Raw genomic sequence first — 72,089 nt, 5'->3', positions numbered from 1 at the left:
ACTGCTTATTAGAGACAGTTTAATCGAAAGAACAGAAGATGGCGTCATAATACTGAATGGAAACAGACAAATGATAACTGGCTCAGGAACAGCTGGGGCAATTTTCAATAACCTAGGTAAACAGGCGTTACAGGAGATAGAAAAAATGAGAGCTCAGCTTGGACCTCAGCACGCAGCGACAGTAAGAATAACCTCTGGCCTTCCACAGTGGAATTATGTGGCGCATACAGTAATGACTGATTGCAGAGAAGAATTTTGCGATGCAGATCGCTCATGTGTTGAGGCCAGGACTTTAACAACTGCAGTAATAAAAGAAACACTAAGTAGACAGGAAAATCAAATACACATGACTTTAATGGGAACAGGTCAATACAAACACCCAGTAAATGCAATAATAGAAGGCATATTATCGGGAATTACAGATATGTCCCAGGAAGGTCATTTGACCATAAATCTATTAATGTCTAACATAAATCACGAGGAACTTGAAAAAATTCTTGACAGAAGGGAGGAAAGTGTCCAGCCGGGACCCTCTCAGCCATCTGCTCCTCTGTGGAATGTTCCTGCAGGGGACAGAGATATGAAACAGAGTGAGACAGAGTTTGAGGACGAATCTGAGCTGTCAGAGTTTGGTTATGACACGGACAGTCCAGATTCTTCAATATTTTCTATAGACAGTGATAGCAGTGAAAAACAGCATATTTACAAAGACTCTAGACTGCGGAATAAAAGAGGAGGTCGGATGGAATTAAAAAGAGTGACGGATCAAATAGAAAATGATTGGCCGGAAGTTCGGGTAAAAGGAATTTCATTCAAAAATCCTACCAGTGACAAAAGAGGTAGAACATTAACAAGACATTGGGACAAGAAGATTGTTAATGATAGAAATTTGACGTACGGCCAAATGAGATCGGCAAGTCGATCACCCTCTGCCCAGAGAGTCGCTCGGACAGAGGGATGGTCAAAAACGGGAAAAACTGCGTTGTATCAAGAAGGATACGAGTATAATAGACAAATAGTTAAAGAGCTGGAAAAAGTAGTTCATTAAAATCTGAAATTAAAAGTCTGAAAACAGAAATAGAAACATTAAAATGTACGGAAACAATAGGACTGAAGGACAGAATTAAGAAGGACCGGGATAGTCAGGCCAAAAGTCAAAGAAAAACAGTCAGGATTAGACCTGAGACTCCTGGATTTACAACTTCTTATAGACAATTAGAGGTTGCGACCCCACAAGAAACTGAAGAAAACCTAGATAGCGTACATGCAAAACTGCTGGAATTACAATTAACAGAAGCGGTTAGGAAGCAGGTAGGAAATAAAAAACAGCATGAAGACCAGAGTGCGTATGCAGAACGGATAATGAAAGCCACTGAACATGCACAGCTGGGTTGTATTGCTGCTACCAGGTTGGTTCAAACCTGTACAGGCCACCCAATCTCATCTGAGGCATTGGGAAAAATTAGGAATTTGACAGGCATAGAAGATAAAATCAAAGACTGGACCAAAACACTCGTTAATGCCCAAAAAGAGCAGATTCCCTTATTAGGAATTTGGCTGTCTATTGAACGGGATATCCCTGAGGCCGACAAAGTCCCGTTGCTGAGACATGTGGGTAGGAGAATTCCCGGTGGACGTAATTTAATTACATTACTTAATAATGCGACCAGACAAAAAATTGAAGAGAAATTAGCTGAGTATGATCTTGCTACAAGACATGAAAACGAAAAGTAACATTACACCGCAAAATAAACAACATCACGGGCCACAGTTTAAAGAGAGATTTAATAATAATAAATTCCAGAAGCCAGGAGGATTAAAAAAATATGGAGCAAGTCATCAGAGCGGCAATAGAAAAACTAACAAGTTTGCTGGGAACAGACAGACAACAGTGAAAACAGGCATGAAGTATGCACAGGGAGGAAAGAAACTCCCACAGAAGTCAGGCTTCATTCCAGCAGAAAAATGGGAAGATATGACTCCTGCTGAACGAACTAAAATAATTGAAGACCGTAAGACCAGAAATCAAAACATAAAAAAGCTTGGAAGGACTAAGGTAATTAAAAAGGCAGAAAACTAAAATCAGAAAAACAAAGAGGACACATGCAAAGCCAAGAAGAAGGAGCGAGTCAACTCCGATACAGAATGAAGGTTAATTGGCCAGTTGAAACACAGACTTTGTGACCCAAGGGTTAAAGAAGAAAATGAAAACCTATATGTTGATATTCAGGGTACGACGTATGTCGTGGACACAGGGGCTGACATTTCAGTTTCAACTGAGCCTTTACATACAAATGGTACGATAAATGTACAGACGTATGATGGACAAATTAAAACAGAAAAAACAGGTGAACTATATGGAATTACTATGATTGAAGGGTCTGAAAATTTATTGGCAGCAAAAGATTTGAAAAAGGTCTTCAGATTAAAGCCAGTTAATTACGAGCAGGAATTACAAAGAATTGAGAATGACATAAAAGGCTCACAGTGGGCTAAGGAACAGCTAATGACGGAACTGCGTAAAACTCCGTATGGACGGAGCAAAAATGACTGTGGCAAAGTAAGTGATAAATATGCACATGTTATTGAGGGTGGAATTCATAAACCTCAACGGCAATACCCAATTAATAAAAAAGGACTGGCGGAATTAAACATAACCTTACAAGAACTTGAAGAGCAGGGAGTTATACAGCGAGTCAAAGGTGCTATAACTAACTCACCGATCCAGTTAACTGCTAAGCCGGACGGAACGTTTAGATTTCTTACCAATTTCCGGGCATTGAATCGTTTAACATGACCGGATAAACGTTATTTGATTAACGCGCGAGATACAGTGGAGAAAATACGCGACGGACGATTTTATTCGAAAATTGATTTAGCCAACGGATTCTATGCGATTCCACTGGCTGAAGAAAGCCAGGAAAAAACTGCGTTTACCGCAAACCAAAACCACTACGTATACAAACGTTTGCCACAAGGGTATTGCAACAGCCCGGTAATTTTCCAATTTACTTTGGCCGAAATTTTGTCAGGCTTAGACGTTGAACTTTATATTGATGATATCTTAATCGTTTCTAATGAAGAACGAGAACACGTACAACTGTGTATACATCTATGTAACAGTCTGCGCACACGTCACACACCAGGATGCGCTCGCGCCCTCAGATCATTTGCACGTGGCTGTGTTAAAAGAGGTAAAAACTATAAATACTGTTCGTTTTCTCACACAAATCACTCGTTTCGTGTCTTAGGCCATCAATGTGTACATACGATGGGGAATTGTTTCATTTGGACGATGGGGAATTGTTTTAATTTGGACTCTGTGCATGCTCTTGACAGTTACAGTCTGCAGACTGTTGACAGTCTGTCCTTGTCTGTTTTATTTGTCTTGTTTGTTTGTTTTATCACGCGCTCTGTCTGCTCCCCGCTGGTATACGATCGCCTGACTTTCTTAAATATTCGATCGGCGGTGTCCGATTGTTTGTTTCGCGATGTTAGAAATGATTGGCATCTTCACTCTCATTATGTGCCAGTCGCACTGAGTGAAATGTGCTATCTGCCGGGATGCCTGTGTATGTGGAGGAAACGGCGAAGGAAGCATGGGAAGCGTGCTGGGGTTCTTGTGAGATCAAAGAAGATCGGAAAGTTTCTAGTCATCGGACCAGCATCTTCGATGGCGGAGGCCGTGAAAGTGAACTTGAGATGTTCATACCTTGTGCCCGTCTTTCCGTCTTCAGTGCTGGTGCCTCAGTCCTCACGGATGTCCTACATAAGGTGACGGTCTGCAGATCGAGGAGTTAATCATCTAAATCTTCGCTCTTTACGTGACGGGAGTCCGGTAATGTTTTATGATTCCTCTTCCAAGTCCTCTTCTGATACATCTCCAGTGACAATGGCGTTGATTAACGCGAGATCTCTGGCAAATAAGACTTTTATTTTGAATGATCTCTTTCTTTTTTATGAAATTGATTTTTTATTTGTTACTGAGACGTGGCTAAATGCTGGCGAAATGACTCCTCTCTCAGAACTATCTCCTCCTGGTTGTAGTTTTTTTAGTACCCCTTGGTCTGTTGGCCGGGGCGGGGGTCTTGCAGTTGTTTTTAAAGACAAGTTTAAGTGTAGACTTTTACCTTCTGAGTCCTATTGTATTGTGTTATGTGTTGCTATGTGTTTTGATTTATAGACCCCCAAATGTTCATGGGGATTTTATACATGAGTTTTCAGAATTTTTATCTGGAATTGTCTCTTCTTTTGACAATATTTTAATTTTGGGGGATTTCAATATACATGTGTGCTGCCCTTCAAAGCCCTTGGTCAAAGATTTTTTTCATTTATTAATGATCATTTGATTTTTTTACAATGTGTGTCTGGTCCAACTCATGAACGTGGTCATACGCTTGACCTTGTATTATCCCTGGGATTCTCTGTTGGTAGTGTGAAGATTGTTGATACTGTTTTTTCTGATCATAAGACTGTCCTTTTTAGTTCTTATTTTCCTTTTGGCCCGCTGGGTAATATTGTTTCTTCCTCTGTTTCATCTCGCATACTAAATCCATGCACAGCTGGTAGATTTTCAGCTGTTTTTGAGCTCTCTCCTTTAATTTCATTGATCGAGTCCCCCTCTCCCTGTATGGGTTTAGAAGAATTGGTCGACCAGTTTAATTCTTCTTGTTTAGATATATTAGATGCTGTGGCTCCTGTTAAAGTCAGGGAAAAAAAGGTCAAATCACAGCCCTGGTTGAACAGTACTACCCGTGCTCTGAGGCAGGAGTGTAGGAGGGCTGAACGCAAATGGGTTAAAGATAAACTACAGATCTCTTATGAGATTTTGAAGAACAGCCTAAACGAGTATCAAAAAACTGTTAAATTGGCTAGATCAAATTACTTTTCTGGCATCATCTCCAGAAACTGTCATAACTCTAGAGTACTTTTCTCTACTGTAAATGCTGTGCTTCACCCCACTGCTACTCCATCACTTATTCCTTCTGTTGACATGTGTGAGAAGTTCTTAAACTTTTTTATTGGTAAGATTGATGGAATTAGATCTCAGATTTCATCTGTTCGCAATTATTTTACTGCTTCTGTTGACCCTCCTAGTCAATTGACCTGTTTTATGCCCGTTTCCCTGCAGCAGCTTAAAGATATAATTGCTCATATGAAGCCCACCAGGTCTCCTGGCGATGTGTTTCCTTCTTCTCTGTTTAAGCAGGTACTTGATTCCATTGGCCCAAGTATTTTGTCAATTATGAACATCAGTTTGTCATCTGGTGTTGTTCCGGTTAGTTTTAAGCATGCGGTCATTCAGCCCCTTCTCAAAAAAAGCGGGTTAGACCCCTTTGAGATGAGCAGTTTTCGTCCCATTTCGAAATTGCCTTTTACATCTAAGATACTCGAAAAAATTGTGAATGCACAGCTTAATGACTTTTTAATGAGAAATTACATTTTTGATAGATTTCAGTCAGGTTTTAGAGCTGGCCACAGCACAGAATCTGCTCTTTTGAGGGTCTCTAATGACATCCTACGGGGAGTTGATTCTGGAAACCGTGTTGTTCTACTATTGTTAGATCTTACCGCAGCATTTGATACAGTTGATCACAATATTCTCATTGATCGTCTTAGGGATCAGGTTGGTATTCAGGGTTCAGCCCTGAAATGGTTCTCTTCCTATTTGAAAGATAGGACTTTTTCGGTTAGTTTAGGGGATCATTCTTCTACTGTTGCCCCTCTTGTGTGTGGGGTTCCGCAGGGCTCTATACTGGGACCAATTTTATTTTCACTCTATATGCTCCCTCTGGGTTCTATATTTGAGAAATTTGGGATTCAGTATCATTTGTATGCGGATGATTCTCAAATTTATTTACCACTGAAACATGGGCATAAATGTGTCATTCAATCCCTGCATGCATGCTTGACTGAGGTTAGGTGCTGGCTGGCGACTAACTTTCTCCAATTAAATGAGGATAAGACTGAGATGATCTTATTTGGAAATAAGGGGTGTGTGGATGATGACTGTCTGGGTTTGTTTCCTGGGAAAAAACTGTCCAGTGTGAGAAATCTTGGCGTCATCTTTGACTCTGAGCTTAAATTTGACCGGCAAATCAATGCTGTTGTTAAGAATAGTTTTTTCCATTTAAGATCAATCTCTAAATTGAAGTCTGTCCTCTCTTTTGAAGACATGGAGAAGGTTGTTCCTGCCTTCGTGTCATCCCGCTTGGACTACTGTAACGTGTTGTATCTGGGTGTGAGTCAGGCCTCTCTCTCCCGTCTGCAGCTTGTTCAGAACTCAGCTGCCAGACTTTTAACAGGTACTAAAAAGAGAGAGCATATTACTCCGGTATTAATGAAACTACATTGGTTACCGATACGATATAGAATCCATTACAAAGCGTTATTGTATGTTTTTAAGTCTCTGCATGGCCTAGCACCAGAGTATGTTACTGATTTAATCAGTCGCTGTCAATCCAGTAGATCGCTGCGTTCAAATGATCAATTGCTCCTCGTGGTTCCACGATCTCGTTTGAAATGTAAAGGTGATCAAGCTTTCTCTGTTGCAGCTCCTAGGCTCTGGAATGACCTTCCTCTTTCTGTAAAATCTTCTCTTTCTTTGGGTGTTTTTCAGAGTGCGCTTAAAACATATTTGTTTTCTCAAGCATATGAAAATGCTTTGTAAACTGTGTATGATTGCATTGTTTTTATGTCTTGTTTTTATTTATCTCTTTTATATTTTCTGTACAGCACTTTGGTTCCACTTGTGGTGTTGAAAGTGCTCTATAAATAAAGTTGAGTTGAGTTGAGTTACCATAGACCTCCATGATATGACTGTCAGACAAGAACGGTTTGACCTAAAAATATCAAAATTGAAACTACTGCGGAAAAAAGACACCTACATCTTGGATGCCCTTGAGGTAAGCTAAAACATACCAAAATTTAATTTCAAAGTTAACTATCCCTTTAAGGTTAATTAACCTCATTAAGGTTTCCGAGTCAGTAATATGAGATTGTGTGTATGTATTTGTATTGTACTTACCCTGTAACTACATGGAACAAGAGGGTAACAAGCACCACTAAATGATACGAGTATCTTTCCCCAATATTTAAGCAAAAGTTGCAATAGTTTTAGTTTTCATTGCACTTTTGTTAAAAAGATTACTGTATAAATGCAAAGATATGTACCCTGTAATTTTTAAAAAGCCAATATAGTACGTATTGGTACACCATTATTACAAAAAGGTACGCTGTATGTTCTTGCTAAATTGCTAAATAAAAATAAATAAAAAAGATTGTTGTATCATAATAATAGGATAAGTACAGCCTGGTTCCACCCTCCTACGTACTTCCGCTCAATTTTAATTTTCCTTCAGTACTACGTCTGGGTTTGTGGTATATTCTTGAGTTTTCTCCGAACAAATTTTTACCAGTACAATCACCAAACAGAGTTCGACTGAGAACGATGACGTTTAGGTCGTGCACTAGTTTGAGTTGTAGGGTTACGTCACGGCCAAACGTTAGCGATTGGTTATGGCAGATCCAGAGTGACTCTGGGCAGATCCAATAGTTTTAAACTTCAACAGAGGACCCGCCTACAAGGAAGTTAATGCTTGTCAATGGAGAGTGGCCAGACTCTTTGTACAAATGAAATGTACGAGAGTCTGGTAGGACCAGGCTAGGATAAGTACTCCTTAGTTCTATAATACTTGCAGTATAAAAAATGTTTTAAATTCTCCTGGTTGTTAATTGTTTTTTCCCCAAACCAGTGGCGTAGCAAGTCAGTCCCGGGCCCATATGCAAAAAATGATATGGGCCCCCCTAAGCGCCGCCCTCCAAGTACATTGAAGAGACATTTATAGGCGTTCACTGTAGCATAAAAATAAATAAAAACACCATACCAGACAATACCATAAAAAAAACACTACCCAACAACTTTTCCAAAGCCAGAACGGAACAGCAAAAAGTCTAACATAACCAAGGCTCAGCCAGTGTCAATAATAAACAAATGCATGCATAAAAACGATCTTGACACAGCAGCTCAAAATGTAAAAAGCACAAACCTCACTAATTTTAGTTGGATTCTCCAGGCCTTTCTTTCGGCAAATTCATCCACGATGTCCTTGGTGTTTAATTCACGGCTTTGTGCATTCTCAGTGATAAAGATAGTCTAAAATATATATTTTCAAAACATGTTGTACTCTAAAACTGCAAGAAAACAAAAGGCAAAAATCTGAACATGGCGAATGGCGGCGACTCCTCCCCTTCCTTTACGGACGGCAGCCACCCCTCCAGCACCCAGGCGGCGGGCAGCGAGCTCGACCGTCCCCCTGGCAACTCACTCCAGCGCACTGGTGACGGACTCTGCTCAGCCATGCTTGATGGCACTGCGGATTCCCCACAGGAGTGAGGGGTCTTTGACAGCGCGTTCCTCCTTCTTCCCGGGTTTCGGCACCTGTGTAACAAGGTTTGTTGTTATGGGAAGAAGGTGGCGGGAACCGGCGAACATTCAACACTTTTACTAACAAAATAAAAAACAAAACAAAAAACAAATACATAAACAAAAGTATAAGCCAGCAGCCCCTCACGGACGACTGCTGGCCACACAAAACATCAAATAGAGACTTCCGGTTTAAGGGCTAATGGAGTAGACGTGTTGTCTTCTGCTCCCGTACCTTTCAGTTTAGCCCAACATTTTAAGCCCATTTGATCGTTTATTTTGTTTCAAAACAAACAAATCTACCACGCACGCTATAATTCTGTCTAAACATGACTTCTAAATCGGCTAAGCAGAGCAAAAAAGAAACGAAAACGGACTCTGTAGATGACGCTGCTAGCGAGCTTAACATGGCGGCGATGACCAGGCTCCTGGAACAACATCGCCAGGCCTTATCGGCCGAATTCAAAACAGCCACATGGCTTAAAGTATTCCGGCCGGGGGCCGGATTTCCGGCTTGAGGGCAGATCCGGCCTCCGGCGCAGGCAACATTTATTTATCAGGCTGCAAATTACAGTCGGAGGCACTTTCGGTGCGGACGCGCTTAGAAAAAAACGACCGCGTCGCTTCCATTATGAGCGCGCATACCGCGCGGCCACATTTGAAATAACGAACTTGAGCGCGCAAAAGACGCGATATGTGAACATGCCCTAATCTGACTTGAATAACACACCGGTCCCCTTCAACCTACCACCTTAATTCAAGAGTCAGCGTCACAGCCAATGGGACCATGGTATTACGTTGTCTTAGCCAATTGCTAGAGAGGAGGGCGGGTATTGTGCAGGAAGTGAGTGAACTAGTTCGCAGTTAGCTTGTACACACGCTATGGAGAATGGAGTTTATCAAACCAGGAGAAAATACATCTGCTTTGGAGAAGAAAGTAAAAAACAAGTGGCGCTGGGCATGGCTTGAAGAAAGAGGACAAGAAGGGAAGGCTTTAGGCACTTGGTGCAGTAAACTTCCGGAGCCTGGAGCTTGTTTTTGCATAGTTTGCCACAAAAAGCTTCACTATGCCACTAGCGGTAAAAAAACACTTGTCCGTCATGATGGAGATAAGACTCACAGAGCTAACGTGCGCAGTCTACAGCATACGACCACGTTACCTGGAGCAGAAGCTACGGCAACTCCTCTGACCTCTTTCACTGACCGTGTATGTGAGCAAAAGTTAAGACTGTGTGCATTTATATCTCAACACGACTTATCGTTCACAATTTCACAACCGCTTGTGGATCTATGTAAAAAGTTGGCCGAGGACAAAACTGCTTTGTCTAAACTGTCACTGTCGAACCAGCAAGTAAGCTATTTAAATACACACGGCCTCGCTTTACAATTCAAAAAAGATCTTTCGGACAAACTCGAAAGAACTATGTTTTCTCTGAACATTGATGAGTCGACAAACAACAATGTAGACCGAATATTAAATGTGTTGGTCAGATTTTTAGACGAGGAAAGTGGAACGATAACAACACAGCATTTGGCTAGCAAAATGGTAAATGTGGCAACAGCTCCTATTCTTATGGAAGAGCTAGGGGATATTTTAGCTTCGTACAAACTTGAATGGAAGCAAGTAATAAGTATTCTTATGGACAACTGTGCTGTCATGCGTGGAAAGAAGGGGGGCGTGGAGGCCTATGCACGCAAAGAAAATCCCTGTCTACTGGACATATCAGGAGACACCGTTCATATGGTCTCAAACAGCGCTAAAGCACTACTTAATCCATTTGGCACAGAAGTACAGGACTTTTGTTCAGATATTTATTATGACATTGAGAAGTCTCCCAAGCAAAAAGAGATATTTTCAGAATACCAAAGTCTCTTGCACAAACCCCAAAAGAGCTTGGTGCGACCCATCAGCAGCAGGTTTCTTCAGATGCTTGATGTATGCAACAGGGTGGATGAAGTCATGGATGCCTTGGTTGTCTACTACTACCATTTTATACCACCAGATGAAGAACACAACTACAGGTAATATTATTTTGTACTTTATGTATAATTTTGGAAAATAATTCATTTATTACTTTTAGGGCTGTCAAAAGATTAATCGCATCCAAAATAAAAGTTTGTGTTTCCATATGTGTGTGTACTGTGTATAATTATTTATATATAATATAAATTATATAAATGTATATACAGTATATAAATGCAATTATTCCTTAAATATATACATTAATGTGTGTGTATTTATACATAATAATTCTATCCAGTATACACGCATATTATGTAAACAAACTTTTATTTTGGATGTGATTAATCACGATGAATCTTTTGACAGCCCTAATTACTTTGTTTATTGACTTTCTTACTAGGATTTGGCATATTAATCAGGGATATGTGTTTTTGCTGCAGATGGTTGCTAGCTGAAGTACTGCAGAGAAATGCAGTGTCAGTTGAGGAAAGGGCAAGAATAAAATTTCTGCAACAGCAACAAGCCAAAGCCTACCGAACACAGGCAAACAAAGACAGGAAGTCACGATTATTAGTGCTTTTTACAGACTATGAAAGATTGAGAGTAGTGATCGACATCTTCAGAGGTATTTTGATTAAGAAAGTGTATATGACTAAATGTAAATAAATGTAAGAATACTTGGAAGGCACTGAAGGAGGATGATTGTTCACTTGGAGAATTTTGTTTGTGCTTGTTACATTTTTTTTATATTTGATCCTGCATATAACCAAATAATGAATTGAGATTCACTACATATGTCCATGAACGTCAGTTTTGAGTCATTATATTTTTCTAGTGTAGAATATGTATGTTTATTAACTAATTCTTATTTTATAATGATGTTTAATTAAAATGTCCTCTTTTGTGTACAGGAGTTCTCCCAACATTCCAAAGTTTCCTCAAAAAACTTCAATACGAGAAACCAATGGTGCACTTACTTCACGCAGAGATGGTGGCTTTGGTCAGAGAGCTGCTCAGTAAGTTCATGAAGCCTGAATCCATTGGCCTAAGTGTAAAAGACATCCTAAAGGTCGATGTTCATTGCAGAGACTTGCACTTGTCAGACAAAAAGCTCTCTGTTGGACAATTCTGCTTCTCTAAACTGAACAAAGCACATTTGGAGAAAAAGCTATGGGTTTCAAGTATCTATTCTAGTCTGAGAGAAGGATACATCAGAGCAGCAGCATTTCTGCTAAAAAACCTTCCACTGAATAATAAAATAATCACATCGCTGTCAGCACTCAGTCCAGCTTTATTGCAGGAAGACTCAGTTTGCACTGCATTTCTTACATTAGGCAGGGCTTTGCCAAATGTTGTGGCACCAGAAGACCTAGGGAAACTCAATGAGGAAGTACGGGCCTATCAAATTGATGGTGAGCTGGTTGCCCGTGCTCATCTATATAAAGATGAGGAAACGAGTGTAGATGTTGGTTGGTGGAGCCCCATTGTGGCTATGAAAAATGATGAGGGAGATGAGAGATATCCGGTCCTTAACATGCTGGTAAAAGCTTTACTTAGCTTATTTACAGGACCTCTGGTTGAGGGATCTTTCAATCAAATGGATGACATTTTTGAGGTGGATAGATGTTGCATGAATATTGAAACGTATGAGGGCCTGGCAATAGTCAAATCCAGTTTAAAAGCAAGACGGATGACTGCTGCAAACATGACAATAGATCAACCGATGAGGAGAACATGTCTGTTGGCATATCAAACTTATCAGACACACCTAGATAGGAAGAAGGAAAGGAAACGTGCAGAGGCAATGAAAAAACTGAGTGAAGCAGTCAGAGCCAGCTCCTCTGCACCCACAGCCCGCTCCTCTGCAGCCACGGCCAGCTCCTCTGCAGCCACGGCCCACTCCTCTGCAGCCACGGCCAGCTCCTCTGCAGCCACGGCCCACTCCTCTGCAGCCACGGCCAGCTCCTCTGCACCCAAAGCCAGCTCCTCTGCACCCAAAGCCAGCTCCTCTGCACCCAAAGCCAGCTCCTCTGCACCCAAAGCCAGCTCCTCTGCAGCCACGGCCAGCTCCTCTGCACCCAAAGCCCGCTCCTCTGCAGCCAAAGCCAGCTCCTCTGCACCCAAAGCCAGCTCCTCTGCACCCAAAGCCCGCTCCTCTGCAGCCAAAGCCAGCTCCTCTGCACCCAAAGCCCGCTCCTCTGCACCCAAAGCCAGCTCCTCTGCAGCCACAGCCAGCTCCTCTGCACCCAAAGCCAGCTCCTCTGCACCCAAAGCCAGCTCCTCTGCACCCAGAGCCAGCTCCTCTGCACCCAGAGCCAGCTCCTCTGCAGCCACAGCCAGCTCCTCTGCAGCCACAGCCAGCTCCTCTGCAGCCACAGCCAGCTCCTCTGCAGCCAAAGCCAGCTCCTCTGCAGCCACAGCCAGCTCCTCTGCACCCAGAGCCAGCTCCTCTGCACCCAGAGCCAGCTCCTCTGCAGCCACAGCCAGCTCCTCTGCAGCCACAGCCAGCTCCTCTGCAGCCACAGCCAGCTCCTCTGCAGCCACAGCCAGCTCCTCTGCAGCCACAGCCAGCTCCTCTGCAGCCAAAGCCAGCTCCTCTGCACCCAGAGCCAGCTCCTCTGCAGCCACAGCCAGCTCCTCTGCACCCAAAGCCAGCTCCTCTGCAGCCACAGCCAGCTCCTCTGCACCCAGAGCCAGCTCCTCTGCACCCAGAGCCAGCTCCTCTGCACCCAGAGCCAGCTCCTCTGCACCCAGAGCCAGCTCCTCTGCACCCAGAGCCAGCTCCTCTGCACCCAGAGCCAGCTCCTCTGCACCCAGAGCCAGCTCCTCTGCACCCAGAGCCAGCTCCTCTGCACCCACAGCCAGCTCCTCTGCAGCCACAGCCAGCTCCTCTGCAGCCACAGCCAGCTCTTCACTGCAAATGATGCAATATAAGGTAATAAATGCTTGAATGAAGTGTTTTATTTTATCTTAAATTGAATACATTTTAATTGTCTTGAAACAAGATTTGCCAATGGGACAAACCTTCTAGTCTTATTTCAAGTGCAGTTGCAATGTATTTCTAAATCCAAAGGACAATTTTGCTTGTCCCATTAGCAAATCTTGTTTTAAGACAGTCAAAATACTCAAATCAAGATAAATATTGCCCAGTTCAAGAAATTTTTGACTTATGTTTTGTCACTTTTTGCAGTGTTTTCCACCCAAAGCCAGCTCCTCTCCACCCAAAGCAACCATGACCTACTCAACAGAAGTACTTTCTATCAAAACTTTGAAAAGAAGATGCTTAGATCGCTTAAGAGACTTCATTTATGGCCCAGAAACGCCAAAAAAACTGAAGAAAGATTAGAATTAGAATGATAAATAGCCTTTTGAGTGGCACTAAGATTGTAATACAGTACAGTATTACGCTACAGTAGTTTTCTAACATCTATGCATTCATTGGTTTGATGCACTTTTGTGTTTTTTATGTTCTCTAACTAATACAAATGTCTATTTAAGTTGGCAAAGTTTTCTGTTTTGGTAAAAGCGCCTAAGAATGTTTGCACATTTCAGAGTCAGCAATGTTGAGTGCACTTTATGCTGTTTGCACATTACAAAGAAACCAATGGTGAATGCACTGTCATTAACATGTTTCAAAGCTAACAATTCAATAAATATTGGCACAAACATTCATGTTATGTTATTTTCTTGACACAGTAAGCCGAGTACTGCAAAAGTTTCAATTATTTTGGCACAATAGTTGTTAATGCGTTGAAAATATGACTGTGCTGTTGCTCATAGAATTGGTTAATAGAAAAAACGGGCTTGGTAAAAGTCCTGGTTGAGCCACAGAATGTTCAGGCACAGGATTTTTTTTCACTTTAAGCCCTGCATCTCGACACTCGAGGAGAAGATTGATCACATTCAGACCACGCTGTCGGATCACACACATAAAATTGCCTCGCTCGAATTGAGTGCCAATGATCTAGGCGAACGGGTGCGGGCATTGGAGACGACCTGCGCCACAATGGCTGAGTGTAATGCAAAGTTACAAGATAAAGTCGTGGACCTTGAATCACGCAGCCGCCGAAACAATATTCGGATCGTGGGCTTACCGGAATCGCTCGAAGGGCCGCGTCCTTCAGCGTTCTTCGCGCAAGTACTCGCAGACATTCTGGGAGAAGACATTTTACCTTCTCCGCCGGAGATTGACCGGGTGCACAGAGCTCTCGTCAGTAAACCAGCGACCGGGAAGAGACCGAGACCAGTCATCATCAGGCTCCACCGCTACCGTCAAAAAGAGTTGATCATCCGTGAGGCTCGAGCCAAAAGAGGCAAATTGGTTTACCAAGGCAACCCAGTCGCAATCTACGAGGATTACGCGCCTGAAGTGGCTACTGAACGCGCTAAATACAGATCGGTAATGGCAGAACTATATAACCTTGGATATAAGCCAACTTTGTTTTTTCCTGCACGTCTCTCCATCTGGACCAAAGACGGAGGTAAGAAGATGTTATCTTCGGTGACGGAGGCCGAGAACTTTGTTGCATCTGCCAGCTCCTCGGATCATGTGCCATAGCCTGTCGGACAGTCAGCCGGCGGCTGTTTTCTGTTTGCTAGCGGGTAAATTGATGCAAGTTGCAGGAACTATTTCAAATGTGTCCCTTTGTATTGAAGGCGGGATTTTTTCTTTTCTTTTTTTTCTCTCCTTTTTTTTCCTCCTCTTTCGGTCACACAGAAAGCCGGAAATCATATTAGTTATTCTAACCGCGGTCTATTTGGCGCTTTGGCTTAAGACATGCATATTGCATTGATGACTCCGTTGAGTTACCGTATTTATGTTTGCATGCCTGAATTTACAGAGGCATTGTTATTATTTTTGACATTTTGTTCGATTGTTTCATATTAAACTATAGTTAAACTATATAATTTCACATTCATCTCTTTTATTCTCTGGAATGGGTCGAGGGCAAACTTTTGAATGTCCATGCGTATGCAGAGACCTATTTATTTATCTTAAGGTTTCTTTTTCTTCATTCTATTGTATTGCAAAATCATTTGGTTGCCTCAAAGCTGACAATTGCACCTTAAAAACTATTATTTATATATTTGTTTTATATATAATTATTTTTACTCAACTAATTTTTATTTATTTTGGTGTGTTGAGGCTCTTCCCATTTGTATTTTTGTACTATAAAAAGTTATGTTTTGAACTTATTCAAGTTTTATAGGGCTTACTATTGTAACGGGGGAATGAGATTCAGAAGGATAGAAGCGTTAGCGGAAGTCGAGACTAAGTACTCAGGCAAGTTAGTTGTTAAAGGTGGGTGGGGGGTGGTTAGTTGTGGGTCGGGGGGTGTTGGGGAATTTGGTCTCCCTTATTTTTCATCTTTTTTCTCTCACTTTTTTTTTCTCCTTTTTTATTTTAATTTTTTTCTCTCTTCTTCTTCTCTTCTTTGTATTATTTTCTCTCCTATAATTGGATCCAGAATGCTTTCTGCCAGTTCATTTCCTTTCTGTTTCGTTAACCTCGCAGAGTGGTTAATACCAGCATGTTAGGGGAAGGGAACCTGCGCCTTGTGTCCTGGAACACCAAGGGGATGAACAGTGCCGTCAAAGCTAGTAAGATTTTAGCACATTTACGGGAGCTTAAGGCAGATATTATGTTTCTACAAGAAACTCACCTGCGAACGGTAGATATACTCCGTATCAAGAGATCATGGATGGGTCACCTGTTTCATTCTAAATTCTCTCAGAAAGCTCGCGGGGCTGCTATCATTATTCATAAAAGAGTTATGTTTGAACACACTGAGACTATTATAGACCCAAATGGTCGTTTTGTTATGGTCTCGGGCAAGCTCCATAACATACCAGTAATTTTGGCTTCCATATACGCCCCCAACTGGGACAATGATGAGTTTTTCGTTAAGTTTTTTTCAATCTTACCCAAAGTAGATGAACATCATATAATTATCGGAGGGGATTTTAACTTGGTTCAAGATGTATCCATGGACAGGTCTTCCTCTAAACAGTCTACTCCAACAAAATCAGCCAACGTGGTGTTAAACAACGCCTCTCAACTGGGGCTCTCTGATCCCTGGAGATTTAAAAACCCTCAAGGCAAAGCCTTTTCATTCTTTTCTCATGTTCATCATACATTTTCTAGAATTGATTTCTTTTTGGTGGATAATAAATTGTTAAACTCTATTACCACGTGCACTTATCACACATTAGTGGTCTCTGATCATGCCCCAGTATCTATTGACGTAACTTTGCCACCTAACAGACCGTCACCCCCACCCTGGAGATTCAACTCCTTCAGACTATCAGATAGCGCATTCAAAGATTTCCTTTCCTCACAGATTAATTTTTACTTCGAACTCAATCAGACTCCAGACATTAGCAGTCACACCTTATGGGAGGCTTTCAAAGCATTCATTCGTGGCCAGGTAATTTCATATTCCTCACAAGTGAGGAAAGCCAAAAAACTTAGACTATCTACAATAGTTGACGAACTGTCTAAGTTAGATGTCTCTTATGCCTCCTCCCCCTCGCCTGCCCTCTATGCTAAAAGAGTTCAATTGCATTCAGAGTTCAACCTTCAGTTGACAGATCTAATAGAGCGACAGCTTAGGCAATGTAGACAGCTTTTTTATGAACATGGAGACAAGGCTGGTAAGCTCTTGGCCTACCAGGCTAGATCGGCTAGCGCTTCTAGATGGATTTCTGGTATCAGATCCCCAACAGGGGAATTAGTGACGGAACCGGCTGAAATTAACCTGGTTTTCTCAGACTATTATGCTAGACTGTACACTTCAGAAAGCTCTACCAATAATACAAATTTAGATCTTCTCAACTCGCTTGAATATCCCACAATAGATGAAAACACTGCTAAGAATCTGGGCGACCCAATCACAGAATCAGAGATACAGGTAGCAATTAATTCTATGAAACCGGGAAAATCTCCTGGCCCGGATGGCTTTTCTGTTGAGTTTTATAAAGCTTTTGCTCCCCTTCTAGTTCCTACTTTAGCAAAGCTTTTCAATGACTCCTTTAAGGTGGGCTGCCTTCCTCCCACTTTATCTGAGGCCTCTATTTCTTTGCTCCTAAAAAAGGATAAAGATCCTATCTCTTGTGGGAGTTATAGACCAATATCACTGCTGAACGTAGATTTTAAAATTCTGGCTAAAGTTTTATGTTTCCGCCTTGAACGTGTATTACCATGTTTAATTTTCCATGACCAGACAGGCTTCACCCCAGGAAGACACTCTTTTTTTAACACTAGAAGGCTTCTCAACATTCTCTCCTCCCGCCCTTCTGACTTACCTGAAATTATTGTGTCTCTGGATGCTGAGAAGGCCTTAGATAGGGTGGAATGGGGTTACTTGTTTTTTATTTTGGCAAAGTTTGGGTTTGATTCAAATTTTATCTCCTGGATCCGACTTCTTTACTCCTCCCCTATGGCATCTGTACATACTAATGGTGTACGATCACCCTATTTCTCACTTCAGCGTGGGACACGACAGGGATGCCCCCTTTCTCCCTTAATTTTTAATCTAGCCATAGAACCTTTAGCTATCTGGCTCCGTAGCCACAATGGCTTTGAGGGAATTTCTCGCCATGGTTTAGTTCACAAGCTCTCTCTTTATGCTGACGACCTTTTATTATATGTCTCAAACCCTGCTGCCTCTCTACCCCCAGTTTTGGATATCCTAGACAAATTTAGTCATCTATCTGGCTACAAGATAAATTTACAAAAAAGTGAAGTTTTTTTGGTTAATTCTGAAGCAAAAGAACTTCCACAATCACTCTTTCCCTTCAAGATTGCGCCTGATGGTTTCAGATACCTGGGGGTCTGCTTTACGAATTCATATAATAATCTTTTTGCAAAAAATTTTCAACCGCTTGTAGACAAGTCCAAATTAGATATGTGTAGATGGGCCTCTCTCCCTTTATCCCTTGTAGGTCGCACTAACTTAGTCAAAATGGTTATTCTACCCAAATTGATGTACCTCTTTCAACACTTACCTATTTGTATTAGTAAATCTTTCTTTACTGGCTTTGACAGTCTTTTGCGTTCATTTCTATGGGGGAATAAACCCGCTCGCCTTAAGAAATCGATTCTGCAACTTCCTAAAGCTAAAGGAGGCCTTGCACTTCCCAACTTTCAGCAGTATTACTGGGCCTGTAACATCAACAAGCTTCTTTTTTGGAACAAAGATATCTACTCTGACAGTCCTCCCTGGGTGCATACAGAAACGTCATCAATGAAAAGCTCTCTCTATTCGGTTGTCTGTTCTCAGCTTCCCTTAGTTGTAAACAGAGTTTCAGATAACCCAGTAGTCACTAGCTCCCTTAAAATTTGGGTCCAATTTAGGAAACATTACGGGTTACATAGAGGCTCCACTAATATGCCCATCCTCAATAATTACTTTATCCCCTCGTCTAGTTCAGACCATGCATTTCGCCTCTGGTCTTCTAATGGTCTTCTTAAGATTAGTGACCTCTATGAGGAGGGAGTATTTGTCTCTTTTCCTTCCTTATCTAAAAAGTATAACCTACCCAGTCATCACTTATTTCGGTTCTTTCAAATCAGACACTTCATACAGAAGCAGTTCCCCCACTTTCCCAATCGTCCCCCCGAAACAAAAATTGATCACTTTCTTGCTTTAAATCCCAACCACAGGCATTTAATCTCAGTCATTTATAATTTAATCAATTCTATTAATTCAGACCTTGATGACACGCTCAAAGTTACCTGGGAGCAAGACCTCGGTGTTACTATTTCAGAGGATCTATGGCATAACATCTTGAAGCAGGTACATTCCTCATCCATATGTGCCAGACATGGCTTAATACAATGTAAAATACTATTCCGAGCACATTTAACCAATGCCAAATTGGCCAAAATTTTTCCAGACAAGAGTGCTGCCTGCAACCGTTGTAGGCATTCACCTGCCAACCATCTGCACATGTTTTGGACTTGCCCGCAGCTGGTAACCTTTTGGTCTAATGTATTTCAGACGCTTAAAAAAGCTCTCAACACTAATATTGATCCAGATCCAATTATAGCCCTATTTGGGGTCTCCCCTATGCCCGATTTGGCTCCCCGAGATCGTAAAGTCATTGCTTTTACTACAATCTTGGCCAGACGGGCCATCCTTCTTAAGTGGAGGCATGTTTCTCCTCCAACACATGACAGGTGGATACAGGACATTTTCTACTGTATTGGACTTGAAAAGTTAAGATACTCACTCTCTGGCTCACTTAAATCCTATTATAAGACTTGGGATCCCTTTTTAAATTACATTAAGGGGTTACCGTGTGCACCTGTAACTGGCAATGGTACATAATTTTTGTTTATTAGAAGGATCTTTGTAGGGGGAATTTAATTATAATTATTATTATTAGTTGTTTTTTTTTCTTTTCTTTTTTTTTCTCTCCGTCAATTCATATTATGCTTTTTCCTTGTGTGTGTTTTTTTTTATTTTTTATTATTATTCTTTTCTTTTTTTTCTTTTTTTTGTTATTATTTTTTGGGTGGGGGAGATCATGTAAGGGGTTAATAATGGACAATATCTTACTGTTTACCGTTTATGATGTCTTATTCTGTATTGTCATTGAAAACCAATAAAAATATTTGGAGTAAAACATCAAATAAAACTGAGGAACTCTGTTCCTCTCTCGATCTTCACTGTCGTCGCTCCTCCTTTATGCTTCCGCGAGACCGGTGCATCGCGCAGGTGTCGCTCATTATCAATCTTGGCACTCGTCCTGCTCGCCACAATATAGTTTGTCAAGATTAGTTTAGGTTTAGTATAGGATATTACTGTTTTACATACTGTATGTAATGGTTGTGGGCCCACTGGTGGGCCGGTGACACTTATAGCAACAAAATCTGGCACGAACTGTCCCCATTCATATTAAATAAGTATTAAATATACATTGTTTCTTATGCTCAAATACCATTAAAAAGAGTATTTTTCAGGCTAGATCAGCCCATATGCATGTGCAGTCCTAAGTGTGCATCTCAGAACACTGACTGTTTCTATGGGAACCAGAGCTTCTAACAGCAGCTGCAGTGACATAATGGCTTTATTGGTGATTGGCTTTTAAGGTGACATCCTGATTTCCAGTGAAGACCACTTGGCACCTCCTGCTCTTTTAAAGGAACAACCCATACAAGTTGAGAGGGTAAGTGGCTCAGAAAGAGAGAGACATGTGGATCACTCTGTATATTTCTATATACTTATTCTTTAACTGTACCACTGCAGCTTCAGTCCTCAGATCAGATACCTGCCAGATCCAGGGACACTTCAAGTTGAACGGCATGTACCAGGATGGAGATGTTATACTTGGAGGCCTGTTTGAGGTTCACTTTTTCACAGTGTTCCCAGAGCTGAGCTTCAGAACAGAGCCAGAACCACCATACTGTGAAATGTGAGTGAAATATGAACGTTAATATACTCAAAAAAACTTTGTTGACAGCAGTAATGCTATCTTGACAACATTTTATATAAAAACAACTGTATATTTAACCAAGTGTGAACCATAGAAGAGATCCATGAGTGTGAACTCTGATGTATTTGCTGTGTATTAATACTTCTATTAATTTGTCATTTGTTTATCTCTTTTTAATCTAATTAAATGTTAACATTTATCTTGCTTTTTTCTTAGATTTAATATGGAAAGCTTTCAGCATGCACAGACTATGGCTTTTGCAATAAATGAGATCAATAAGAATCCCAATCTGTTGCCTAACATCACTCTTGGTTACCATCTTTATGACAACTGTGTGATGCTAGGAATGGCGTTCCGGGCTGCCATATCTCTGGCTAGTGGGACAGAGGAGTCCTTCTCCAGCCTCAACTGCACTGGCCCTCCTCCGGTGATTGGAGTGGTGGGGGATCCTAGTTCAACTCCATCCATTGCAATTTCCAGTGTTCTGGGGCTGTTTCGAGTACCTATAGTAAGATGGGATGAAAAAATAAATAAAATAATAATAATAAAAAAGAATAATAATATATATATATATATATATATATTTAAAAATATATATACTGCCGTTGAGAAGTTTGGGATTGGTACGATGTTTAATGTTTTTAAAATAAGTCCTTTATGCTCACCTATAGGCTGCATTTATTAAAAAAAAAAAAAAACGTAATATTGTTTATGACAATTTACAATAACTGTTTTCTATTTTAATATATTTTAAAAGATTTATTCCTGTGATGCAAAGCTGAATATTCAGCATAATTTCTCCAGTCGTCAGTGTCAAATGATTCTTCAAAAATCATTCTAATATGCTAATTTGATGCTCAAAAACATTAATTATTATTATCAATGTTGAAAACAGTTGTGGAAATATTTTTTCAGGATTCTTTGATGAATAGAAAGCTCTATTTAATTTATTTGAAATGTAATCTTTTGTAACATTATAAATATCTTTACTGTAACTTTTGATCAATTTAATGCATCCTTGCTGACTAAAAGCAGCAGCTTGGATACTAATTTATTTTATCTCCCTCCCCCCAAAAAAAATCTTACTGGCCCCAAACTTTCTAACTTTAATTTATAATGTAACAAAAGCTTTTTATTTCAGATACATACTATTCTTTTGAACTTTCAAATCATCATTTTTTTTTTTTTTTTTTTACATAACTGTTTTCAACATTGATAATAATAATAATTTTATTGAGCAGAAAATCAGCATATTATAACGATTTCTGAGGGATCATGTGACACTGAAGACTGGAGTATTGCATCACAGGAATAAATTACATTTTGAAATATATTAAAATAGAAAACAGTTATTTTAAATTGTAATAATATTTCACACTATTACTGTTTTTTTCTTTATGTTTGTTTTGTCTTTTTTGTCTGTTTTTTTTTTTTTTTATGCAAACAAATAAATGCAGCCTTGGTGAGCATAAGATACTTCTTATAAAAACATAAAAAATCTTACAGATCCCAAACTTTTGAATGGCAATGTATATGTGTGTGTGTGTGTGTGTGTGTGTGTGTGTGTGAGTGTGTGTGTGTGTCCTGCCTCATCTGCTTGTGTTACAAATATTATAATGGCACTGATCATTTTTATGTTGATCATCACTAATTTTCCTCACTCTCCATCTCCCCTGATTAGGTTAGTCACTACGCCACCTGCTCCTGTTTGAGTGACAGAAAAAAGTACCCCTCTTTCTTCAGAACGATCCCCAGTGATGCCTTCCAGGTGCAGGCTATGGTTCAGATCTTGAGACATTTTGGATGGACCTGGGTTGGTCTTCTCTACAGTGACGATGACTATGGCATCTACGCTGCTCAGTCATTTCAGCAGGAAATGCAGCGGTTTGGACATTGTGTTGCTTTTTCTGAAATTCTACCCAATGATAATAACCCCAGAGATATTCAACGTATAATGGGAGTTATTCAGGCCTCTACAGCTAGAGTGGTGGTTGTTATCTCCCCTCCATCCTTAGTGATACCTTTGATGGATGAGGTGGTGTTACAGAACATGACAGGCAGGCAATGGATTGCGAGTGAATCTTGGGTCACTTCACCTGTGTTTCACACACCACGTTTTCTGCCCTTCCTGGGGGGCACACTGGGAATTGCCATCAGACGTGGGGAGATCGAGGGGCTTTATGACTTTATGTTATGTCTTCGTCCAAAAAATGATCCAAGAAATAATATGTTGAGGATCTTCTGGGAGAACATGTTTGGTTGCAGTTTTGAAACAGGGGGTAAAGTGACAGAAGGAGACCAAGTGAAAACAGTGTGTACAGGACAGGAGGATCTGAGCATTACAGACACACCATACACTGATGTTTCAGAGTTGAGAGCAGCTTATAATGTGTATAAAGCAGTGTATGCCCTAGCACATGCGCTTCATGACCTGATGCAGTGTGAAGAGGGGAGAGGACCATTCAGTGGGAACAGATGTGCTGACGTAACACACTTGAAACCCTGGCAGGTAAGACTCAAATATAAAGTGCAGATTTACATAGAAGAAGAACTAGTCAAATCACGTCACGTCACCTTTATTTATATAGTGCTTCATGCAATACAGATTGTTTCAAAGCAGTAAAAAGTGCAACATACCCTGTCCTATCTACATCTGTACAGCTGGTTCACTACCTACAGAAAGTGATCTTCACCACAGGCTTTGGGGATCATGTGTCATTTGATGAGAATGGAGATGCTTTAGCCATCTATGATGTGATGAACTGGCAGCCGAGGACAGATGGATCAATAACTATCTACACAGTCGGTGTAGTAAATGATGGGCCAGAAACAGGGATGGTGCTCACACTGGAGGAGGATGCAATATATTGGAACTTTGAGACAAAAAAAGTAAATTAACATTACATTTTAATGTTATCTTTTTTTGCAGATATAGTCTAAATTATAGTCAAAGCTAAAGTATAAAACAAATGAGAATATATTACTTGAAAGGCCAAGCTTTTCATTGTGTAAAAGACGTAACTGATGATGTATCTTTCAGGCCCCACGGTCTGTGTGCAGTGAGAGCTGCCCACCAGGAACCAGACGAGCCACGCAAAAGGGTCTTCCTGTCTGCTGTTTTGACTGCCTGCCATGCGGAGATGGAGAGATTTCTAATACAACAGGTGAGCAGATTATTCTTGGCAAAATTTAAAGGTAAATTTTTCTTAAATTCTCACCTTCTCTCTTATTCTTACCCACAGATGCTATTGAGTGCACAGTGTGTTCAGATGAGTTCTGGTCCAATACAGATAAGGATCAGTGTGTCCCAAAAGAAGTTGAGTTTCTGTCTTACGAGGAACCTCTGGGCATCTCTCTGACCACTGCATCTCTGCTTGGCACCTGCTTCTGTGCTCTTGTGATGGTCATCTTTGCACATCATCGTAACACTCCCATAGTACGTGCCAACAATTCAGAGCTCAGCTTCCTGCTGCTGTTGTCACTCAAACTGTGTTTTCTATGTGTGCTACTGTTCATTGGACAGCCAAAGTTGTGGACATGTCAATTAAGGCATGCTGTGTTTGGCATAAGCTTTGTCCTGTGCATTTCCAGCATCCTGGTCAAGACTATTGTGGTAATAGCGGTGTTCAAGTCATCTCGGCCGGAAGGAAAAGGCGCAATGAAATGGTTTGGAGCAGCTCAACAAAGATGTACAGTTCTGATCCTAACAGCCCTCCAAGTTGTGATATGTGCAGTCTGGCTATCAACTGCCTCTCCAACACCCCATAAAAATAGCAACTATATCCGCTCTATAATAGTATATGAATGTGCTATTGGCTCAGTGGCTGGTTTTTCTATGTTGCTTGGATACATTGGACTGTTGGCAGCAGTAAGCTTCCTGTTAGCCTTCCTGGCGAGAAATCTTCCAGATAATTTTAATGAAGCAAAGTTCATCACTTTTAGCATGTTGATCTTCTGTGCTGTGTGGATTGCGTTTGTTCCAGCATATGTGAGCTCACCAGGGAAATATGCAGTGGCGGTGGAGATTTTTGCCATTTTAGCTTCTAGTTTTGGATTACTGGGGGCCATATTTGCCCCAAAGTGCTATATCATACTTTTACATCCAGAGAGAAACACTAAGAAAGCCATAATGGGAAGAGAAACACAAAATAAATAGTTTTGCATTATTGTGATGTAAAATTATGACTTCCTATTTAAAACTATTTTTATTGGGTTGGGTATATTATTATATTTACTCGACACATTTGACTGCCATATTCCATCAAAGCTTCTCTCTGCTGCTCATATCACCCAGCCTAAAAATGGTTTCATTTCAAAGCATTAAGGCCATAACAATACAAATTTAAAGCTGCTTTGAAACGGTATTTATTGTGAAAAGCGGTAGGTAAATTTTTTTTGTATATATTGTTTTATGGTGTCTCAAATATACTTTACAGCTTTTACCTATTTTTTCATTATTCTCAGGTAGGTAAGGAAAGTCGAATCTGGACAATACCATAAGCATTCAAAATACTTACAATTAGTTCAGCAGACTTCCCTGTGGTCAGTTCTTGCTTAAGGTCCTTAAAATATTAATCAGACAATATCTTGCCAATAATATAATATAAGTTTTATTAAAGTTAACAACCGTTATATCAAAGTTAAAGTTAGGTTACAATAATAATAAGTTTCAACAATCAGCTGGTTATACAGGCGTCGAGGGACACTGCGCTATTCAGTCTCCCAAATCTTCAGTCTCTCTCTCAGCCTTTTATATGCAAGCTTCGGAATGTAGGTTCCAGTCTTTCTCCTGACGTCATCAAGTGGAGTTCTGCCAACTTCTTAAACATGGCCCTTAGCTGTTTAAGGCGTATCCTTTCACGGCGCCTCCGCCTTCTCTTCCTCTGCTTTCTTCTCTTAATCGTCTGCAATATATACTTTATCTAGTACATTTTCATTTATCATAAAACTATTTCTAATACATAAGTACTTTCTACCCTAAATCAGTTAACACATACATTTCATGCAAGTAAGTAATTTTTCTTAATAATAGTGAAATCACATAATACATATCTTGTTCAACATCACTAACAGGGTTACATACATCTATCTTAGCAAAAGCATTATTACTATTTAGGTTACATCACTACAAAGCAAATCAGGCATTAATCAAGGCAGTTTAATTGCAAAATCATCCTCTATATTAACAATGTAAGGAATAATTGACGACAGGCCGTTGAATTATTATAAAAATAATGCACACCCGAGGTGGTAATGCGGTCACGACGCGAAGCGGAGTGGCCGTTACACCTCGGGTGTGCATTATTTTTATAATAATTCAACGGTCTGGAGTCAATTATTCCGCTTATACTACAGTTACCACACCTCGAAATATTGTTCAGATGATGTATTTCAAGACGTTTGTAAAGTTTTTGTCATTAAAACGCTATGTATGTAGGACTAATTCCTTGCGCATCTAAACCCATGCTCCGTTGCTAATTCCAAAACGTCATTTTAGAGTTAGTAACGGAGGTTTGAGCCGCTGATAGCAGAGTAAAGGCCACTTAATGCTGAACACACGTAACGACTAGAAACATTCTCTGACTGTGAATGCAGCAGATTTTAAACACCGCTGTGAACCGACTGAACGCGCTGAAAACGCGTGCATGATTAGTCATGACTCATAACTATCAAATTACATTCATAACCGGCCTAAGCATGTGCGTCAATATTATTATTTATTTATTAATTCAATTCGTTTTAATTAATTCGTTCATTCTTTTTTTCTATTAGTGACAGTAGACTAGAAGACTAATAAATGAAACACAAAGCCCTTTTAACAAGTATAGGCCTATCAATTTTATTTATTTGTTATATTATCTTCAATAATTACGAAAACCCGTGCAACAGGACTATCAATTTATTTAAATATTCAGTTTAATTTTTTATTGATTATATAGGACATTGGAAATTGCAGATCAAGCGCATGGGCTGCAGTTTCTCTTGTTATGAATTGTATCCTATTGTCCGTTATTACAGTTGACTACGCGAAGTGATATGGAACTGTAATGAGGTCAAGACCTGCCTGGAACTACTTTAGCCGTGCGGTTCCCTGAATATAATTGCACACCTCAGAACGTTCGTCAACCAATCAGATTCAAGCATTCAACGGCCCTGTAGTATAAATATAAATATATAACAAAAAAATTATTGTAAATTTGACTATATCACTATTAATATTTATATATTATATATTAATATAATATATTATATATTCATATTAATATATTAATCACCTCTATAAACAAGAACTTTACATCCTTTACATGTTAATCAAATGTAATTTACGCTTGATGTAATAAATAAATGAGGAGTAAAGATTGTTTGTCAGAATTGCTTGATTTTGATTTAAAAAAAAAAAAGTTTCTCATAGGATATATGTGATATGTGTCACAGGATCTGCCACATCACCAGCCACTCTACACACATCGAATCACTCAGCTCCACCCTGTCGTTCACAATCACTAGAATACTGATTCTCTCCTCCTGCATCTAATCACTAGCACTCCCTTTATAAGCAGTCACTATCCACACTTCAGTTATATGGTCTTGTTGTTGCCATCCAACGCTCACAGACTGCCTACCTGTTCTACTCACCTGAAATACCGACCTGTCTTTCATGGTTAGTTCCACTTCCTCATCTGTCATCCGCCACAGCTTGCTGGTGATTAAGTTCTTTGTTTTTCACCAAACTATCAGACTGCTTGATACTCACACATTCATCTCTCCTGCTGCTTCTTCGATACCTGTAGTGGTGGGCAGATCGAGGCTTCGTGAAACAATGAAACAGTTGAAACAAATGTGCCATATTGTGTCGAGGCTTCAAAACAATCCGACACCCGTCCGAAGCTTCATTTAGCCGTAGTCACGTGACATGGGTGTTTTGAATCACGCTTCGGATCAGTGTTACAAAACATCTGTGCTTCGGGATCTCGAAAAGATCCCTAGATACCTGCAAATAAAAGATACCTGTTTGCTACTTATCTGTTTTACTTTATTTTTATGTCCATAATGGCAACAAGCAATGGCAACATTAGTTCGTGGTGGCAGCACGGGCAAGACTATTTAATGAAGCCTGTAAACGTAACTTTGTCTGTCCCTCATCCTACAAAGTTGACAAGCGCCACCTCCTGGATTGATGATATGACACAATGGCCATCAGTCACATATGTTGACATATTCGCTTACCTTGTTTTGTCTGAGGGTATCGGTGGCGAGGAGCTTAGAAATGATAAAAGCACGGAAGCCTATAATTACTTACAGTAATAAAATTGGACGAATTATTTGCCATAATCATCAGCAGTTCTTAAAAGCGAAGGTAGAGCCGAGTCAGACTATAAATAAACCTAAATTATGTTACAAATTAATGGAGTAGTGGAAACCGCTGGATGCTCCTGCATAGCTGGCCCTGGTAGGTCTTGTATAGCCATGCTGCTGCTGTGTTGTGGAAGGTGGGCTTAACATACAGCAAATATATTTAAATAGTCGGTAACACTTTACAATACGGGTGCACTAAAATGCATTACTTCATGCTTAACTAATGCACAGATAATCATGTGTTAATGTATGACTCATGAAGAACTAAACCATTCATTGATGATTACTGCATCAGTAATTAATAAAGATTCTAAATGATTAATAGATTAAGTAATATATTAATTGTTATTAATTAAATATGTCATAATGTATTAATTCCTTAATAACATATTTTATTAACTAGTAGTGTTAATTAATGTGTTAATTACCACAATGGGTTGAAGCCATGTACTTCAACTTCCAGTTGTCTGCTTTAATTAAAGGTTGTATCAGCGATTTCAGGCCCAAAAATAAATGATCACATTCATCTAATCTTTCCTAACGATCCGCTAGCTGCCCGCCCCATAAGCAAGCTGTCAAAAAAACGCGTCTCTGTAGGCAGCCTAGGCTCTGAGATTTGCACACAAAAACAATTGGTTTCACCAATCACTCAAAACCAAAATAAACAGACTGACAGGGGCTGGGTGTTGTGAGGATTTGCACTCGTGCACGGCTGCACGCGAAGTCGGAGCTGAAGAAGAAGTCGTGTCTTGGAATAAACAAGATGGTATTCCCTCGCCCTAATCCTCCTCCTCCTCATGGGGATTGACTCAGCCATGTTAAATTTTTCTTGTTCATTGATAGACGCTGGCTTCTTCTTCAGCTCCGACTTCGCGTGCATAATTGTGTGATAATGAATGTGATCATTTATTTTTGGGCCTGAAATCGCTGATACAACCTTTAATCATTAGCTAATGATTTGCAAATGTATCATTATTTTATGACTTTACTTGTTGAGGCACATGATTATGAACTAATTGTTAAGTAATATGTCATTTTGGTTTTAATATCCACACTAAGCCATGATTTTAATTTCCAACCATCTACAACCAAGATTTCACTGAGTCAGATGAACTGCCGCATCCAGTACCTTGTTGTTCATGTACAGGAATAGGCCTATATCAGGTTAAGCTTGAGGTCGTGGTACACTGATAACATGCAGCCGAGCACTGATATTTCATAACACTGTGTCTAGACAATAGAACGTCCATTATGATACTGGATGCGGCGCGACGCTACATGACAAAACCCAGACAGTAAACTGATGCCACGCTCTATTTCTGACGTACTCCATTACGAAGGACAAATGGACTTTCAATGGTCTGTAATGTCCAGTGTCATTTCCTGGTCTCGTCCAGTTAAAACACAGTGTAACAGCGGTCAGGAGTTCAGATTCTGGTGTGCTGATATCTGTGTGCAGCCCAACTTACCCATCCTTAAAACATGTTCTCTGACATTACCGGTACATTCACTGCATGTGCAACTGTCAAAACCCATAAATGGCATATTACTTAACAATTAGTTGATAGTCATTACTTGTCTCAACAAGTAAAGTCATAACATAATGATACATTTGCAAATCATTAGTTAATGATCAATTAAAACAGACAACTGGAAGTTGAAGTACATTTCTTTGACCAATTGTGGTAATTAACGCATTCATTTACACTATTAGTTAATAAAATATGTATGTTTTACATTATGACACGTTTAATTAATAAAAAATAATATATTACTTAATATATTAACCATATAGAATCTTTATTAGTTACTGATGCAGTAATCATTAATTAATGGTTCTTCATGAGTCATACATTAACACATGATTATCTGTGCATTAGTTAAGCATGAATTAATGCATATTAGTGCACCCGTATTGTAAAGTGTTACCAACTTTCTTTACAAAACTTTTCTGGATTTGGGGTTGTAGAATAAGAAAAAACTATAAAGGCGAAATTATGAGAAACATAAATTATGAATTCATTGCTTCAGTCTTTTAGTTTACCTCATCTCACATCCCGATCCGAGTCATTTGTTCTATAAATTGTAGGAAATTTGAGACCAGAAATGCATCATGTAACTGTAAGTTAACGGGGAAAATGTATTATGTGCTTGTTTGTAAGGAGGGTTAGGAATTGTTAACTCATATCTGTATCCAATACGCTTGTTACGTCACATGACAAAAAAACAAACGACTTGAGAAGTGAACTAATAATTTCTGTTTCCAGTACAGACTGCATAGCCTTAGCCTATGGGGCTGTCACGGGATGGATAACTCAGACCCAAAGACTTGAGAGCTGAACTAATCGTTTATTTTTCCTGTAAAGAACAACTTATATTAAAGTCAAGTCATATCAAAGATATCGTTCAAAATAAAAGAAATCGCTCATGATCGACCCATTACTAATATAAAAACATCCAAATGAGCACAGCATGAATACAGAGAAATGAGATGGCATTGATAACATTAAAGAATAAATGAAAATACATCACACTAGAAAATACAGTATGCTGAAATAATGTCACCACAAATACAGTAAAAGAGAAGGTTTAGCTAGGATTGAACAATAAACCATATCAGAGATCTGAGTGTGCACCCTTAATTGTATTACTAAAAATACTAATAATATATTTGTAACAATATCAACTTTTTATGAATTTAATATATCTAACATAAAATATTATGCAAAACACAATAAACACAAAACATCTCAACACAACACTGGTGTGTGTGTGCGTGCACGTACGTGCATGCCACAAAGATGCCAATATCTGTTATCCTTGTCCTTGTGGGGACATGTTCTGGTCCCCATGAGGAAAACAGTTTATAAATCATACAGAATTATCTTTTTATTATTATTTTTTTATTGCAGAAAATGCAGAATGTTTTATACTGTTTGTGCAGTGTAAAAATCCTTATGTCTATGGTAAGACCACGTAAAACATGGAAACCCAACTGTACGTGTGTGTGTGTGTGTGTGTGTGTGTGTGTGTGTGTGTGTGTGCGCCAGGAAGGCTAACAGGAAACTCACTGCTGCCAACAGTCCAATGTATCCCAGGAGTAGAGAAAAACCAGCCACTGAGCCAATAGCACATTCATATACTATTTTAGAGTGGATGTACTGGTTGTTTTTATGGGGTGTTGGAGAGGCAGTTGATAGCCAGACTGCACATATCACAACCTGGAGGGCTGTTAGTACTAGAACTGTGCATCTTTGTTGAGCTGCTCCAAACCATTTCATTGCTCCTTTGCCTTCTGGTCGAGAGAACTTGAACACCGCTATTACCACAATAGTCTTGACCAGGATGCAGGAGATACACAGGACAAAGCTTATGCCAAACACAGCATGTCTTAACTGACACGTCCACAACTGTGGCTGACCAATGAACAGAAGCACACACAGGAAACACAGTTTGAGTGACAACAGCAGCAGGAAGCTGAGCTCTGTTGGCGCGTACTATGGGAGTGTTACGGTGATGTGCAAAGATGACCATCAAAAAAGAGCACAGAAACAGGAGCCAAGCAGAGATGCAGTGATCAGAGAGATGCCTAGAGGTTCCTCGTTAGACAGAAACTCAACTTCTTTGGGGACACATTGATCCTTATCTGGATTGGACCAGAACTCATCTGGACACAAAATGCACTCAACAGCATCTGTGGGTAAGAAAAAGACAGAATGCAAGATTTTAAAGAAAAAATTACTATCAAATTATATAGAAATTTTGCCAGCAATCTCCTCACCTGTTGCATTAGAAATCTCTCCATCTCCGCATGGAAGGCAGTCAAAACAGCAAACAGGAAGGCCCTTCTTTGTAGCCCTTCTGGTTCCTGGAGGGCAGCTCTCACTGCACACAGACCGTGGGGGCTAAAAGAGACATCATCATGTTTATCATCTCCTTTACATAATGACAAGCTTGGCTTTTCCATTAATTTATTCTAATTTGCCTTATCATAGCTTTGATTAGTATTAATACCTGCAAAAATTATGACATTTAAAATTCAAAGTTAATTACTTTTTTCATCTCAAAGTTCCAGTAAAATGCATCCTCATCCAGTGTGAGCATCATCCCTGATGCTGCCCCTTCATTTACTACACCGACCTTGTGGAGCATTATTGACCCATCAGAGCTCGGCTGCCAGTTCAACACATCATAGATAGCCAGAGCATCTCCATTTTTATCACACGTGATCCCCAAAGCCTGTGGTGAAGTTCACTTTCTGTAGGTAGTGAACCAGCTGTACAGTTTGTAGACAGAACAGCTGTTACAAGTTAATCTGAAATGTGAATTAATATAGAGCACATATATTTTACTTTTCCACAGTCAGCTCATCTATATGCGTGGATAAAATCTGCTTTATACCTGTACGTCTTACCTGCCAGGGTTTCAGATTTGTTTTGTCAGCACAACTGTTCCCAATTAATGGTCCTCTCCCCTTTTCACACTGCATCAGGTCATGAAGCGCATGTGCTAGGGCATACACTGCTTTATACACATTATAAGATGCTCTCAACCCTGAAACATCAGTGTATGGTGAGTTTGTGGTGCTCAGATCCTCCTGTCCTGTACAGACCTTTTTCACTTGCTCTCCTTCTGTCACTTTACCCCCAGTTTCAAAACTGCACCCAAACAGGTTCTCCCAAAAGATCCTCACTATATTATTTCTTTGATCATTGTTAGGCCGAACGCGTAACAGAAAGTCATGAAGCCCCCCAATCTCCCCACGCCGGATAGCAATTCCCAGTGTGCCCCCCAGGAAGGACAGAAAACGTGGTTTGCGAAACACAGGTGAGGTGGCCCAAGCTTCACTTGCAATCCACTGCCTGCCTGTCATGTTCTGCAACACAACTTTATCCATCAAAGGTATCAATAAGGATGAAGCAGAAAAAACAACCACCACTCTAGCTGTAGAGGCCTGAATAACTCCCATTATACGTTGAATATCTCTGGGGTTATTATCATTGGGCAGTATTTCAGAAAAAGCAACACAATGTCCAAACCGCTCTGCTGGAAGGACTGAGCAGCGTAGATGCCATAGTCATTATCACTGTAGACGAGACCAGCCCAGGTCCATCCAAAATGTCTCAAGATCTGAACCATAGCCCGTACCTGGAAGGCATCACTGGGGATTGTTCTGAAGAAAAAGGTGTACTTTTTCCTGTCACTCGAACAGGAGCAGGTGGCATAATAGTGTGGTGGCGATTTTATGATATTCATTGATCTTTAGTAAAATATAGATGATTCAAAGAATGTCACATGTGTGACTCTCACTTGTAGTGAGAGAAGATTCTTTTTATGTACCTGGGAAGGCAGAAGGGAGAGACACTCCAGAGAACAGACGAACAAGGACCTCTGACCTAGATGTCAGAAGGCCATTTGGTGAAGGAGGGCTTAGTCTATGGAAAACTACTGGTAGGAAGGCTCTAGCAGAAGAAGGCCTTGGAACGGAGATAAAAGCTGGTTCAGTCTGTCTGGGGGTGTGTCACTCTTCTGCACAGGGTAACAACTGTGTACTAGACTGCTCCTATTCTTGCAAGAATAAATACTTCTAATTTTTATAATTTGACTCTGAGTCTCCCTTACGCAGTGATGTTTGTTTGATGAATTTTTGCCACAACAATAGCTAACCTAATTAGAAATTAGGAGCGGAGACAAGAGACAGAGAAATATAAACAAATCTTATCAGTTTTTTAAGATTTTTAAAGTTTTTAAAGTTTTTAAAAAACTGATACGTTTTTCTTATCAGCCATTCTTAAAGAATAATTTGGTAAGACTTTTTCTTGACGAAAAAATAATTATATATGTGGAGCAGGTTACAGCTGTCTGGCCAAATGGCAATTAATTTGCGGTGCTGTGAGTGGCGCTGGGCAGTTAACAGTGAGCCAACCGCGATGGTAGAGTCCCTATATAAATCGGGACTTTTCTTTTAACAAGCGATGTCATTGACATGCGACTGTTGTCCTGTCTACCTGCCGGCCTATCTGTCTGATGTCTGTCTTGGTCTCCCCCCTTGGTCATCTATTCTGTGGTAGCGTCGCAGAATCCCCGTTGCGGCAGTAGCCCTGTTATCAGCTGAGGGCGCGTCCGGTTATCGGCGATCAGAGCCTGGGGCCGTGACTCAATGCTATTTATCAAAGGAAGAGGCTTTCTAGCCGGGGGGTAGCTGCCAGTGGGCGACATGTGCGCCGAACATCTGCTGTTTTGCTTACGTTTTTTAATGTCACGATTTGTTCACGGATATAACACGCTAACGTCAACAACTGCGGCTGCCTTTTCACCTGGGACCTAGAATTAGTGGAACCGTGGTTTGCTCAAATTAATCGGCAGCTTCCTGGTGATCTGTTTCCTCCTGCTATACCGTGAATTAGTTTCATTGAACATCATATAGCCAGTTTCATGGTTTAAGTGTTGAGTGTTTGATGGACTGACACCACTGACTGTAATTGTTTTGGTCTATATTTTATAGGCTCATTGTTGTTTTGTTTTGGTTATTTAAACTCTTGTATGGAGGCCTTTTTCTGCTGCTGATATACAAGAGCATTATTTCTGATTTATTTGGGTTGATTATTTATTTGTTTTCATTTGTTTACCCCGACCAAAGATCGCTAACTGGGGGTTAATCCAGAGGGCATTGTTTGCCCCATTGTGCTGGATGGTCTATGATATTTTGGTTGTTTATTTTGTAGTTTGATGTGCGTGATTTAATTGCTACTTATATTTTTAACCCTAGTACCATCTGGGGTTTACCAGTGTATTGCAATTGTTGTGTGCAATTCTGGTTTATTTTCACGTGTTTGTCTTTTGTCCAGGTGCTGAAGACCGCCAGTGGGAGCAGTGCCCCTTGCGGTGGTGGGTCCCGTGGTGTGTGCAGTGGTTGTGTGTTCACCAAGTGTGATCATTTCCCTTGTGGTGCGTGGGTGTGAAATTCGGCACGTGTGAGTGGGGTGTTGTGTTATGGATGCTCATTGCTCGGGCCACTAGCCTCCCACTGGTAAGTTTCAGCCCTATCTTCACCTTTTGGTTGTGTGTGTGTGTGTGTGTTCATTGTGACTAGAGTATATTGTGTGTTTGTTATTTGATTTAGTGTCAAGTACATTCTATTTGCTGTGAAATCTGTATTATATGTTGGTTGTGAAATCTTGAATCTTTGGAGTGACTCTGGTGTGCATGGCTCCATTGGTTTTACATTTTTATAAAAAGTAAAAAAAAAAAAAAAAAAAAAAATTTTTGTATTCGACCACTGTCTCTGGCTGATCCATTCACGAGCCTGAGTGCCTTGTTAGCGAAAAGTCACTAAGTCTTTGGGTGTAAGTCCCATTGTGGCGTAGTCTGCTAGTTGTCTGGGTCTAAGCCCAGTTATATCTATTCCACCTGCCACATATGGTTTAAATATCATACAATAGGCAGTCGAAACAGCCCCAAGACACTGGAAATTGCAATAGAATGAGTAGAACCTGGATCACCTATGATTCCAATCACCGGTGGTGGTCCTTTGCAGTTGAGGTCAGAGACGGTCTCCTCTGTCCCACTAACCAGAGCTGTGGCACCACGGAATGCCACTCCAAGCCTTAAACAGTTGTCGTAGATCTTGTAACCAAGCGTGATGTTAGGCAGGAGGTAGGGCTGGGAGATTTTATCGATTCTGCGATATAAATCAATATTTTTTTTCCCAAAAAAGTATCGATTTTTTTAGCCGCGAGTATTGATACATACGTCCCATTCATATCCCCGTGTTTACCCCCGTTCGCGTTGCAGGAAGAGCGATTTGGTCAGCAAGCCGCTAGTGTTGCTGTAGAGCAAGTTACCCGTACTAACATTACACAGACGCAGACGTCTACCTCTTCCTGTTTACCAAGTCAGAGCGAAGATATTCGGAGAATGGCGGCGAATATAAATCCGGCACCCGCCTGCTTAAAAGCAGATGTGTGGGAGCACTTTGGTTTAAAAAAAAAAGAAGAAAGAAAGCAACGACTTAGATAAAAGCGTTGCGGTTTGTAAGCTATGTGGCACTAACGCAGGGCTGCCAACTCACGCATCACACGCTCTCACGCCACACATCCATTTTCTCACGCAGAAAAAAATTGCGGAGCAAAGAGGACACTGACAACGACAGACAAGACAGAGCAGGTTACTTTGATATAAAATAAATTATCAGCTCTCAGATTCTGTCAATTTTATTACGCAATTCAAACAATAATACCGTTTTGGCGCTTGTAAATGCGACATGACAGATCTCTGTAGCGCCTCAGTTCAAGCGGCACGTGACCCGATCAACTCTAACTCTTCTTTACTATTATAAACCCGAACTTAACGAAATGTATGCCTCGGATCAATCAGTGTTTTTCAACCGCAGTAAGAAGTCAATAAAACAGGTAAATGGTAAATGTAAATGGACTGCAAAACAGGTAGGCTAGAACAATGTCACATAAGTTACATTTACATCAGGAAAGCAATTTAATGTCCATTTATAGGCTGGAAAAATTAGCTATAGAGTTTTCTTAAATATGTCCACTATATTAGGCTACATATATTTTTACTTATATCATTAAAATATTATAAAGTTGTTATTATAATAAAGAACGCATTATATTTTATTTAAGTTGTTATTTTTAACCTTTAATATAAAAAGCCTAGGGCTCTCTGTTTACAGCATTAGTGATTTATTTTTTAACATGTATCTAACTAATAATTATCTAAATGAATCGTAATTGTAACCATGCAGCTAAACACCGAACATGTTGTCAGTAAACTTAATAAAAATAAGTTACCAAATGTTTTGATAATCACAACTTATTGTGATGCAAGTTTTTTTCCTCCACATACAACCCCCCCCCCCCCCCCCCCCCCATTCAAATTTTCTCAACACATCTTTGATTAATTTTGTCCAGCATTTATTTTGCAAGCTGTCTGATGTTTTTTGAGTTTTCATTTCAATTAATTCAAGTAAATGAAACACTCACAACACAAGATGTCACCAAAATCACTATGTCCCCTTTAAATCTATCAGAAAATGATGTAAGCGTACCGAATTATATAGAATCGTATCGAATTATATCGAATCGTATCGTTGGCTGAATATCGTGATATATATCGTATCGTGAGCTAAATATCGTGTATCGTATCGTATAGTGAGATTAGTGTATCGCTACAGCCCTAGTTGGGGTTGTTATTAATCTCATTGATGGCAAAAACCATTGTTAGTGCTTGCTGGAAGCTTTGTCATATAGAAGCTAGAGAAGACAATACAAATGAAATGAGAGCATTAACTTCAGTAATACTAACAGTAACAATAGAAAAATAAATAATAAAGTTTAACTGAATTCCATAACATTTCTCTGAGATCAGATTTTGAATTTGTAAATTATTATTTTATTAAACAAAGTTATATATGCAGTGAATAATTTCAGTCATGTAACCCATCAACATGTCATGTAATATGATATCAGTTTCTTAAATCATTGTTGAAAATGTATATGTAGTCATAAAAATAGCATTCCATTTTTCAATTATTGCCTGTAAGTGTTCTTCAGTTGGCGTGGTTCAGACTCACAGCTCACAGTGCGGTAGTTTTGGCTCTGTTCTGAAGCTCAGCTCTGGGAATGCTTTGAGGTACTGAACCTCAAACAGACCACCAATTAGAAGATCTCCATCCTGGTACATCCCATTCAGCCTGAAGTGTCCCTGGAGCTGACAGGTACCTGAACTGACCATCATGGCTACAGAGTTACAAGACAGGAACAAACAAATGCGCAGAATTAACCACATCCCTCACCCTTTATCTCGCTATGTCACTCTTCCCTCAGCTCACTGATTTATCATAAAGATTGTGTGTGGCACTTTTTTTATACAGCAGGCGGTGCCAGTGGCCTCTCTGAAAATGAGGACGTCATTTTGCCATTTTGGGGCCCTCCACCAATGTATGTGTCTTGTATGTATCAAGACAACATTTGTCTCTTTTAAAACAAAACATAATAAATCTATGGTCTCAAAATTATTAATCACAAAACAAGGTTAACATTTTGTCCTGCTCTTTATCCCGACCTATGAGGCAAGGCAGTTTTTCTTCGTAGATACATCCTGCATCGCCTCCTCCTCACTAGTATCTTGATCAATGATCTGATGAAGAACATAACGCATATACGTGTGTGTGTGTGTGTGTGTGAGAATGTCAGATAGATGGATGAATGGATATTAGATGCAGTTCAGGGTAGGATCAAGTTTTTCTCTGTGAAAAATAAAAAGAATACTCAAAATAGTTTGTGTAATTTAACATGTGTGTGTTTGGGTAGCGCCAAGGGCTCGATGTTTGCATGTGTACATTAACATAATGAACATGCTCCTAACTCCGAAACTAAATTTTTCTCTTATTTTCAGTCTCTCCCATTCACTTTCAATGGCCCATTGAAACAATGGCCCTCAATGGCCAATTGGAACACCACAAGTGTTGAGCGTCGAGAAAAGCGCTATACAAATGTAATTAATTATTATTATTAAGTGTAACTCTGTGCCTTTTTGTACAAAATAAAAGTTTTTCAAAACATACTTCATGGTGAAAAATTAAAGTAGACTAGTGTTATCAACAGTGCCAATTTTCTTATTTTATTTAATATTTCCAAAATTATTAAATTATAAAATATTTACTCAAAAAATGAGATGCCTACTCTCAGATAAATGAGGCCTACGATTAATTAGATACAAATCAAAATATAAAACCAGTCCTAATTGAAAGAGAACAATTTGACAAAAATATTGAATCCAATTTTAGGTGATAATATAGTATGAGAGATTTATTTAGTTATGTTATGTGGCACGGCCCATGAGCCAAATAGGCCCTTTTCACATGACGTCACACAACTTCCGTTCTGACTCAAAGCAGTGTATGCTTACTTCCGCCTGCATAGTGGAACACTATGGAGTTTACCCAGTTCCTTCAACACCTGCCAGAAATATGTCTAGATGATGTACAGCGATTTGCAGACAAATTTTCACTCACGACACGTTCACGTCCAAACTTGACAAAGGATACAAATTATTCATGGAGCAGTACCTGTTTACGTATGAAGGTAAGCATTTTGTATTGTCCCGCCCAACTTATGTTAGCGGAGGAGTTAGGATAACGGTAGTTGTTAGCTTTCTCTTCTGCAGTGAAAGTCCATATTCTTGATTAATTTGCTGTAATACAGACCTGCAAACTCTTGTTGCAATCATGTTTATTACTGATGTTAGCTATAGATTGTGTATTGTTAGATAAAAGTCAGTAACGCATTCATGCCTTTCACCAAAACATTGCGTTGGGATAGTTTCGAATGTAGTTGTCGATGAGGTGACAGTGTATCACAGGTCCATGAGGAAAAATGAGGAGGCTAATCACCTTCAGGTTTTTCTTATTGTCATGTTCTGCTGCGGTTGCAGACACTTTGCAGTATCCCACAAAGTTCCATTGTGGTTCAGTGTTTCTCAGCCTGATGTCAATGAGTGTGTGGCGCCAAACTAGATGACAATCTTATAATTAAAAACAGTAGAGGGTTGTTTGGGGACAATAAAGGCTGAGAAATATTCTGTGTGATAAGTAAAAATAAAGTTGGTGTTCAAAGTTCAAAGACTTGGTTTAATCCTTAAGTTTGTTCAATTACTCTGATGAAATGTAAAATTGTTGTGCAGCAAAGACTTATTTTGATGTTTCTATTATCAGGTTACATTTCATGCTAAAGAGGTTCCTGTGGTACTGAAATGCATGTCATGTACCTGCTCTGCTGGGAAAGCACTGTGCAACCACATTGTGGCATTATTGTTTCAAAGTGCTCACTACTGTACCATGGGCTTCAAGACAGTGCCATTGCCACTGTCATGCACCAGCTAACTGCAGACCTGGCACCGGCCTAGGACACATGTAATACGTTAACATTCATTACATTTAATGATGTTGGACTAGAATTTTATAACGACTTTTTTCAATTAATCATTTATCATCAATATATTTACAGGGTATTGCTCCTGAGGCAACAAATGAGCTAGTGTGTGAGTGAGCCATTTTATCAGAGCAATAACGAGTATTTGCATTAGATTATTATTATTGTTATTATCTAATTGCATCAATAAAGCTTACCCACAATGAAGTGTTGGGTCTTCTATTCGCGGACCCTGATTCTGAAGGGGAATATCTGCCTTCAGAAGTTGAAAGTATAGCGCTACACCAAGCACAAACGGTGAATCCTTTGCCCAATGTCAGTGGTGGGAAAAATGTTTTCATCGCGAAGTTAGCAGGCGTGTTATTGTTGTGGGGAACGAGGCGGGAGATATTTTACCGCGCTAGCCATGTAGTTTGTCTTCTGACCGTGTGCCTCTCCGCAATCGCGGCGACAGTATTGTTGTGGAGACTTTGTCTAATGCCACTGGGTATGTTAGACGAGGTCAAAGTATTGGTAAAACTTTACAATAAGGGTGCACTAATAAGCATTAATTCATGCTTAACTAATGCACAGATAATACTGAATTAATGTATTACTAATTATTATCTAAGCTATTCATTAATGATTGCCTCATTAGCAACTAATGAAGAGTCTGTCTGGGTAATATATTAGTTCATATATGAATTGTTATTAATTAAATATGTAATTGTGGATTAATTCCATAATCACTTATTTTATTAAAGTCCCTGTAAAGGCAATTCTAAAAAAAAATTCTAAACACATTATAAATGTTAGAAATGTATTGCTAAAACATATTACAAAGACTGTGAACTGTGAAGTACTGAATTGTGGAGTTAGACCGTTAAACAGTTTTTCACCATTGCTATTTTCCGGATTTTTTGGGCGGGGCTAAAACGGGGGCTCGATGACGCACTGGAGCCCCTGAGCTCCTGGACACGCCCCTACTTAAGGCTGGCCGCTCTCTAACAATATAAATAGAGCACATTCGCATCAGTTTGGCGCTCAATCGCGAGTTACTGTCAGTAGGCTACTATTATTACTACAGCCTAGTTTGCTAGTTAGCTATGCCTTCGTCACGGAAATGCGAAATTTCTACGAAACAGATCGGTGTCCTTATTTAAATTTCCTAAAAACGATCACATCAAAGAGGTGGATTAATTTTGTGAAGAGCCACCTTGATGGAGAGCTGAGGATCACCACCAAAACCCGCCTCTGTAGTGATCATTTTACACGGGATAGATTTATAAACTTTCGTCGGAGACAACTGGGATGCTCTGATAATCCGCTGTTACTGGTGAATGGGGCCGAACCGACTATCTCCCGCCTCGGCCGTCATCCTTCCGTCGCGCCGACACCTGGTGCCATCCTCGGCAGTGCGTGCCCACCAATGAGTGTAAGCTGCCTTGTGTTATAATTATAGTAGGTAGTCCACAGTAAACTACTAAATTCTGCAACCCTCTAACGTGATTTTTTGTTTTGTTTATTTATATGATCAATATGATTCCTTAGCCAAGTAATTTAAACTATTATCTGTTCACAAAGCAGTCCCTTCCGACCACAAAAGAGACCGTGTCTTTCATGCTTAAAGTCACTCGAGAAGTTGGATGTCAGTCAGACAGGTTTCAGCGCAGCCGGCGGACACGCCCCCAGCGTTTGAGAGCAGAGACCTCTGCTCATTTTTTCAAGATTTTGATAGCTTATTTTATGTACTTGCCGGCTTTTTTTATCATTCAAATTTGGCTGGGTGGCTAATAACACATTTTTCTGTGATATGACAAACTCAGAACACATACTTAATTTTGACTTTACAGGGACTTTAACTAATAGTGTTCATTAATTTGTTAATTACCACAATGAGCCTAATATGCATTAATACATTATTAATTACAGCATTAGTAGTGTGTCAATTACTACAATTACTAGATGATGAGTTAATAATGATGTGCCTCAACAAGTAAAGTCACAACATAATGATTGTTAGCTAATGATTAATTAATCATTAATGACCATCACTAGAGTTTATAAAAGCTGTTTATTAAACACTGGTTTCCAAAAACATTGTAGTAATTGACACACTACTAATGCTGTAATTAATAATGTATTAATGCATATTAGTTTACCTGTATTATCTGGAAGTTGAAATATAAGGCTTTGGCTCATTGTGGTAATTAACAAATTAATTAACACTATTAGTTAATAAAATAAGGTAGTATATAATTAATACACACATACATATTTAATTAATAACAATTCATAAATGAACTAATATATTAACCAGACAGACTCTTCATTAGTTGCTAATGAGTCAATCATTAATGAATAGCTTATATAATCATTAGTAATACATTAATTCAGTATTATCTGTGCATTAGTTAAGCATGAATTAATGCTTATTAGTGCACCCTTATTGTAAAGTGTTACCAAAGTATTCATAGGACAGTTAGGGGGCAATGTGGAGGCAGGGTGGGGAGTCGCAATGACAATGACAGTCCGAGCTGTGCGCACTCGGCGCGGGCTGCTCATAGCAGGAGCAGAGGCGGTGTGACACGGGGCAACTAAACAGGTCTTGTCTACTTGTGTTTGTGTGTCATATGAATAATATATATGTGCCCCATACATGGAATCAGAGTGCCTACTGTATGTAGTAAATGGAAAATCTCTACAGCAAAAGGCCAACCGCTACATGCATTCGGTTTGTTTCTACCATTTATTAGTAATGATTTACAGTTTGTTTACTACTTACTATTTACCTGAGCATTCATTATTGTTCAATATAGCATACAGAAGGTGAGGGACATTTTGGGGGGAAAGAAGTGTATGCAAAATATGCATTTTATAATTTAAACATGTGACATGAAAATTCTGTAATCCAACATGGCCGTCACCATATGACGTCATAATATGCAAATTAGAAGGGAAAATGTAATCCCTACATAAACTTTGGGTCATCATTAATATTTCTATAATTTACAGAAAGTCTCTATCTTTTATCACTTTTTAGATATAGCCTTTTGAAATTAAGATGTCAAAATCGAACGTTTTAGGAAAAAACCTCTGGCGCCTAAAGGGTTAAGCCTCCAGTTGATATCTTCTGCAAATAATGAACATTTCTTAATATATAAGGTTTATTTGGGGCAGCTCAAAACATTTTCATGTGTATTTATAGAGGTGATGTGTGTTGATGTCTGCTAAAATATGAAAGGTCAGGTGACAATATGTAAATTTAACTTGACATACCTCCCTTTTTTGTCAGGGCCTCTTCCGGATCCTCACATCATTGCCAGTGGTGAGAAACTTCAAGACAAACGCCCACAACCAGGCATTTGCAAATTGCTGCAATGCCTCAAGTCCCTTAATTTTGTGGACTCTAAATTTGGCCCTGTGCCATTTTGGTCTTTCCTGTCTTAGACCAAAGTAGAGACATTATTGAACAAAGTTATGATGAATGATTTGTTTTCTTTTTAAGAATGACAGTACGCTGAGTACAATGTACTTGGTGGGTAATATAATCAAAACCCTTCACAGACTCAGCAGTTTCAGATGTATGCTCTCTTATAAGCATCCCTTTTAACAATTTAATCTTTGTACAATATGTACGATTTTTGCATTAAAATATCCCAAAATCGCAAGGCCAGTGTTATATATTTTGTTAAGTTGATTACTTACAATATCCCAAATGTTTCCAACTATTTTTAAATCATGAGAAATTTGCGATTTTAACCAAGGAAATGGGGCGTGTGAGCAGGGGTGAGCTGGGAGCATCCAGTCAATGGCGTCATATCTGCGTTACCCTCGGTTTCAGCTCGTACTGCGTGTGTAATGGTGTAATGGTAAATGTTGTTTGGAATAGCGCCCTCTAGCGGCAGAACATCTTGCATATTGTACCTTTAATGTGATGTTGCACATATTATAATAACTAATTCTGTTTTTTGCAGATGCATTGGACAATGTTTTATTGTTGTTTTAAGACCGACAAATGTCTCCACATAGATTTTAAACAGATTTATCAAAGACTTTAGACTTTGACTAAATACCCAGTGTTGAAGTTGCTAGAAATCAGTGTCAGCATCATGTTACAGCGGCTAACGTCAGTATTCCACGTGCAAGTTACATTAGTAAATGCATAGCAGACCTATCCACCTCGGGGAAAAAACGAAACAGTGAGCTATTTATTTATGCAAACAGCAACTAAAACTTACCAGTAACTTCTGAGGCAGTAGCATATCTTCATCTCTTCGAGTCTGCTTCGACTGCGACTTGAAAAGCTTGGCTCTGATTGGTCAAATTGAATGTAGCTGAACTGAAAAAGACGTGCTGTTACACTTTGTGCCAAAAATACGACTGGACAAAGACAAGTAACGTTAATTTAATACAAATCTTACCTAGAATCACAATATAATGAGGTTTCAAATGTCACACGGCATGCAAACTTGAAGAAACTGGGTAAAAATAAAAACATTACGGTTTCTATTAAATAGCTCAATATTAAATAGCTCAATATATATATTATATTGTACAAGAAGTCCACAAATGAGCAAGTTTCGCGGTGGGACTTCATCACGCGACTGGCGAGCGAACTCGCTCCGACCACATGAAATCAAAAGCCACACAACTGGTGGTGCGAGAGCGAGGACCCAGGCAGGAGCAGACACAGATGGAGAGAAGAAGGCAGTGCCAAGTAAGGAGGAACTGCAAACAAAATAAAACCAAGGAGACATGTGCCAAATGTCACAAAGTAGTCGGTGGCGATAGCCTCGTGGGCAAGTGCAAAATTCACAAATTCACACAAAATTCATAAATACACACACAATTCAGAAATACAAACAAAATTTACAAATGCACTCAAGATTCAGAAATGCACAGGGCAAGATCTGACCTGTATTTCTGATGCACACACAAATTGATTTACTGTCACAGTGTCTGGTGGTTCCCTGGGTTTAACATTAGAGGTCTCAGTTTTCACGGTGTCTAGGCATTTTCACTACATTTCCCATAATCCTGTCTGTCACTGATTGTTCATTTCCTTCAGCTGTTTCTCGTCACCTTGTTTGCACTTGTGTATATATACCCTGTCTGTTTCAGTGTTTGTCACGGAGTCCTTGTTTAATGTCCCCACACTTCCGTTCCTGTTGTTCGTGTGTTCTTGTGTTCTTTGGATTGTCTTTGTTGGATTTTGACCTTTGCCTGGACTGACTGTGAGTACGGATTACCCTTAATAAAGTATACTGCAATTGGATCCTCTCTCTCCTGTGTGTGTTCCGTGACAGAAGGACTCCGTCACAATGCAAGGATCCAGCGGTATGTGTTCCAGCTTCTCTTCCCCAGCCATCGAGCGGGAGAGGAGGGATTGTTTTGAGGGGACCCGCCTGGTTGTTTTTCGTGGGACCCGGGGAGGTCGCAGAGGAGGAGGTGGTCGAGAACAAGGCCAACACCACCCTCCACCTTGGCCCCCCTTCGTCCCTGGACTGGTGAGGGACGGATTAGAGCCACCATCTCGCCATCGTGGGTGGAGAAGGGGAAGACGTACGTCCGCCCATCCAGAGACTGTTCACGTCCCGTCTGCCCAGCCAGAGTTTGTTCACGTCCCGGCTGCCCAGTCAGAGACTGTTCACGTCACGTCTGCCCAGTCAGAGACTGTTCACGTAACGACTGCCCAGTCGGAGACTGTTCACGTCACGTCTGCCCAGTCGGAGACTGTTCACGTCACGTCTGCCCAGTCGGAGACTGTTCACGTCCCGTCTGCCCAGTCAGAGACTGTTCACGTCCCGTCTGCCCAGTCAGACACTGCTCACGTCCCATCTGCTCAGTTTGAGACTGGTCTAGAGATGCCCATTTGTGGGGCCGCCAAGGCTATGATGGACTATTTGGAGCGTCTGGCTCGGATCCTGGACATGCCAGTGTCTGCTGTTCCAGAGCCGGAGCCAGTGTCTGCTGTTCCGGAGCCGGAGCCAGTGTCTGCTGTTCCGGAGCCGGAGCCAGTGTCTGCTGTTCCGGAGCCGGAGCCAGTGTCTGCTGTTCCGGAGCCGGAGCCAGTGTCTGCTGTTCCGGAGCCGGAGCCAGTGTCTGCTGTTCCGGAGCCGGAGCCAGTGTCTGCTGTTCCGGAGCCGGAGCCAGTGTCTGCTGTTCCGGAGCCGGAGCCAGTGTCTGCTGTTCCGGAGCCGGAGCCAGTGTCTGCTGTTCCGGAGCCGGAGCCAGTGTCTGCTGTTCCGGAGCCGGAGCCAGTGTCTGCTGTTCCGGAGCCGGAGCCAGTGTCTGCTGTTCCGGAGCCGGAGCCAGTGTCTGCTGTTCCGGAGCCGGAGCCAGTGTCTGCTGTTCCAGAGCCGGAGCCAGTGTCTGCTGTTCCAGAGCCGGAGCCAGTGTCTGCTGTTCCAGAGCCGGAGCCAGTGTCTGCTGTTCCAGAGCCGGAGCCAGTGTCTGCTGTTCCAGAGCCGGAGCCAGTGTCTGCTGTTCCAGAGCCGGAGCCAGTGTCTGCTGTTCCAGAGCCGGAGCCAGTGTCTGCTGTTCCAGAGCCGGAGCCAGTGTCTGCTGTTCCAGAGCCGGAGCCAGTGTCTGCTGTTCCAGAGCCGGATGCGCGCGGAAGATGCGCACGGAAGATGCGCGCGGAAGATGTGCGCAGAAGGTGCGTGACTTTATATACTTTAATCATTTCCGCGAGTTATTTTAATTACTTTAAATATCGACCCTGGCACATATATTTCACTGCCTCTTAGTTAATTTACATTTTATGTAAAATTTAAGAAATTACAAAAACAATGAAATGATGTTGAATCATCCGTACAAACGTGGATGTTTATTTTAGAACTTCCGTCAATGAAAAAAAACACAATACAGCCTATCTAGGCTACTTAAATAAGCCTTTTAAATAATGAATTGTACTGCTAGTATAATAATAGCCTACTTAAACGTTAAGCATTGAAGAACTTCACAAATTGTAACAGGTCCAAGTCACATGCTGTAGGCTAAGGCTGCAACCTTTAAATAATAAACTTTAAAGAACTTTACTAATCAGTAGGCAATACAGCTAAGAAGAACAACTAAAAACAATACTAGCAACAATATCAGATGCTTGGAAAAAAAAACAGCGTATAGGCTACTAACTATTAAAGGTTTAAGTCCACCATGGTTTTCTATTCTGATTTTAAATTCTTTGCCAGAAAAACTAACATGTTGACTTTGTCCGGTTTAAGCGAAGACCTCATAGGGGTTACGATGTTTCCAGCAGCACTGAACACGCGTTCAGACGGTGAACTTGTAGCGCAAATGCACAGATATTTTTTTGCAACCGTTGCCAGGAAAGGGTATCTTGCCTCATTGTTCCGCCACCAAGCAAGTGGGTCATCGCTGGTATCGATTGTCTCTTCTTGCAAATAGCGCGTTAACTCCTCACCGGCACGCGCTCTCTTTGGAAGAATTGTGACCTTCGCTTTTCTTTTGCAGAGTAGCTGTGCGAGATTCATTTTCTTTAAAGCAGGTGCTGCGCTGCTTCCTTCCCCTGCATCCAGTGACTCCTCAGTTTGAACGTTTTCTGGTTGATCTTTTGTAACGTGCATTATTTCTTCGACGAGTTCGTCTCTGATATCTTCCTCTTCAAAATGATTCCTGTATCGAGGATCCAACGTAGTTGCTTTTGATAGCATTTTTTGCCCTTCTAAATCTTTGTATTTCTCCTCCAAGACAGTGATCATCTTTGCTTTGAGGTTTTTTGTTAACTCGCTGTCTTCTGGCGAAGGGTCGAGGAGATCGTTGGTCAGCAGTCTCAGCACAGGTCTAACCGATGACGCAGTAACGACCTTCTCGTTCGATAAAACATCGGTAAATTCTGCAACTGGTTTAAGTGCTGCATTTATCGACTCAAGCACTGCAATGTCCTGCCATGTCAGGTTCAGGTGTTGATGCTTTCGGTCATCCAGCGCTCTTTTAATTGCGTGGGCTTGCTCCAATACTCTCTCTATCATTTTTTGTTTGCTTCCCCATCGTGTGGGACAATCCTGTTGGCATAGCGAACAAGAGAATACAAAATTATTATAGGGTATAAATTGTTCTTAGATGTTATTTCGGTAAAGTTCCCTTACACACAATCGACGCTTTTTAATGACAAAATCCGAATGTTAGCCTAAATTACGTTGGATGTGTGTGTGTGAATGTGACCCCTAAAAAATTAAAAATACGCCCTACCACAATTGTTTTCTATATTTTTCAGAGGTTTAACTTTACATCAATTATCATAAAACGAATAAAATAAATAGGCCGACAGAAAATACATTTTACTTAATAATTGACGTTAACAAAACCAAAGAAAAAAAATGTGGGACAAGTATTTTTGTGACCATAAAAATTATGTATCATTTACATTTTTTTTTTTGCTTGCGTATAAACAGTTAAAAATTTAAAATAATTTAAAATAAGAACAAAATCGGTGATGGCGCCGTTATATAGGCTATAATATATATATATATATATATATATATATATATATATATATATAATATTTATATCCTAACCTTAATATAACAAGAAATAATAACTATTTAATTATTGCAACTCACCAGTATTAAACTGTGCGTTGGAAGGTTTAAGGCCTCTTGCTCTTCACGAAGTTTCTTCTTTCGTGGCCAGCTGTGCGCGAATGCAGTCACCATATTTCGGCACAACCCCATGGCCCTGGATGTCCTCTCCTTCTCGGCTGACATTGAGTTTGTGACTGCTAGGTTAAGATTGTGGCCGAAACAATTTAGCCATGGCCATTCTAGTTTCCTAACAGCAGCCACGATATTGGCCACGTTATCTGTCGTGATGCATGCGAGATTTTTTTCATTTAACCCCCACTCTTTGAATGCGCTGCGGAGAGATTCTCCTAAGTTATCCGCCGTATGACTTTCTGGTGTAAACGCAGTCTGCAAGCACCTGCTCTTCAACTCCCAATTTTTATTGATGAAATGTACAGTCAGGCTCATAAAGGGAGTCATATTCACGCTGGACCACATGTCAGTAGTGGCAGAAAAGAAATCAAGGTCGTGTAGTTCTGCAATTATTTTCTCTTTGGTTTCGTTGTATAATTGAGGAATGACAGTGTTTGAAAAGTATTTTTTGCTCGGAAGTTCGTACTGTTTATCAAACGACTGAAGCATTTCTCGGAAAGCAGGTTTCTCTACTGTGCGGAGCGGCGCGTTCTCAACTACCAAAAATGTTGCCACATTTCTAGTTAATGTCTTCCATTTATCGCTTTCTCTCTTGTATTTGGCCATTTTTGAGAAGGCCTCTGCGATACTCTGACTAGCTGGGCGTTTGCGTTCAGACGACATGAGTTTAGTATACGCGGCTGGGTGACATGACCGGAGATGGCTCTGGAGATTTGAGGTGTTTGCCTTTTTAACACTTGTTGTTTTCCCACAAAGCCTACAAATGGCTTCATCTAAATTGCTTGGTTCACCTTTCTCGTTCGGCACGAATCCAAAAAATTCCCAGATCGGCGATGTAACATTTGGTTTTCCAACAAGATCCATAGTTGAACTTCAACTTGAATTTCGATGTAACGGAAATGCGTCTGAACATAAAAAAATATGTGACGTCACACTACCGCCGGTCATCCTCCACCACCGCGGTGGCAACTCCACCACCGCGGTGGCAACTCCACCACCGCGGTGGCGCGGTTGTCATGCCAACCGTCACAGCCCTACCTGCCGGCCCCGCCCGAGCCGGTGGTGTCTGTTGCAGTTCCTGAGCCGGTGGTGTCTGTTGCAGTTCCTGAGCCGGTGGTGTCTGTTGCAGTTCCTGAGCCGGTGGTGTCTGTTGCAGTTCCTGAGCCGGTGGTGTCTGTTGCAGTTCCTGAGCCGGTGGTGTCTGTTGCAGTTCCTGAGCCGGTGGTGTCTGTTGCAGTTCCTGAGCCGGTGGTGTCTGTTGCAGTTCCTGAGCCGGTGGTGTCTGTGACTGTTCCTGAGCCGGTGGTGTCTGTGACTTTTCCTGAGCCAGGGTCTGTCTCTGTTCCGCCTTGGTCTTCACCGCCATGGCCGCCCGAGTGGTCGGCTTCACCCTGGTCGTCTCCGCCATGGCCGCCCGAGTGGTCGTCTTCACCCTGGTCGTCTCCACCATGGCCGCCCGAGTGGTCGTCTTCACCCTGGTCGTCTCCGCCATGGCCGCCCGAATGGTCGTCTTCACCCTGGTCGTCTCCGCCGTGGCCACCCGAGGGGTCTTCTCCGCCGTGGCCGCCCGAGGGGTCTTCACCGCCGTGGCCATCCGAGGGGTCGTCTTCGTCCTGGTCGCCGCCCGAGGGGTCTTCACCGCCGTGGCCGCCCGAGGGGTCTTCACCGCCGTGGCCGCCCGAGGGGTCGTCTCCGCCCTGGCCGCCCGATGGACTGTCTGCTTCGCCCTGGCCGCCCGATGGACTGTCTGTTTCGCCCTGGTCGCCGCTTAAGCCGTTCCCCTTTGTTCCTGTTCCCCTCCATGGACCTGGCACCCCATCCCACCCCCTGATCCTCCACCTTTCCACCTCCCGCCTGGACTCTTGTTTTGTTTGTTTCTTGTGGTCTTGGAGCGTCTGGTAGCCGCTCCGTAGAGGGGAGGTTATGTCACAGTGTCTGGTGGTTCCCTGGGTTTAACATTAGAGGTCTCAGTTTTCACGGTGTCTAGGCATTTTCACTACATTTCCCATAATCCTGTCTGTCACTGATTGTTAATTTCCTTCAGCTGTTTCTCGTCACCTTGTTTGCACTTGTGTATATATACCCTGTCTGTTTCAGTGTTTGTCACGGAGTCCTTGTTTAATGTCCCCACACTTCCGTTCCTGTTGTTCGTGTGTTCTTGTGTTCTTTGGATTGTCTTTGTTGGATTTTGACCTTTGCCTGGACTGACTGTGAGTACGGATTACCCTTAATAAAGTATACTGCAATTGGATCCTCTCTCTCCTGTGTGTGTTCCGTGACATTTACAAACTGCTTGCGGTCTGTGAACTTCACTGCATTTGTGTGTGAATTTTGAGACTCCCTTGACTTGGCTCGACACACAAATGCCTTTTTTTAAACAGGGAATGATCAGCAACCAATCAGATATCTCCCTTGGTTTAGCCAATCACAAGAACGCACCCCGCGTGGGGGATTGTTTACTCATAAGCCAATCACATGAATGCGTTCACACAGCGCGATATGCATGTGGCGCGAGCGCGGTGGAGTTCTGTCTGCAGGGGCGGACTGGCCATCGGGAGCACCGGGACATTTCCCGGTGGCCTGACGGTCGTTCTGGCCTGCCGGCTGCCAAAAAAAAAAAAAAAAAAAAAAAAGGCCTGCCGGCTGCCGCTGTGCAGACGATCAGCCCGATCTCATCCCAAGGCGTCATATACTGACGCTTTGACAAATCGTTTACATCCAACGCACATGGCACCCTTTAGCGTCAATATGAGACGCAGATATTTGTCAAAAGTGTCAGTATATGACGCCCTAGGATGAGAATGCGTTGGATAGGCTGGTGTGCAACTACGAATTAATTGACGGATCTCTCAATCGACGAATCATAATGCCGGAGTGAAAATGACAATCCCACCCAACGTCACGAAGCACTGCCTAATATCTGACTAAATAGTTCAAAAAATGGAGCGTAAACGCAAAGGAGGAGCAGAGAGGGAGCGTTTAAAAAAGGAAAAAAGCCCTGGCCACAGACTCGGCAAGCTTCTGCAAAATCTCAGCCATGTTCGCCAGTAAGGGAACAGGTCGGTGAAGATTACATTTACATTATATTTGTAATAATTTGGCAGATAAACGCTTTCATCCAAATAGTGTTAATTTCATCAGACGAGACGAGACTAAAAATGTTCGTCAACGACCTTTTTTTCCATGACTAAGACGAGACGATGACGAGACTGCACCAATGTTCAAAAACGCTGACTAAGGCTAAATTAACATGCATTATTGTTGACGAAAAAAGACGAGAATGTTTTGCATAAAATAAAAACTAAGATAAAATCTCTCTTCATTTTCGTCTCCAATCGTCTCTACTTGCCATCATCAGGAGATAGAATATTCATCTGTTATGAACAGATTAATGTTAAAAACTAGTTGCATTAAAAAAATCTATTACATTTTTTTCAGGTAATTATGACATTTAACCAATATTTGAGATGTGTGAAACACTATTTGACTGAAATGGTTATCAGAAATAATCTCAGAAATAATTTGTTATTTAAAAAAAAGACTAAAATGTTTTAACTAAAACTTAGAAATTTTGAGTTTCTTTTGACTAAAATTAGACGACTAATTAAAATTTGACTAAAATAACGAGACTTTTAGTCGACTAAAACTTGACTAAGATACCTTGAGTTTCTTTTGACTAAAACTAGACTAAAATGACAAGACTTTTAGTTGACTAAAACTAAGACTAACTAAGACATTTGGCACAAGACTAAGACTAAATTAAAAATAGGTGACAAAATGAACACTACATACAAATCACTTAGATAATCACAATAGATAAAATTAAACCAACAAACGAGCAACAATATGTAAGTGGTGCTGTGTCAAGTCTCGTTTCGTCTACATGTAGCATATTTTTTATATAATAAATAAAAATGTATAAAAAGTAGACAGAATAGTGTTAGTGGGTCAAATTGTTTAAATAATAAATAAATCAAGTAGATGGTATGGAAAAGAATACGGTGTTAGTTATTTAGATTTTTCATTTCTAGTCTACAATATGTAGCCTACAATGTTTGTTTGTTTATTTATTTATTTTGCCAATTTAAGGCAATTTTCTATTTGTCATTGGTTTGGTAGTATAAATGGTGTATTCCTAGTGAGTTTGTAAGGGTTATTTTTTTATATATATTATTGCATCTGGTAGTCTACCTGTTACATTAATAGGGTTAGCCTACAAGTTTATCAGTCCAGTAGATTACGTGAATAGGGTGGTGGTGACTGCAGCAGCAGAGGTGGCCTGGCAGTGGAGTCAAATTCCCGGCCTGAATTATTGTCCCAGTCCGCCACTGTCTGTCTGTCAGTTGGTTGAGACATAGACATCATATAGATAGACGCCCTATCGACCGCTACTGTATGGGAAGCCAAACAAACCAAAAGTGGGACGAGACAGCGGGGGTTTACAGAGCGCGCGGCCGGACCATTGAACCGCGCAGATGACATGTCAGCGCGGCGCGAGCTCTGTAAACCCCCGCTGTCTCGTCCCACTTTTGGTTTGTTTGGCTTCCCATACAGTAGCGGTCGATAGGGCGTCTGCATACTTGCCAACCTTGAGACCTCAGAATTAGGGAGATATTAGGGAGAGCTTTAGTTGCTTACATTAACTAAATGAGCCTACAATAGCAGACATAAGCCCTTGAAATAAAAAAAATGGTCATGTTTTATAAAAAGGTTGACAAAACTAAATAAAAACATAGAAATTATGTAAGATAACGTTAATTTAGTTGTAGATTACATTCTCATATCCATTATTTATTTATTTTTCTAATGTCACAAGGAATAATCTGTTTTACTGCTTTGCACGATTCTTTTGTAGTGTGGTTTTGGTGTAGCCTACTAAAGTGTACTAAAATAAACATTCACGAGTGTACCTGACTTCTTCTCACCGCTGATTCCTGATGGTTTAGAAGACAATTACACCGAGTCGCACCCTGTCTTTTCAAAGAATAGTACACCGGCGAGCGCGAAGTATAAATGCCTCGTGGGGAGGCGCGCGCGCAGTCAGCGGAGGCGCGCGCAGCGGAGGCTCGCAAACCCATAGACGGCTCTGACAGCGCATAGACTGCTTCTTTTTCCGTTCTGATTGCCGCGCTTGACTTCTAGGTGTGTAACCTTTATTATTGTTCGGTCTGAAACGGCGCCCAGTGACGGATGGTGTAGCAATATTGTTGTCCAGGTGGAAATCGGGAGAAATTCGGGAGAAAGGTCGGTCCGGGAGATTTTCGGGAGCGGCTTTGAAATTCGGGAGTCTCCCGGAAAAATCGGGAGGGTTGGCATGTATGTCCCTAGGTGAAAAAAAAGTGCACTAAAATACATTTTATTTAAGTGCACTTAGTACACTTCCATAATACACTTCCATAATGTAGGCTACTTAAAGTGCTCTATTTTCGACCCACTTATTTTGCACTTAATATACTAAAAGCTTATCTTAAGTACTGCTTAATATAAACTTAAAATCATCTTAGTGTACTAAATTGTGCTTTTTTGGGACACATTGAAGTTGAACTAAAGTGTATTTTTAATATACTATTTCATATTTGTAAAAAATGTATTTCGTTAACACTTTAAGTACAATTGAAACCATCTTTAAATACAATAATAAACTATTTAAATAATAATAATAATAATATTTAATTATATAAAAATTATACTTAAAATGTATTTTAGTCCATTTTTTAAAATCTAGGAATACATTATAAGTTCACTTAGTACACTTCTATAATACACTTCCGTAATGTACTTAAAGTGCTCTATTTTCGACCCACTTATTTTGCACTTAATATACTAAAAGCTTATCTTAAGTACTGCTTAATATAAACTTAAGATCATCTTAGTGTACTAAATTGTGCTTTTTTGGGACACATTGAAGATGACCTAAAGTGTATTTTTAATATACTATTTCATATTTTTTTTAAAATTATTTCGTTACCACTTTAAGTATAATTTAAACCATCTTTAAATACAATAATAAACTATTTAAATTATAATAATAATATGTAATTATATAAAAATTATACTTATAATGTATTCCTAGATTTAAAAAAAAATGGACTAAAATACATTTTAAGTTCACTTAGTACACTTCTATAATACACTTCCGTAATGTACTTAAAGTGCTCTATTTTCGACCCACTTATTTTGCACTTAATATACTACAAACTTATCTTAAGTACTGCTTAATATAAACTTAAGATCATCTTAGTGTACTAAATTGTGCTTTTTTGGGACACATTGAAGATGAACTTAAATATGCTTTTAACATACTATTTCAGCTTTAATTTTATCTTTAGATTAAATCTTTAATACATTTTTAAATACACTTATAAATTATTTAAAATATACGAATAGGCTATATCAACTTTGCTATACAAATCATATTTATGTATTGCTCACATATTTTTTTTATATAGCAAATCATTTCAAATATGTTTTAATACTGTGAACAGTACCTTTATAAAACATAATTAAATATGTTAATGGTGTATTAAAACACACAGTAAAAAATTATTTGTATAAAACACACACACTTTGAAAGCTAGTAAACTTTAATGCATTACCCAGTGTACATCAGTACAGCAGCATATGTAAACTGTAAAAAAAAAAAATACATTAACATAAAATGCAGTGATTTGCAGAGGTATTATAAACAACAACAAAAAAACTAACTTCAATAAACCTAACTAGTCAATAAAGTGCAGTCATTAATAGCTGCAAACAGTTACAGTACTGTTACTGATTGGTCTTTGAGTTTGCCTCATTGTTGCATTTCCTTCGAATCAGTGCTCGCACCTCAGACGTGTTGGAAATTGTTTGATCACAGTGTCTATGAAAGGGGAAAAAGATGAGTTTATTTTATATTAAAGCAAAATTAACCTCTGTTAAAAAAGTAACTGTTCCCTATCAAAAGGGAACTTGCACTGCTTTGATGATGCTATTGGGGAACAATGTCCTCTAGGCGCCTCTTTAATTCACCTGAGTCGCACTAGTCGTGTCATAGGCTGTCGCCAGTCAAATTCTATTGGTGTGATTGTACAGCTTTTCAAACACCGGTTTCACATGGAGGGTGTTCCTCATAGCATCATCAATGCAGTGACTCATTCCCTGTTCTCAGGGAACAGAGGTCGTAACCTAGACGTTTTTTATTACAACAGTACACTGTAAAAAATTTCTAACCTCTCCAAGTCAAAATTTTCTAGTGACTGGTCACATCTAAATTTTTTAATTGGCCCAAGTGAAATTCTTGTTGCAATAGTCTGTTAACATTGGCTCAATGAGAAATAATATGTCAGACTAATTGAAAAATTTTGATGTGATCAGTCACTAGAAAGTTTTAACTTGGGGATGTAATTTTTTTTTACAGTGTATGATGTTTTGACATTTCCCTCTGTTGTTCATACAAGGTGAAAAACACATACTGTTAAATGTATTATAAATGCATTAAAGTATATTTGTTTTGTACAAAAAACATACTTAAGTACATATTTATTACATTTAATAGTAAGTCTTTTTCACCTGGTAAAAATGGAATTATTTAACATGGCATGTAATGCTTAGTTCATATATTTTAACAGTAGACATTTCATATAAAATGTTAATGTAATTCAGAAAAGGAGTTAATAAAATAGCTCTTGAACAACTGTGAAGTCTACATATGTCACTGTATCACAGCAAAAAAGGGCAATTTAGGCTAACTGTTTAACTGAAAAAGTATACTCAGCCAACAAGAATAATAATTAAAATGTACAACAAATGCTAATCTTGTTTTAGTCAGCCCCCTTTGACTTTGAGAGCAAAAAAAAAAGTTATGTACAGAAACGCATACACTCTTCAAAGAGTTAAGGAAATTAGAAGTAGTGCAAAATATTGTAACGTTAAACCATGACAAGTGACTTGCAGCTGTCCCAAAAAAACAATTAAATAAACAGATTTTTACATGAATGAACACAAATTAGACTAGACTAGGAAAAAATGTTGGAAAAAACTAGGACAAAAACTAAACAGTGAGCTATTTATTTATGCAAACAGCAACTAAAACTTACCAGTAACTTCTGATAGCAGTATCTTCATCTCTTCGAGATTCGACTTGAAAAGCTTGGCTCTGATTGGTCAAATTGCAACAAAAAAGACGTGCTGTTACACAGAGTCAAAAGTACGACTGGCAAAGTAAACGTAAATTTGTAATACAAATCTTACCTAGAATCACCGGTTAATGACCGAGGTTCCAAATGTCACACGTCATGCAAACTTGAAGATGAGGAAAAAATTAAAACACTAACAGTTACTTTTTCTATTAACGTTAGAAAAAAAATCTAAATACTGTCATGATCACTCATTAGTGCAAAACATTTAAGAATTCCGTTACTCTTAGAAATAAAAACGGAAATATCGTAGACTAATGAAACCTGAGAGATTTAAAGCTGCAGTCCGTCGTTTTTCCTCTTTGTCGCCATCTCTGTTCGAAATCTGCAATTGCAGTTATTCGCGGAATTATTAACTGTGCGTGGGTAGTAAATCGGCATGAAACAGCGCGGATGAACACAATGTATTGAGGAGAACTTGTCGCTGCCGCGTCGCTGTGGATACTGTACTGTCATCAGCAATGTCAGAGTATACTTTTTGAAAGTGTCAACATTAGAATTTTCATCGGGAAATCTTATCTGAACAAGTAAGTAACATTCACTTTTGTTCTGACCAAATTCGGGGGGTGGGGGGAAGCATTGCAGTAGGCTATATCATGCTGATTAAATCTAACGATTGCTTATCACGTCAAAACGTGAACAATATATTTTTTCTGTAGCCACTCTGAAGTCCGAAGTCTTTGGGTTTTACAACTGGTGAATCTCCAGTTGTCACTGGTGATTGTCGCTTTAAAACTTTCGGGATCCGCCATACCAAGTGCTAAGCTAAATCTCCACCTCCATCATCCACACACGCTAGCTGGGGACTCCTTCTCTATGTGTACAGAAGTGATGTAATGACGCAAAGACATGCTCGAAATTCCCGCGGAAATCCACCAGTACCACTGGAATTAAAATTATTATTACAAGCTTACCGTTTTGAATCGAGGTAAGGCAAGCAGATCGTTTTGAACACTGGCTGGTTACGTTTTTTTTCAAAAATGTCTTTTTTGATATTTTTAAACCCAAAAATGTGCCGGACTGCAGCTTTAACTTATCCCTCTGATGAACGATTCACCAAAACTGTTCACATTTGAAAAAGTTAATCGCAAAAAACTCACCTAATCCATATGAATCGCGTGGTTTCCTCCAAGTCCTCTAAAGAAACACGATCGCTCCAGTTTAAATTTAGACTTCTAATCTCTGAATTATTAGAAATATAATCACATTCAATGAACGCACAGCCGTCAGCAAGCTCTGAGTGAGGTGTGAGCTCATAATTACACAAGAGAACCAATCACAGACGTTCAACAGCTCTGGAACCAATCAGGATTAGTCACGTGTGTTATTCGTGTTTTTCAAATTCAAACAAGTACAACATATTTTTGGACAACATTTAAACATAATGTGATGGAAAATGTATCTATGATGCATTTAAAATAATATGATGTTGATATCCTTGTGGGAATTTCTGTAAAAACATATCATGTAATGGACAACAGCCCTTTACAAGTAGCCTACAAACAAGTAAAAGTGAACAACATTCATTTTAAGTGCTTATTGCAATGTTCAATAATAGTTGACAATATAATACATTAGAAGTTGGTACATTATACAAAAAATCTAAAATATTAAAATGGTAAAATGATAAATATTACAAATATATTGCAGTAGGCCTAAGTGTTTAAAGTAGCCTACTTTAAACACACTAAAAGCTTTTTATATTTTAGATTTACCATTTTAATATTTTAGATTTAGCTATGTTCTTACACAAGTTACACAAATGTACTTTAATTAAGAGCAACATAAGTATGTTTTCTTTAAATACACTAAAACTTCACACAAATGGTGATTGTGTTAGCATATTTCTTAAAATGTAACTAAGCATATTTATTACCAATGTACTTGCAGTGCAGTGCTTTTTTTAGAAATATATTAAAAGTATTCTTGTGTTTAGCATATTTCTTAAAAGTATAATTAAGCATATATTTATTACCAATGTACCTTTAGTGCATTTGTTAGAAATATTAAAAGTATGCCTGTGTTTAGCATATTTATTGAAAGTATAATTAATCATATTTACCAATGTAGTGCATTTGTTAGAAATATATTAAAATTATGCTTGTGTTTAGCATATTTATTTAAAGTATAATTAATCATATTTACCAATGTACTTGTAGTGCATTTGTTAGAAATATATTAAAATTATGCTTGTGTTTAGCATATTTATTTAAAGTATAATTAAGCATATATTTATTACCAATGTATTTCTAGTATACTTTTTAGAAATATATTAAAATACAATTCAATGTATTTTTTATGCACTTCAAATAAGCATGTTGGTAATACAAATTTATTATACTATTTGTATTTCAAGTATATTTTTAATACATTTAATGTCTTTTTCACCTGGGAGCCTTATACACTTAAAATCAATTTAAGAATTAGTAATATTTAGTTTATTTTTATAAAGTGTACTTAAATAGCACTTTTGGGAAATTAAAATTTTTGACTATTACATTTTGAATATATTTTAAGTAAAATCAATTTAATTTAAACTTATAATAGCTATCTAAAAGTGCACTAACAATGAACTATTTTTAATGTGTTAAAAATGTACTTGTAAGAAATACACTAATAAAACACTTCTGTGTATTTTTTCAATAGTATATATTTTTTCTTATGCACTAAAAATACATTTAAAATATCAATGTTATTTAGTATACTTTCGCAATTACACTTAAGTACTACTTAAGTAAAAATATACTTTTAATTAGTGTATTTATAGTGTATAATTTTTAAACTTTTCTTTAGCACAAAAAATAGGAATGTACTACAAATGTACTTTCTTGTATTTAAGTGTTTTTTTAGTGCACTTAAGTACACTTTATTTTCACCTGGGTCTATATGATGTCTATGTCTCAACCAACTGACAGACAGAACTCCACCGCACTCGCGCCACATGCATATCGCGCTGTGTGAACGCATTCATGTGATTGGCTTATGAGTAAACAATCCCCCACGCGGGGTGCGTTCTTGTGATTGGCTAAACCAAGGGAGATATCTGATTGGTTGCTGATCATTCCCTGTTTAAAAAAAGGCATTTGTGTGTCGAGCCAAGTCAAGGGAGTCTCAAAATTCACACACAAATGCAGTGAAGTTCACAGACCGCAAGCAGTTTGTAAATCAATATATATTTGTGTGTGCATCAGAAATACAGGTCTGAATCTTGCCCTGTGCATTTCTGAATCTTGAGTGCATTTGTAAATTTTGTTTGTATTTCTGAATTGTGTGTCTATTTATGAATTTTGTGTGAATTTGTGAATTTTGTATGCATTTGTGAATCTTCTGTGCTTTTTAAATTTTGTGTGTGCATTTGTGAATTTTGTGCGCATTTGTGTATCCTGTGTGTGTATTTATGAATCATGTGTGTGCATATGTGAATGTAGTGTGTGCATTTATCTTTATTGAGACTCTTTTAGCTCCATAGAGCAATGTAAGCATGTTTTCTTTAAATACACTAAAACTTCACTAGTGTTTAGTATATTTCTAAAAAATGTAACTAAGCATATCTGTATTACCAAATTACTTGTAGTGTACTTTTTAGAAATATATTAACCCTTTCGCACGTACGATCACACCGGTGTGATCAGTCTTGGCTGGTCCCTGGAGCATACGATCACACCGGTGTGATTAGAACGGTCAGTGCATCACGTGATCAACTGCTAAATTCAAACGTGCTTTGGCGCGTTGGCTGGCGCTGAGCCAGAGACAGACACGCTCAGTATTTGTCATATATCACAACTATTCAGTGTTTTCAACCACAAATGTTTATTTTAGGTTTCAGACATTTAAGAATCACATAAGTACTAAAAAACATTTTTTCTGAGTTTGTAAAATACACACTGATGTCTAAGAAAGCGGCAATAATAATCCTTTATATTATAAAAAGACGACACGTTTTATTCATATCAGATAAACATTGTGTAAGTAGTTTTACATTTTACCATATTCTTCTCCCAGTTCACCAGCCACTTACTTTCATGTATTTCGGGAGAAGTGGATGAATTGACGTGTTGTAAATCCAACAGATCCGATTCTCTGACCTGTGGCACAAACTAACATGGCGCTGCCCATCGCGCATACAGCTAAACTAACGCGATCGTTATAAAGGTGTTTATATAACAAAACACATCCACATGCACATATTTGACAATCGGAATATCAGTGTTTCATACCATAGCTAATAAATGTGTGAATATTTAGAATAAAAAAGGAAAAATTACATAAAAGCAGATCATCATTCATTCAGCGCTGTGTTGTGGTTGCGCTGTGTCACGTGACAAGCAGTGACGCGTCACCATGGAAACAAAGTGACAGATTCGAAATAACGGTCGCCTTGAAAAACTCACGCTTGGGGGGGTCAATTAGAATATTTTAAACTTACGTGTAAAAGGGTTAAAAGTATGCTTGTGTTTAGCATTTTTCTTAGAAATTTAATTAATCATACATGTATTACCAAAGTACTTCTAGTACACATTTTAGAAATATATTTAAAGTATGCTTGTAATTAGCATATTTATTAAAAGTGTAATTAAGCATATATTTATTACCAACGTACTACTAGTATACTGTTTAGAAATATATAAAAATTATGCTTGTGTTTAGCATATTTCTTAAAAGTGTAATTAAGCATATATTTATTACCAATGTACTACTAGTGTACTTTTTAGAAATATATTAAAAGTATGCTTGTGTTTAGCATATTTCTTAAAAGTGTAATTAAGCATAATGTATTACCAATGCATTTCTAGTATATTTTTTATGAATATTAAAATGCAATTCAATGTATTTTAACCCTTTCGCACGTACGATCACACCGGTGTGATCAGTCTTGGCTGGTCCCTGGAGCGTACGATCACACCGGTGTGATTAGAACGGTCAGTGCATCACGTGATCAACTGCTAAATTCAAACGTGCTTTGGCGCGTTGGCTGGCGCTGAGCCAGAGACAGACACGCTCAGTGCTTGTCATATATCACAACTATTCAGTGTTTTCAACCACATAATGTTTATTTTAGGTTTCAGACATTTAAGAATCACATAAGTACTAAAAAACATTTTTTGGCTAAACGTCTGATGCATATGGTACCGTTAACTGGAAACACTTCAGGAATGTCGAAGTCGTCATCTGATTGGTTGAATTTTATCGGATTTCCGGGGGGGGGGGCGCAAGTGTCGCGTTTATTTTCGGTCCGCCGGGAAACAAAGCGCAGACGTGTGATTGCGGAAGAAAAACTGTTGTGTTTACATGAGTGACTGAGCATTTATCAAGATCAGCTAAACGTAGGATTCTCAAAAGTATGCGAGGTTCACGGCATAGACTCTTTAAGAGATGTCCAGGAGTTTTGTTTGAGGCACTTAGTGGAGACAAAAAGAGATATTTTAGCCTTCTACCATGCCCCTAAAGGTGTCAATGGAGCAATTTGATCCAGACTCATTGGCGCTACTGTGATTTACATGAATGAGTCCAATAGGTTAAAAGCTTTTCTGAAGCTTAGAATGAATACGTCGTCGTGATTTCGTACAGACGCTACAAGAGCGCCTGGAGATCTCCTACTCTCTTAACACTAGAACGGCCATGACGGTCATTTTGAATTTTATATCTGCAATAACTTTGTTGAAAAAATGAATAAAATCCTGCTGGTACCTTACTTTTCCTAAAAGTGTCTGTATTTTCATTTAAAATGCTTTTCATATAAATTACACATAAGGCAAAAAAACAAATGAACATATTTACCTATTTCTGCCATCAACGGTCATATTGACCACACTGAATTTCACGGTATTCTTTTGTTACTTTTCCCGCAGTTGACCTTTATTGTACGGTAGCCGAGAGAGCTCAACGCGCTGCAACTGTAGAAAACACATGCAAATAGAAAAAACACCCGCAAATTAAGAAAACATCTTCATCAGTTTCACAACACACGTATGCTCCAAATACTCAACACAACCAAATACAGAAACGCGCTGCAAAAGTTCACAACACAACCAAATACAGAAACGCGCTGCAAATAACACAGACCACAACGGAAATGTTTCCAGGGGAACCAAATAAGTGACGAACCCGGCTGGGGCACGCTAATTGCTCGTGAGCATCCCTATGCCATACTCCCTTCGAAGGGCAGAAGACAGAGCCCTAGAAGTGGGACTTTGGAATGAGCACGGCACTAGTGTGCCATTATGTAGCTGTTTGGAACACACTTGATGAAGGGAGCAACGATAAACAACGCAATTTCCTCATTATTATCACCTGGGATATTCCCATGACAATTGTGTGTCTATCAGATGAATAGCTGTTCTTACGACAGAAATGTAATGCTGTTAACATAACGGTTGCAAATTATTTATTTATTTATTTTTACAAAAAAACTTGTATGCGTTATCTGTGTGTAAATGTCTCAACTTTAAAACGTTAGACCCTACATTACCTTACATTTCTAATGAAAATTGTCTTTATGAAAATGTAAACATAACATGAAAAAATTATACAGTGTAATTAATTCCCTCGTGATCTTTTTCTCTATCTTTTTTATTTATTTATTTTAATTTTCAGCTCATGGTTCGTTTCTCATGTTTGATGACATTAAACATATTGTTAATACATTTTGTATATTGTATAGTTGAATGTCATAAAATATAGTTGTATGTCTGTATGTTTTGCAACAACAACTAAAATTAAAAGAAATAAAATAAAATAAAATAAAGTAAACTTTTGAGCTGTAAGCAGGTAAGCACGTCCCAGCCACTGATCTATATAATGTCATTCTATATAGATCAGTGGTCCCAGCCGGGTTCGTCACTTATTTGGTTCCCCTGGAAACATTTCCGTTGTGGTCTGTGTTATTTGCAGCGCGTTTCTGTATTTGGTTGTGTTGTGAACTTTTGCAGCGCGTTTCTGTATTTGGTTGTGTTGTGAGTATTTGGAGCACACATGTGTTGTGAAACTGATGAAGATGTTAATACCTGACTACGTTATCTATTTATGTAGATATTATTATATACAAGTTATTAGACTATTCTCTCTGCTATTATATTAAAATAAAATGTTTTATAATTAAATAAGATACTTTTAGTTGTTATTATCTTGTTCTGAGTTATGTAGAATGGATATGGAAATATAGCATATCTGTAGAAATAGACTAATAATACCTGACTACGTTATCTATTTACGTAGATATTCTCTATTATATACGAGTTATTGGACTATTTTCTCTGTTATTATATTAAAATAAAATGTTTTATAATTAAATAAGATACTTTTAGTTGTTATTATCTTGTTCTGAGTTATGTTGAATGGATATGGAAAAATAGCCTATCTGTTGTGAATATACAACATTACGGTAGGCTACTAATGATATTATTATTTATAAATGTAGAATTAAACTTGTTTAAATGTACAGTTTGGTGTTGTTTTGTTTTTAAAAGATATCCTAATACAATAAATGCATTAATCTCTCAATTGGGTATTTATCATTAAAGATATACAGTTTGGAATCTAGCGGACAAAATGAGACTTGTGGCAGTTCTAGTAGTTATGGAATTCTGGCACTTCTAGTGTTAACCCTCTATGGTACGGTGTTGCCTCCAGGCAACATAGTCTATTTTAGCTTTTTTATAATAAAAACTTAATAAAATTTAATTGGTCAATGCTCTCTAAGGGGAGGGGAACTCAAATACTAACCAATGAAAATACAAAAGAGTGGCCACATGAACCACAGGGGTCCATTTTGGTCCCTCTTTCAGCACACTTGCACATGTCACATGCACTGATATATATAGAATGACTGGATAGCTCATGACGTCATAAACAGTGAAGCCACCGCGCCGCCATATTGGGATTTTTCTAGTGAGCTCAGGCGTTCTATTGAATCAATAGGATTTTTTATGATTTGACTGAGAAAACATTGCCTAACGAGACACCATTTTTAAATCTAAAGTCTCCCTGTACATTCTTACAACGCAAACATCCTAAGCATTTTAATGGCTATTTGTTTATAGTCGGAAATTGTTCCTGCTTATTAAAAATTACTTTTAAAAGCTGGGGAGAGGAGCTTGGAGAGTATCTGTCTAGGCTAACAGCAGGTGGCAGTAATGAAAGTGTTTTATTTTGTGATTTGCCGTTTGAAAGGAAAATAAGAAGCTTACCTCCTCGTTAAAAAACACGTTTAAAATATAATATTTATTTTTTTAAGTGTCCAGTGTTCGTTATTCACTTCCGTGTAGCTTAAGATCAGTGGTATAGCTAGTTAAAACCCCAAAACATTAACTAAAACGGCAATTTATTTGCAAAAGGAACAAATAAGTCGTCGTAACAATTAATTATTTAGATAAGTGGACAGTGCGCATATGAACGAGCAGAGACCTATGGCAGAGACAGAGGAGCCCCGGTCTTCAAACAACACGAACGCTGTATGCGCTCTCTCCCTCGCGAATATCAATATACGATAATAAAAGGTAGGAAGACCGATTGTGTTTTATAGATCAGTAGTTTGTTCAAATAAAGTGTTTGATTAGTTGGCAAGTACATGTTCAGGAAAGGCATAATACAAATTGTATGGGTAATGTAACGGTAAACGGACTGCACGAAGCTCTTTTGAAGCTGTCAAATGGTGTTGCTATTGAACACTTAATTGTAATTATTGCTGCTCTGAGGTTTCTTATAGGGCTACTGTTAACTGTTTTATCGTTTTTGTTTTTTTGAAGAAGCTCTTGCCTCGGAGAAAACAACACGGGAATAGCGACAATTGTGCATATAAATAAGTACTTATAGGGCTTGTATTACAACCTGTCGGCAATTTTCTACATCCTTGTGTGAACGTCGTTTTACACTTGTATGCTGCACAGCGGGTCATCTTAAAAGTGCCGTCGGAGCTACCGATCTCTGTATAACGGCCGTCGGAGCCCTCTGCTGGAAGGGAATCGTAAGATGGCCGCTCGAACACTTCCGGTGGCTTCACTGCCTGGTGGCCGTTTAGAACGTCATGAGCTATCCAGTCATTATATAGATCAGTGGTCACATGGCTCCATATTTTCTCCACTGAAAAGGGCATTTTTCACTAATTTCTGTCCAGATAATCAGTTACAAAAAATCAGAGTCACCTTCATTGGTAAGTAAAGAAGTATTTTCAAAAACTTTACATTATATATCATGACATGTTTCATAGGAAATTACATAAAACTGCATGTTGCCTCGAGGCAACATTGTACCATAATGGAATCACATAAGGCCATACCAGGCATACTAGGTTTGAATACAAGTATATTTTATTAGTAAGGAAATAAGTCTGAATTATCTAAATGCATTTGCATTTTTGAAAAACTGTAAACTCAGCATGGTTCGACGGGACATTTGGCCACTATAGTGGGAAATCGGACAAATAGTGGGTTCGTGGGATATGGCCGTGGCTTGGGAGTGGTCAGCATGGCCCGACGGGTCATTCGGCCACTATAGTGGGTAATCGGACATATAGTGGGTTCGTGGGACGGGGCCGTGGCTTGTAAGTGGTCAGCGGGGGTCGACGGGACATTTTGCCACTATAGTAGGTAATCGGACAAATAGTGGGTCCATGGGACGGAGGCGTGGCTTGTGAGTGAGTGGTCAGCGGGGGTCGACGGGACATTTGGCCACGATAGTGGGCAATCGGACAAATAGTGGGTCCATGGGACAGGGGCGAGTGGCGCCAAACTGAGGATGAAGGCGACGCTTCTTCTGGGGATCTCGGATAATCGGGGGACTCCCGTCGGGCACCTGGTCAGGCCCCACCTGACCCCACGCGGGTCATTAGGTCGGCCGGGGAGGTCTACCACATGTTTGATCTTGCTGTTGTTGAGGCCTGGCTCCTCTATCGGAGAGACAGCAGAGTTAGGATGAGGTTTATATTAGGATAAGGTTATGGTGATTGTTAATGTTTTACCTTGAAACAACACCGATTGTAATGTTTTGATATGATAACTTGATGATATGATGGTTTGTAGTACTTGCGTTCCACGATGGTACAATGTTGCCTGAGGGCAACAGCTGGATAATAAATGTTACTTTTTATTAAATATGAAATGTGTAGTTCATTAAAAACTTGATACATATGTTTGTACAAGTGTTTAGTTAAAAAAATTATGTTTTCAATAAATATATAATTTTTTTCTTCATGTAAATGTAAAATGTTTAAATTTGTCCATTGTGGTACAATGTGGTACAAACCTTTAATTAATTAATAAAAAATAAAAAAATTATGATAATGTTTATTGATATTGTTATAGTGTCCATTTTTAAGCAGGAAAAACATAACAAACAATTATTTCCTCACTGATATCCTATTGCGTACCATAGAGGGTGAAGATAAGTAATGGCAAGGAGAAAGCGACAGGTCCATCTTAAGCGACAGGTCCTTAGCCAACTCCAGTGGTTCGAAGGGGGCCTCAACCAACCCTTCGAACCACTGCCAGGTAGGTCCCATGTGGGAACTCTGGTCCGAGTTGCAGGTCTCATCCTCCGAGCCCCACGGAGGAAACATATGACCAGCTGATGTCTTCCAAGAGGCCCATCACTCAGAGGAGTGTGGAAAGCTGCAATGGCAGCCACATACACCTTGAGTGTGCATGGGGTAAGATCAGCAGAGAAGCGATCTTGGAGGAACTCCAGCACTGAAGCCATCGGGCAGTTAACTGGGTCCAGCTCACACACTACACCAAATGGTGAAAACATTCCATTTTAGGGCGTACAATTTCCTCGTGGAGGGAGCTCTAGAGCTTAATATGGTCTCTACTACTCCAGCCAACAGGCCAGCCTCTTGGTACTGTGCCCCCTCAAACCCCTTTTCCACCAGCAAGAACCAGGTGCTGGTTCAGAGCTAGAGCTAGAGCTAGAGCCAGTTCGGAGTTGGTTCTACTGACGGGTCTTCTAAGAACCGGTTTGCCTTTCCACAGGCTAGAGAGCCAAAACAGAGCCAGATCTTACGTCACTGTGCATACATCTCATGTTGCCCAGCAACGCTAGCGCGGCAGCGCCAAACAAAAACACACCAGGATTGTTCGAGAGGGATCGGCTTCTCGCAGACCGATCGCCGCATGACATCAAAGCTCTGCGAAAGCGATCCAAAAGCACAAGGAGTCGTATGCTCTCCAAACACTCCCGGAGCTCTGATCGGTCCGCGCCGCTCCGATGCATCTCGAACAAGTCTTACATCAGCAATAGCGATATTGCGTTACTATTCATGATCATGGCTTTGCGAACCTGCGTCGGGATCCAAACACAGCGAATCAAACGCGTTCGTGCAGCTCGCCGTAACTTGCATAGACGGAGATTACAATCGAGCAGCTATTAGCTCGATTAGCAGCTATTTAAAAAATGACGGTGTGGCGAGGGGGGCGTGGTTTTGCGAAGTCTGTAGCGGGAGAGAGAGGAGGGAGCCGAGCGGTGAGTAAGTAGGTCAAGTGCAGATGATGAACACCTGTGTCTGATTGCAGTAATTGGCGTGGAGAGACCGGATATAAGCCGGCGGGATTGAGAGAGTGAGAGAGAGAGTTGGACTGGGACCTCGTCTGCTGCTGCTGAGACTGAGAGAATTCACATTGAGAGAATCTGGATTTATGATTTATTTTTGCTGTGCTGAACGCATAGTGGACGCGCTCTGTGCGCACTTTTCTTTTTGAACTTTGGACTTAAAATAAACGAGTGTCCCAGCCACGCCGACCCCTGTCTTCTTCCTTCCCTGCATTTTCACATTGAACCTCGTTACAGACGGTCACAAGTTTCTTTTCATCTTGTTGGTCACGGTAACCCCGCCCCCAGCCCCAGACGCAAGCGGTTCTTCTAGACCAGCAATGTTTTGGTGCTACTTAAGAACCACTTTTACTGGTTCGGAGCTGGTGCTTTGTTGGTCGAAAAACAAAGAACCGATTTGAAACTAGGCTCTGGCTCCGAACCAGCACCAGCTCTGCCTTGGTGGAAAAGGGGTATCAGGGGCCAGACCCAAAGCTTCCACAGCTCTGGGTGAGGGTGGAATATTGAGCCCTGTTCCTGTGTCAGCAGGTCCCTCCTGATGGGAATTTCCCATGGAGGGCCGTCCAGGAGCCAATTATGGCAGGAGGACAACAGGAGCCGTTATGTCTACCAACAGTAGACTGATCCCGTCGCAACGGACCCTCTCTAGAACTCCCGGGGGCAGAGCAATCGGGGTAAATGCGTACAGACGCACGTCTGCACCATGGCATCCAACCCCAGCGAGGCTGGATGTGTGAGGGAGAACCACAGTGGAGAATATGTTGTCTCTCGTGACGCAAATCCAAACGCAGAACCACTTCCGCTGGGCCGAACCTCTCGCATATTAACTTCACCACATCGGGGTGAAGTCTCCATTCCCTGGGCCCCTTCCTCAACAGGATGTCTGCTCCTCGTTCTGGTCCCCTGGGACATACATTTCTCTGAGAGACAACAGTTTCCGTTGGGACCAGAGGAGAATCTGATGTGCCAGTCTGCATAGAATTCGCGATCTAAGACCCCCTCGATGGTTTAAATAGGACACCACTGACATGTTGTCTGTTCTCACAAGAACGTGGAGACCTTTGAGGTCTGGGAGGCCCTGGGAGAAAACCCCAGCAAGCCGAAGGGTATCACGGTGGACGCTGCTGCCATGAGCCCTAACACTCTCTGAAAATGTTTCACAGTGATGGCTTGGCCTAGTCACCGTGGCCAGGATGGACTCGACCCGTGCAGGAGACAACTGTGCCCGCATCGTCACCGAGTCCCAAACCACTCCCAGGAACATGGTTCTCTGCGCTGGTGACTACACGCTCTTTTTCATGTTGAATCTCAACCCCAAGCTCTGAATGTGGCCAAGGACGACATCTTGATGCCGAACTGCCAGATCTCGATGAGCCAGTCATCGATGTAGTTTAGCACATGGGTGCCCTGGAGACTGCCCTGGAGACTCATGCACTTGGTGAATGTGCGAGGGGAGAGTGCTAGGCCGAATGGAAGAACCCGATACTGGTATGATTTGCCACCAAAAGCAAACCTCAGGAACTTCATGTGAGAGGGAAGGATGGAGACATGGAAGTATGCGTCCTTCAGATCTATCGTGACAAACCAGTTCTCGGACCTGATTTGGTTCACGATAATGGGAATTGTGAGCATCTTGAACCTGAACCTCCTCAGAGACGAACGGTATTTATATAGTTTTTACCTCTTGTAACACAGCCACGTCCAAGTGATCTGAGGGCGCGGACGCTTCCTTCTGTGTGACGTGTGGTGCATAGATACACTAGATGTCGCATTAAATACATTCGTTCCAATGAACTGCCGTAGCCAAGGCGACATCTAGTGTATACATCTATGCAACAGTCTGCGCACACGTCACACACCAGGATGCGCTCGCGCCCTCAGATCACTTGGACGTGGCTGTGTTACAAGAGGTAAAAACGATAAATACTGTTCGTTTTCTCACACAAACCACTCGTTTCGTGTCTTAGGCCATCAATATGTACTTACGATGGGGAATTGTTTAATTTGGACGATGGGGAATTGTATTGAATAGACCTGCATGATATGACTGTCAGACAATAACGGTTTGACCTAAAAATTTCAGAATTTAAACTACTGCGGAAAAAAGACACCTACATCTTGGATGCCCTTGAGGTAAGCTAAAACATACCAACATTTAATTTCAAAGTGAACTATCCCTTTAAGGTTAATTAACCTCATTAAGGTTTCCAAGTCAGTAATATGAGATTGTGTGTATGTATTTGTATTGTACTTACCCTGTAACTACATGGAACAAGAGGGTAAAAAGTACCACTACATGATACGAGTATCTTTCCCCAATATTTAAGCAAAAGTTGCAATAGTTTTAGTTTTCATTGCACTTTTGTTAAAAAGATTACTGTATAAACGCAAATATATGTACCCTGTCATTTTTAAAAAGTCAATATAGTACGTATTGGTACACCATTATTACAAAAAGGTACGCTGTATGTTCTTGCTAAATTGCTAAATAAAAATAAATAAAAAAGATTGTTGTATCATAATAATAGGATAAGTATAGCCTGGCTCCGCCCTCCTACGTACTTCCGCTCAATTTTCATTTTCCTTCAGTACTACGTCTGGGTTTGTGGCATATTCTTGAGTTTTCTCCGAACTATTTTTTTACCAGTCCAATCAGCAAACTGATTAAAAAAGGAGTGGCTGAGAACGATGACGTTTAGGTCGTGCACTAGTTTGAGTTGTAGGGTTACGTCACAACCAAACGTTAGCGATTGGTTGTGGCAGATCCAGAGTGACTCTGGGCAGATCCAATAGTTTTAAACTTCAACAGAGGACCCGCCTACAAGGAAGTTAATGCTTGTCAATGGAGAGTGGCCAGACTCTTTGTACAAATGAAATGTACGAGAGTCTGGTAGGACCAGGCTAGGATAAGTACTCCTTAGTTCTATAATACTTGCAGTATAAAAATGTTTTTAATTCTCCTGGTTGTTAATTGTTTTTTCCCCAAACCAGTGGCGTAGCAAGTCAGTCCCGGGCCCATATGCAAAATTTTTTTATATGGACCACCCTAAGCGCCGCCCTCCAAGTACATCGAAGAGACATTTATAGACGTTCATTGTAGCATAAAAATAAATAAAAATACCATACCAGACAATACCATAAAAAACACACTACCCAACAACTTTTCCACAACCAGAACGGAACAGAAAAAAGTCTAACATAACCAAGGCTCACCCAGTGTCAATAATAAACAAATGCATGCATAAAAACGATCTTGACACAGCAGCTCAAAATGTAAAAATCACAAACCTACTCACTAATTTTAGTTGGATTCTCCAGGCCTTTCTTTCGGCAAATTCATCCACGATGTCCTTGGTGTTTAATTCACGGCTTTGTGCATTCTCAGTGATAAAGATAGTCTAAAATATATATTTTCAAAACATGTTGTACTCTAAAACTGCAAGAAAACCAAAGGCAAAAATCTGAACATGTTGTGTTCTAAATTTTAGGTGGACGGCGACGGCTCCTCCGGATGCGGGCAGACGACAGGAGTCCCCCGTTCACTGCTCCATCCCATCATGGCGAATGGCAGCAGGCTCC

The 72,089-nt window shown here is 39.9% G+C and overlaps 2 protein-coding genes and 1 pseudogene across 3 annotated transcripts; 1 reads left to right on the top strand and 2 right to left on the bottom strand.

The window, feature by feature from the left end:
- Positions 1–20,586: 20,586 nt before the first annotated feature.
- Positions 20,587–24,984, top strand: LOC307002754 (extracellular calcium-sensing receptor-like; the record flags this gene model as incomplete). Its single annotated transcript, XM_079620666.1, has 6 exons — positions 20,587–20,807; positions 21,045–21,336; positions 22,510–23,337; positions 23,490–23,717; positions 23,869–23,992; positions 24,071–24,984. 6 exons carry the CDS (start codon positions 20,587–20,589, stop codon positions 24,982–24,984), a joined length of 2,607 nt encoding a protein of 868 aa, XP_079476792.1.
- A 2,520-nt stretch (positions 24,985–27,504) lies between these two features.
- LOC307002396 (extracellular calcium-sensing receptor-like) lies at positions 27,505–37,988 on the bottom strand (annotated as a pseudogene). The gene is made up of 8 exons: positions 37,774–37,988; positions 37,386–37,453; positions 35,622–35,846; positions 32,599–33,419; positions 32,238–32,460; positions 31,966–32,089; positions 31,232–31,878; positions 27,505–27,636 (listed from the first exon to the last, which is right to left on the bottom strand). The product of its transcript is annotated as an extracellular calcium-sensing receptor-like (transcript).
- Positions 37,989–46,852: 8,864 nt separating this feature from the next.
- LOC307002784 (E3 SUMO-protein ligase ZBED1-like) lies at positions 46,853–49,707 on the bottom strand. Its single transcript, XM_079620697.1, has 2 exons — positions 48,700–49,707; positions 46,853–48,141 (listed from the first exon to the last, which is right to left on the bottom strand). Exons 1-2 carry the CDS (start codon positions 49,654–49,656, stop codon positions 47,281–47,283), a joined length of 1,818 nt encoding a protein of 605 aa, XP_079476823.1. The 5' UTR covers positions 49,657–49,707; the 3' UTR covers positions 46,853–47,280.
- Between the last annotated feature and the right edge of the window lie 22,382 nt (positions 49,708–72,089).

Source organism: Phoxinus phoxinus, assembly GCF_949152265.1.
Source record: "Phoxinus phoxinus genome assembly, chromosome: 8".
Classification (NCBI taxonomy): Eukaryota; Metazoa; Chordata; class Actinopteri; order Cypriniformes; family Leuciscidae; genus Phoxinus; species Phoxinus phoxinus.
This window is presented reverse-complemented; position numbering and strand designations above follow the sequence as displayed.

Bases quoted from the DNA above. Each gene is read 5' to 3' on its own strand.
- LOC307002784 (XM_079620697.1), bottom strand. From the start codon at position 49,656: ATGGATCTTGTTGGAAAACCAAATGTTACATCGCCGATCTGGGAATTT. The intron at 48,142-48,699 runs GTGAGTTGCAAT...CTATGCCAACAG, and splicing joins CAACGCACAGTTTAATACTG to GATTGTCCCACACGATGGGG.